This window comes from Elgaria multicarinata, chromosome 1, assembly GCF_023053635.1.
Source record: "Elgaria multicarinata webbii isolate HBS135686 ecotype San Diego chromosome 1, rElgMul1.1.pri, whole genome shotgun sequence".
Lineage (NCBI taxonomy): Eukaryota > Metazoa > Chordata > Lepidosauria > Squamata > Anguidae > Elgaria > Elgaria multicarinata.
Window position 1 is genome coordinate 174965643 of NC_086171.1, and position 72089 is coordinate 175037731.

The 72089-nt window shown below is 41.2% G+C and overlaps 1 protein-coding gene across 1 annotated transcript; it reads left to right on the forward strand.

Annotated features, from left to right (window-relative positions):
- Positions 1 to 388: 388 nt before the first annotated feature.
- On the forward strand, positions 389 to 53992 carry LRIG2 (leucine rich repeats and immunoglobulin like domains 2). Its single transcript, XM_063143348.1, has 18 exons — positions 389 to 644; positions 26884 to 26955; positions 28172 to 28246; positions 29979 to 30113; positions 31618 to 31761; positions 32369 to 32512; positions 33652 to 33795; positions 34439 to 34582; positions 39497 to 39577; positions 40242 to 40313; positions 40431 to 40499; positions 41348 to 41511; positions 42614 to 42934; positions 44057 to 44338; positions 45262 to 45711; positions 46698 to 46847; positions 49035 to 49319; positions 50158 to 53992. The coding sequence occupies exons 1-18, from the start codon at positions 430 to 432 to the stop codon at positions 50385 to 50387; spliced, it is 3177 nt and encodes a 1058-aa protein (XP_062999418.1). The 5' UTR covers positions 389 to 429; the 3' UTR covers positions 50388 to 53992.
- The last annotated feature ends 18097 nt before the right edge of the window (positions 53993 to 72089 follow it).

Sequence of the window (72089 nt, forward strand, 5' to 3'; positions counted from 1 at the left end):
ACTGGTGCCCGCCAGATAGAGGACTTCAACTCCCATCAGCCCCAGCAAGCATGGCCAGGAATGCTGGGAGCTGTAGTCCAAAACGTGGAAAGCTGTTCACGTTCCGCCTCGCCCTGCTCTTCGCCCTCTCACAGCTACCGAGGCGACGACGTGCGGGACCCTCCCACCCTGGGGCCGCCAGAGGCGCCTCCACGACGACGCCCCTCTCCCGAACGCCCCTCGCGACGACCCCCGCCTCAGTTTTGGCGCGCGTGCGCAGAACTCATCGAGGCGCGAGCTGTCTCCTCCCCTTGCTGGGCTCGGTCTGCGCGGAGGCAGGCGAGCGAGCGAGCGAGGGGGCGGGGTGTGTATGCGGCCGAGCTGGTAGCGGCGCGGCCTGCCTGCCTGGGCCTTCGGGACTGGAGAGCGAGAGCGAGGGAAGGAGGAAAGATGCGGTGGAGCTCGGGGCTTGGCCGGGGGGCGCCGCCAATGCCGCCGCAGCTCCTGCTGCTGCTGCTGCTCCAGGGGGCGGCTGGGGAGCCGTGCGCCGCCGCCTCGCCTTGTCCTTGCCGGCGAGGAGTGTTGGATTGTAGCCGCCTCCGTCCGGCCGGCCGGAGTTTGGAACCGGGCCTGCTCTCGCCGTTGCCTCCTAGCATCACCGCGCTGTGAGTATCGCTCATGACTCCCTCCACAGCGGGCTGGTGAGGCTTTACCTGGCTGGCTGTATCGGGGAAGGAGGGGAGGGCCGGGCTGGGGGTCTCCGCCCCGTCGACACGGCAGGTGCGTCTCACACTCCCTCCGTGGCAGAGTTGCTGTTTTAAGATCATAAAAGGGTGAAACAGGTTTTGTTTTTGTCTATACTGAGGGCGAAAAGTGAGTCGCGAGGTTATGTACCTTGACACAGAAGGGAAGGCCAAGAGAAATGGTCGTGTGGCTCCTCCGTACTTCTGACGGTGCCGGGACTCAGTGTCTCAAAACAATGGAAGCTGTTTGGATTCTCTCTTCTCTTTCCCGACTCTGCGAACTCTTCAGATAGTAAATTGACTTTTGTATTTACTAAATGCTGAGGATCGTGTGCGACTCGCTTGTTCGAAGGGTTCCAGCGGGCGCTGGATCTACTTCAAGCATGCTGCAAAATAGTTTGCCGAATTGTGTTGTGTCATCTATAGCACTTCGGAACCCTTCAGACAACCTCGTTCCGGTTGGTCCATATTACTAGACAAGGTTATATAGCTCTAGCCTTCCCAAGTCTATATACCAGTGAGAAGGTGGGCAGGGGATGGCATTGATTGTCTGAAACTGGCCTTGGTGAATCTGGGGTATGTTCTGTTTACTTTTGTTGGATTAAAAATGTTCTAAAATTAAGAGCACTTCTAAGTTTTGCCATAATGGTCAAGCGTCCAGAGAAAGGGATATCCATCAATATTGCTTTAACACAATGTATTTCAAGGCTGCCAGATAGGAGAATGTTTGCAGTGTCATGAAGGGGTGTGTGTACACTGAGAAATCCTGAAGTATGTTTATTTGATCAGTAGCCGGTTAAAGAACAGCAAGCAGAAATAAATGGATAGTTCTCACAATGGAGTGATGTAAGAAGATCCTCCAAGGATCTGTGTTATTAAGAGCCGTGATTTTTAACTTGTCTATTAATGACCTGGAGGTAAGGTCGAACAATAATGTAGCGAGACTTACAGATGGCATCAAATTATTCAGGATGGTAAAAACAAAAAGGAATTATGAACACTACCAGAAGGATTTGTCCAAATGGGGGAAATGGGGGCGGGGGGGGGAAGGCAAACATAGTTCAATGTAAGTAATTGTTAAATGATGAACACTGGGGCAACAAATGATAACTTCACATAAACAAGGAAGAGTCTTGTGGCACCTTAAAGACTAACAGATTTATCACGGCCTAATCTTTCATAGACTGAGTGGTCTGCAGTCCATGAAAGCTCATACTCTGATAATTGTTTTAGTCTTTGAGTTACATAAGGCTATCATGACTACTGCTCTGGAAATGAACATAAGAACATAAGGACCATGCTGAATCAGACCAAGGGTCCATCTAGTCCAGTACTCTGTTCACACAGTGGCCAACCAGCTGTTGACCAGAGATCCGCAAGCAGGATATGTTGCTACAGCACCCTTCCACCGATGTTCCCCAGAAACTGGTGTATAGAGGCTTACTGCCTCTGATATTAGAGGTAGCACATAGCCATCAGGACTAGTAGCCACTGAGAGCCTTCTCCAGGAATTTATCCAACCCCCTTTTAAAGCTATCCAAATTGGTGACCATCACCACATCTTCTGGTAGGGAATTCCATAGTTTAACTATGCACTGTGTGAAGTCTTGGTGAAAACATCAGTGAAAACATCAACCCACAGTATTGGACAGCTGTGAAAAAGATGAATTCTATGTTGTGATCATTAGGAAAGGGACTGAAAATAAATTTCTCCATATTATAATGCATCTACATAAATCTGGAATTTGGAATACTGTGTACAGTTCTGTTCACCATGCCTTAAAAAGGATATTGTAGACAGGAAAGGGTACAGAAAAGGGCAGTCAAAATGATCAGGGATTGGAGCAACTTCTCAACAAGGATAGGTTATAATGTTTGACGCTATTTAGTTTGAGGGGGAATATGATATACATGTATAAAATTATGTATGCCTTGGAGAAAGTGGATAGAGCTTTCTCTGTTTCTAACAGTACTACAACTTGGAGTCATCCAATGAAGTGAATGGTGGGAGATTTATGACATTCAAAAAGAAGTACTTCTTCACACAGCAGATGATAATGCTGTTCACTTCCTCAAGTTGTGATGATGGTTACCAACTTTAGATAAAAGAGATTAGATCATTTCAAGGAGGATAATGCTATCAGTGGCTACTAGCCATGATGGCTATGTGCTAACTCCAGGATCAGAGGTAGCATGGCTCTGCATACCAGTTTCTATGGAGCAGTGGTGAGAGAGGACTGTTGCCCTGGTGTGCTGCTGATTAGCCATTTGGTTTGATCCAGCATGGTTGTTTTTGTGCAGCTGGAGAGGATAGATAGCTACTTTGGTATTCTCCATTGAGTAGACCAGTATATCATTGACCTTTTCAGATATGTTCCTTTTTGCCTGTTAATTGTTTCACTGAAAATATTGGGACAGATTATGATTTCTTCTTTTCTTCTAAAACATTTAGTAAAGTGCCTTGAGCATCAGCTATGTATGTAATTGTGGTTTATTGGGTTCTTCTGTTTCTGTGGTTCTTAGTCCAACCTTTTCAAGTCCAACCTTTTCAACCCTGTTGGTTTCTAAAATGCAAATCTTGGGGCAGTTCCTCAGAAATACATTGTCTCTATTCCTTTTCAGAGTATCTACCGACATTATAAAACCTTACATTACAAAGTTGAGCTTTATATCAGTTTAGCGGTCATGACTTCCTACAATGAGTCTGGAGATTATAGTTTGGTGCAGAAGGATTTGGGGGTGTTATAAAGAAGCCATGTGAATGGCTACAGGAACCCTATGCTAAGTATTGTTGAATACATGGAATAACAAGTGTTTCCAAATTACATACAAGAGATGAGTATAATAGAGTAAGGTGGTGTAGGTTTACATATTTGTATTATGTTTCAAATATATCATGAAAGAAACATTTCAGTATATAGAATCCTTTCTTCCGGGTGGTTGTTAATTCTGTGTTCAGTGATATTCTCTAGTCATTGGTCATTAGCCTAGAGCTGCTTCTGACCTTTCCTAGTCTGCCTTAATGCCAAGTACTTCAATGATGAGAGCACTTAACCTGCTTCCTAACAGCATTACTTGTACTGCAAATGAGTAAGACAATTGCTAATGAAGTGACTTCAAATATCCTGAACATATTACTCAAGCCAGGGGACTGTGATTTTGTCATGCCTCTAAACTTGGACAAGATAGCAGAGGGTGGGCTAAAGTAGCCTTCTACAAAAAAGAGTCTTGTGGCACTTTAAAGACTAACAGATTTATTCTGGCACAAGGTTTTGTACATTTGAGCTTGCTTTGTCAAGATGCATGAAGTGTTATCCTCAGTTGGCAGATGATATATACACACATGAGTACAGAGAGAGAAAATTGTAAACAATGGGGTCTGTGACATTTCTGTGCAAAGCTCAAATGTATACAAGTTCAGATGTATATTCTTTGCATAGAAATGTCAAAGAGCTCTTGCATTTCATGCTCTTTTGGACCTACTGTTTACAGTTTCCCTTCTCTGTACCTGTGTGTATGCACAGGACAGTTTGTTGTGTTTTCCTGCAACAGCCTAATGTGTCCCTCTAAATAAAAGATCTGTAACACTTTCTTTTTTACAATATTTAATTTTCTTTTGTAGAAATGTCCTAAGTCCGAAAAAGTTTAAGGCCTAATTATTCTCTTATAAAGATAATGACTACGAAATGTATGTGATCATTTAGTGCAGTTTAATTTTAATCTATCATTTATTGGTACTTCTGAATAGGATTGCAGCCCAATCCTATCCATGTTTACATGAAAGTAAGTTTAGCTGAGTTCAATGGAATTTGCTCCCATGAAAGAGTGTGTAGGATTGCAGCCAGAAGTGCACAGTATGAGAGAGATTTTCTGCTGCTTGCTTGAGTAAATCTGTTGAACAGCTGCTAGCTGCTCTTTTAAGTTTAATTGAAAAAAATGTGTTGGCTTTTAAAGCTTTAGGAAAGTGCCATCATTGCTAATGGTTCCCACTCTCAGAAAATGCTCTGCTACTAAGCGTGGGCTTTATTTAATCAAGATAAGGGAGGCACCTCACGTAGCATCTAATGTTCCAAATTGTGCAATAAATTTGTGACTTTGTTCTGTTGTGTAAGACTGTATACTAAACAGTCCATAGGTGAAAATAAGTGGCTGGAGACTATGCTTCTAGAAAACATACTGTGATACATGTAATCTGATACTAGGGGAATGAGGTAGTCTCATTGAACTGATCCCACTTATCATTTAAAGTGACACTCTACCAATGCATTTCACTCTAAGGCTGCCCTGTTGATCAAAGCAGGGTATACCTAAGAGCAAACATACCTAGATTAGGCTGCATGTGTTGCAATACACACAAAGACATTGCTATTTTTATCTGGATGGTGATTTTTTACCAGAATGTGAGCTGAAAAGTCACCCATGTATGTACATCTTCGAATCTTTTAGAGAGATCATGTCTTGACCTATACTCTTCGGAACACATCTATTTTCAATTGTTAAATGGTTGTGCCTTGTTTCTGTTTCTATATCGAGTCTTTTGTTTGAGTGTAATTTTGTATGTCCCATCGAAACCTTTTGCTCAGTTATACGGATGCTTTGAGATCTTCTGATTCTTGATTTTTTTTAAAAAAATGTGTTTAGTTACCATTATCTGAACATGCTTTTTCAATGATGCCTTTAATGGTGGTGGACTGTACTTCACTATATAACTTAGCATCTTTAAAAGCAATACCAGTCAATGATTTTTAAAAGAACAGTCATGGTTTGGACATTCATGAGTTTTAACTTCTAAACTAGTTAACAATAGGAATTTCCTTCACAGCTAAATCTGACCCTTTTAAGGCTCAATGGACACTCCTCCCCCAAGTCTGTTTGTCTTTGTGAGCTGAACTAGGGGTCTGTTCCCCAAATCCAGGAACTTTATTAGTTGCTGTTTTTTTCTGGTAAAGCTGTAATTGATGGAAATGGGGTTTATGGTGGCAGGGGAGCTCCGGCATATCAGAAAGGTAAGGTGGTGGGCTCTCCAGGTTGGAGGCGAGATGGCAGCAGGAAAAGAGGGATGGTTCCACAATGGAGCAGCGGCAGGAGGATGATAGAGGAGTCCCATGGCGCTCCCCTCTCATCCTCCTGTTGCTGCACAACCGAAAATCCTCCAGCTTAATGCAGGCCGAATTGCGCTGGCTGGCAGATTTGTGTCAGGGTCCAAGCCAGCGCAAGTTCACTGAGCTCCACCCCCAAAATGGATTCCTCTGACATCCGTAATTAACAACAGTTATTTTCCATTATTTTCTGCTGCTTCCTGTTTTTTAACTAGGTACCAATTCATCGTTCAGTGATTTCTAAGTAAAGCCTAGCGGTCACAGAAGAAGGAGACATCCTATGGATTGGTAACTGGTTATAAAAAACAAAAAGCAGAAGGTGGGAATAATTAGACAGTTTTCACAACAAAGGGAAATAAGCAATGGGATCCACAACACCACCCCCACTTTGAGTCTGCATTGGGACTAATGCTGTTTAATGTATCCATAAACAATCTAAAATGAGGTGTGAGCAGTGAGGAAACTTAAGTTTGCAGATGACACCCAATTATTTGAGGTGGTAAAATCCAAGCAGACTCTGAAGAGTTCCAAAAGGATCAACCCAAATTTGTGGGGAGGGAGGGGAGAATGATATTCCGTGTAAAGAAGTGAAATTCAGTGTACACTGGGGGGGGGGCTACAAATCCTAACTTCATAATTATGCTGATGGAATCTGAATTGGCTGTGACTATCTGGGAAAGAGATCTTTGGGTCATGGTCAACAGTTCACTGAATACATTAGCATTCAGAGTGCTCTTATGCATGTCTACTCATGAGTAAATCCCATCGAACGTAGACTTATTTCCAGGTAAATGTGAGTAGGATTGCAGCCTCACAAATAGCAATGAGATATGTAAATTCAATTTGGGATGTAAAAGGAACTGTTTTTAAAGTAAAACTGTCAGTGTCATAGTGCCCTTATGTAAATGTATAATGCAGTCATGTTTTTTCTCTCTCTTCCTTTTGCATCCTTTTTTCCTTGTGTCACTAGATTGTAATCTTGTGGGCAGAGACAGTCTTGTTTTATTGAGTGCATTAAAGCTACTCCGGGAGCCTTTTGGGCTGAAGAGTAGGGGGGAAATACTTTAAATAAATAAATACTGTGTATAGTTCTGGTTGCCCCATTTGAAAAAAGATATCACGGCCAGTGAATTGCAACCAAAAGGATCAAAGGAATGGCGCACCTTTCCTACTACCAAGGGCTAATTTGTGGCCTAGAAGACTAGAGTGCCGTGAGCCAGGAGGGGGATTATAAATGTGTGTTAATGTATTCATATGAAGAAAAGGGACAGATATGTTTCTCTCCATACTATTCATACATTTATAAATTGACAGCAGCAGCAGTTTCAGAATAGACAAGGAAGTACTATTTTGCACTACCAAGGAATCAAAAATTTGTTCAACATGATCCACACCCCACTTCAGTGAGTGGAAGGAATCTATGTTCTTCATCTGACCTTTAAGCTGGGGAGGTTGAGAAGAGACTCTACCTGCAGACACATTGTGCTTCCGAGGTGCTCAGGGCATGATGTCAGCTTAGTGTAATGTCAGGGACAAGACTCTGTTCCTCCCCAACGTTGCCAGGGAGGTGCAGATTCATGATGATGGAAACTTTCACTGGCTATCAAGACCAAACAAAAATGTTTTTCACACAACATACAGTTAATTTATGGAAGCCATTGGATGTGGAAAGAGAAGTTTTGAGAGAGGATGTCCTAACAGGGGGTGACATGATCGGGCTAGTCCTGATGCACAGTCACAGAAACAAAAGGTGTAGGGGAAAGAGATTATCTAGAGCTCAAATCACATTCACTCTAATTAATAGCACTTTGTGTGGTTTTTCCAAAGAACCACAGTTTGTCCAAATCTTCATGAGGACTTGGGCAATGCAGAAAACATGGGGAGGCAAACAAAAGGGGTTCTGGGTGCAATCCTTCTCACTAGGTGACAAGGGAAGCCTGTACTAGTTGGGTGGGGCTTCAGCCAAAGGTAGCCCAAAATGGATTGAACTTCTGTATACACACACACACACACACACACACACACACACAAGAGGGTGCAGAGTAGGAGGCTATAATGCATACAAGAACCTCCTCAAAATAGGGTAGATTTGTGAAGATATCTCTTCTTCAGTCTGTGTGACTGGTTCCTAAAGCTGAAGTTTGAGGCACGTTGAAACTCCTGAATCTCAGTAGCTGAAGGAAAACTATGTTTTTAAAAAGAACCTAAGCAGCAAGAATCTAAGCCGCCAGACAAGCAGGTTGTACTTCTGACAGTGGGGTAGCAAGGAGACCAAGGTGCTTTTTAACAGCATGGACCCAGATGGCACTGGTCCAACAGCTACAAAGAGAAGTATTCTAGTGGGCTGGTACCAGTGATTTCAAAGAAAGGGAGCCTGCCTATTGTGGCCAGGCTTTGAGTGTTTCAGCAGCATGGAACTAACCTAGGAAGCCTACTGCTTGGAGATCTTATACTGTTTTAACAAAAAATTCAGAGGAACAAAAGTATGCCCTACATGGCATGACAAAAATACAAATAGGTGAGGTAATGACCAGGTGGCATCAGTAGCTGTTCCAGTTGGAAGCTAAGGAATTGAGACAACCCCTTTCCAGAGCTATCTCAAAAGGAAAAATGAGGGCACTGTTGAGATGGGTGCTCAAAAAAAGAAGGTGCTGAGCCAACAGCTATTTAGGGAGTAGGTTCTTTTTGTAACAATGAAAGGTTTTTAGTACATACCTGGAGATTAGTTTAGTCATGCATCAGGAAATCACTTTGGGCTGGCAAGTGCATACATAATTATATTAGCATTTTGCTTATCTTAAGCCTATTGAATATTTGCAGTTCTGCTTAGCATGGTATTGCTAGATTTGACTTTGCCTGCATGACTAACAGATCCATTAGGCAAGGTTACTTCACTGTCATTTTTCCCACCTTGGCTTTAGCAAGAATTTCTCAAAGTAACCTTTTCAGTTGCCAACTCTCTCAAGAGCCTACCGTGCCTGCCCTACCTCTAAGCATCCTGCTAACAAATATATAGAGCACTTCCTATTAATCAGAAGCTGTGTGTCACCATGGCCTGTTCAGATCTTCCCAAGAACAGAGACAGTTGGCACCAGAGCTGGGCAAATATGGGCACAGTGAGGCTTCCAAATAAACACACATAAGGTTTAGGTTACACTTGTGTCAACTTCCCCAAATTAATTAGTGTGAAGGGGTGGAGATGGGCAAGAACTCGCAAAGCGTTTGAGCTGTCTGGGATTAAACTAGTTCACACCTTGAGAGTAAATAGTTCTTACTACTATAGCCGAATATTTATCTTGTTCATTAAGAGTCACCTGCATAAAACGTAATTAAGTTTTTAAAAGTTCGTAATGTCAGCCCTGGCCATGAACACTAAAAGCGGTTTACGATTTTGCAATTACTTAATCTGAAACAGAGGAAATTCTCCCTCCTCCTCCATTTGTTTACTTAATAACTGGCCTGAAACAAAGAAAGAGATGGCAAAGATATGACCATAAAAAGTGCAGGAGGAACCCCGTCACCACCGACCCTCTTTTCTTTCTCTTTACATTACAGAAAGCTTTATGTGTTTCTTATGAAGCTGTCTTATCTTGAGTTAGGCCATTGGTCCCTCTACTTGAATATCTACCTCTACTCTGACTATTGACAGCTTTTCAAGTTCTCAGGGAGGGGTGTTTCCCAGCCCAACCTGGAAAACCCACCTTCGTGCGGTTCGGGAGGCGGAAAATGTAATAACTTTTAAACGCCTCCTAAAACATATCTTTTTAAACAAGCCTTCCCTGGACTGTAATTTATTCTGGTTTATGTGATTTTAAAGTTTTAATCTGGATTTTATGGTTTTAGTTGTAAACTGCCCAGAGAGCTTAGGCTGTTCAGCAGTATAAATACATATGTAATAAATAAAAATAGTGTCAGAAATTGTCCTGCATGCAAATTTTTTCAGTTAGCCCTTTTAAAAAAGGCAATGTCTCTAATTATAAAGTATTCTTTAGCCAGGCTTAAGAGTTGATTTGGAAAATAAGTTAAATGCCTAGTAAATTTGCTGAAGGGATGAGGACAGAGAACCCCTTCTAAGACATTCCTGGGCCTTTCTCCTCCATACATCCTTCCAGGGACTGGGTGTTAAGGTCAAACCTTACTGCTTATAAGCATCAACAGCCACTACCCATAGAACCTGCTACTGCAACATCTTGTTCTCTCCATCTCTGCTCAAAATGAAATCGGGGCCTGTGGAGGGAGTTTTTGCCCTTCCATGTTGGAATAGGGCCAAGTGAGACACTCTGTTTAGAGCATGGGTGAGTCGGTGTGGGGGGAGTCAATGCACTGAGCAGAATTCTTTCCTCCATCTTCAATTTCCTTCTGCATTTTGGTGTCTTATGCCCCTCTTAGGATCCCTCTGAGCGGAGACCAGGCCACCCAATGATGTGAAGATGGATTTTCAACCATCACCACTCCAAGAGGATCCTTGATTGTAGCATTTTATTTTTCCTCATAAGAATGAATGGCAGCTATTCACTTATGGAAGAAAGTAAATACGTGTATTCTAAACCTGCATCCTTCCCCTGATGACCCCTTTCTTGAGGGAGACCGGTATAATGTCTCTTTCAGCAGTCTTGTAAACTTTATAATAGGAGCCATTCAGACCACTCCTGTCTGTGTAATCTGGCCCTCAGTTCTGTGTCTTTGTCATACTAGAATCATTCACATTTTATTCTCGTACATACCAAGCAGAAGGCTTTTAATCAAATGGGCATTGTTGGCTAAATGGAAAGTAAACTTAAACAGATCTAAAACTTTATGCTAACGAAGTTTGTTGATCTTCCAAGATGCTGCTCTTCCCAGAGAGAAAAAAACATAACTTGTGAATGAGTTCACAAGGGGAAAATATTTGAACCACTATTAAAGGGAGACTACACCAGTTATATATTAATAGTCCTAATCATAGTTTTAATCTTATGACACCAAGAAAAACCCCTTTGAACGGTGTTTTACACAGCCTAATAACACCAATGATATTCAATTAAGTTGGTTTGTTTTTTGTCTGGACTTATAATTCGGTCACCTTTTGGGCAACTAAAAACGATACCCAGGCACAGACGGAGAGTCATCGCCAATGCATGGGATCTCACCCTCTTTCTTCTACTGTGTGTGCTGAGACCAGAGGGGAGGTAAGCAGCCGCCACTGTGCTCTGCCATGTTTCTCTAGCTGGAAGCACTCGCTGCTGTGTTTGCACTCTTCCTCCTGGCAGAACAGAGCAAGCATGGCAAGTGGCAGCAACTGCAGCTTTTCTTTGACTGAGATGGAGCCAGAGAAGTGTGTGAGAGCATGCCAAGACTGGCAGCTGCCACAGTGGTTAGCTCTGTTTCCCTGCTTGACCCAGCCCTACCAGGTGTACTAGTACTGCATGAACTTGTCTTCCTGGCAGAGAAAAGGGGGAGTGTAGAACAGGAGGCAGGGGAAGAGGGATCAGTGACTGGAAGTGGGAGGTGCTTTCAGGATTAACTTGTTCTTATACATAAGACACAGGAAAGCACTGAGAAGCACATCTTCTTAGTTGTATCCGTGCTGACTTGGATACAATTGTTTATGTAGTGTCCACTGGGTGGAACTTTGGCCTCTGCTTGTCCAGTTACAATGGATACTTTTCAAATTATAGTGCCTAAAGATGTGGACAGGAACCTTGGAGAGGTGAGACCTACCATGTGTGTGCTTGGCCATTGCCTGCTTGGCTTATAAAAGCAGCTGGAGCACTGGCTGAGTAGGTAAGGGTAGTGGTGAACACTTCTCTACAACAAGGTGTGATTCTGTCATGCCTAAAGAAGGTGGTGTTGAGACCTTTGTTAAGAAAATCCTTTCTAAACCCCACTATATTGGAAAATTTCCAGCCAGTCTCCAATATTCCATTGTTGGTCAATGTGTTGAAACATGTGGTGGCATCTCAGCTCTAGGTATCTCTGAATATGGCTGGATCAATTTAAATCCACCTTCAGACCTGGTTATGGGACTGCTGTGCTAGGAACTGGCGAGGGAGGGCAAGTGTGTTCCTATTGCTTCCGCCAGACTCTTCAGTGACTTTTGATACCATTGATCACAGTATCTTTCCAAACATGTCCAAGTGGGACTTGGAGTCCCTGTTTTAAAGGGTTCCAGGTCTTCTTGAAGGAGTTGTTGGTGACCTGTGATGTCACTCAGGGATCCATCTTGTCCCCCATGTTATTTAACACATATGTGAATTACTGGGGAGGTTGTCCGGAGTTTTGAGGTGCAATGCCGTCAGTATGCTGATAACACCCAACTCTTTATCTCGCCTTTCCATCCAAATCTAAGGAAGATGTTGAAGGTCTAGATAAATGTCTGGTGCCACTAATCCAGACCAGACAGAAGTGCTCCTGATTAGTTGAAAGGTTGGTCAGGGATTCAGCCCTAAATCTGAATGGCCACTCCTGGTGATGCCCTGGAGTGTATTTGCATAACTAAGACTAAATTTATTTATTTATTTATTTATTTATTTATTACATTTATATCCCACCTTTCCACTAAAAATGGGGTCAACTACACCCATTTCTAGAAATGTCAGATCTGGCCATGGTAACACATGCCTTAGTTGCATCCTGTTGGGACTACTTAACATCCTCTACATGAGGCTGCCTTTGAGTAGTATTTTGACACTTCATTTGGTCCAGAATGCTGTGGCCAGATTGTTGATGAGCTGATTCTAGGGAGCATGTGACAACATGCTTGTTACAACAGCTTCACTGACTGTTTGTTTCTGTGCACAATTTAAAGTTCTGGTTATGTTGCACAAAGCTATTTGAAAGACTGTATTCTCCCTTATGAACCGTCATGGGCTTTAGAATCCTTGGGAAGAGGCCCTTCTCTCAGTCCTGCCACCCTCAGAGGCATATTTGGTGGCAATATGGTGGTTGCTCCCAGGCTCTTAAACTCAAGGGAAGCCAGATTAGCTTCATGTCTATTGTCCATCTGCAGACATGTAAACACATTTTTATTTAGGCAGGCTTTTGGCTGATGTACTGATGATCATCTAAGTTGATGTACTGCTGAAATAAGTTTTAATCTGTTGACTGTTGTTGGTTTTTCTTTTTCATTGATATGTGCTTATTTGATGTATTTATTGGGATATGTTTTTATTTGCTGAGTTTTAACATGCTACTTATCACTTCTATTTATATTGTTAGCTGCCTTGAGCACTCATTTTAGTGGAAAGGTTGTATATATGTGCATTATGCATAGGCTATTGTGCATAGGCTGTTTCAGTAGCATGTGCTATGATTGCAAGAAATTTATTACATTTATCTCACAACTCATTACTGTACTGTTATTTAAAATACAATACAATACATTGTCGGCCATGATGATGTGCAAAGCACTTAACAAACAATTAAAAATGCAGAAAGCAGCTATTTACAACCAAAATCATTAATTACAAAAGGCAAAGGAAAATAGCAAACCAAAAAATGACAACAGTGTCAAAGGTCCAGAACTGTCAGGTCAAGGGAAATACACACAGTAAAGGAGAAAGGAGTATAGCAGCTTGATCAGAGAAGGGAGAATTCCTTCTGGAATTGGAACAAGATATGATCAACAAATCTTAATGTTGAGGGGGGTGAGCAGGGAGCACATACAGAAGAATGTGACAAGAAAGCTGTCCATCAGTGAGCGGTGATAACTATATCATAAGCAACTATAATGTATACTCTAATTATTATAATTATTTTATATGTGTATTAAATGGCATGTTTTAAAAACTGCAGGGTCAATTAGACTCCCCACGCCATTCTTGTAGATGTTTGTACATTATATTGTAGAGTATTGTTTGATCCTGATGACCTCTTTGCAACAATACCATTTTACTGAAAAAGAAAAACTTTTAATGATGTCATGTTTAATACCTCCTCCTCCAAGTGTTTTATTTTTATAGTTTTCCTAAGGTACATTTGAACATACCCCCACCCCCACAAACTGCATTGAGAGTGGGTTTTTTTAACTGACAGTGGGTTATGCAAGATTCCCTTGCATTAATTTTTGTGTTACTAAACAGGCTGTCTGTGCTAGTCTTAATACTTAACTAATGAAAGGAGATTTCATCTTAATTGTTTTTTAACTGCTTATAAGCATAATCTTAGGGTAAGCGTGGCAAATTCACAAACTATTTTCTGACAAAGACTAGGTTAGGAATCATTAATTTCTAAGGGTCCAGACACAACTCGAAAAACTGTTTTGAGTCTGCAAAAGTGTGAGAACGGCTGCGTTTGGACAACACAATAGTCAGTGGTGGGTTAAAAGTCAACTCCAGGGTTGATTATCAATGGGGTACTCCCCAAATGACATGATTACAATCAACCGTGGAGTGGATTAACCGCAGCGTCAAGTTGACTATTAGTCAACTGTGTGTTTGACACATCTCTCACCCTCTCTCCATCCCAGTCCTCCCGCTGGTATCCCATCAGCCATTGCAAGTTCTGCCAGCTAGACTAGAGTGGCTGCCACTGCTCTGGTTGCTCTTGCTGGAGGACTCTGTGGCAGCCAAAACAGTCAACTCAATGGGGCAAAATAGCCCACGGAGCCCGACAGACAATACACTAACCAACGGTTGTGTGACTAGTCAACTCTGCAGAGCATTGTTTTTTTTCCCATTGGTTATTTTGGGAAAATAGTCAGCCATGGGGTGTGTGTTTTTGCCCGACAGACAACACAATAACCAAAAATTGACTATTCAATTAACGGTTGACTACTTAAACCACTGTTGGTTATTGTGTTGTCTAAATGCAGCCAATGTAAAATGTAGCTTCAGAAGAAATGTAGTATTTCACAGACTTGTGCTATAGACTTTCCTTCCCATTCATAATGTGCTAAGTGATGCACAGCATGCAGTGCATTTGCTCCTGTAACCAATAATATAGATACGTTCCCTGTGAATGTGGAGGATTTTGACAGTCTCCTGATTCACATGATCACAACCCACCGTGGCTTATTTAAGCTGGTGGCTGTTTTGAATAATCAACCCCTTTAGAGGGTTGCCATAGTTCGCCATGTCATCCAAACCCAGGTGGCAGGAGTTGTTGTTGGGGAAAACAACCCTCAAATAATAGTAGCCCACCCACCCCCTCAACAACTCCTGCCACCTGGATTTTGATTAAAATGGCCACTGGGGTGCACCACAGCAGCCCACCATGGTGGCCATTTAAATACACCATGATGGGCTGCAGTGATCATATGAACCGGTCAGTATGTGCTAGGTGTGGGCACTCTTTATATTGACAATAGTAGCAAATAACAAGATACATTATGCACAATTATCTTACTGTTCAGTTGAATGGTATAAACTAAGTTTCCAAAGGAAAAAAATAGATGCCAGATGGCTCACATGGTGATCAAGGGCATAAGTGCTGTGTTTGCCTTTCACATATCTGCCCATTACTTCTTAACGTGTAGAACAGAATCCCAGGGGATTTTTGGGGGGCAGTTTTTTTGGTGCAGTGTTGAAAGACACCCTAGGCTGGTATTTCGTCAGTGCTGAAGTATTAATCATTTATGGCAAAGGAAAGTAGCAAGTTGAACCCCCACCCCATGGGGGTAGTTTTGCCTGCACAGCTGACATAAGCAAAGCTTCAAGCTCTATATTAGGCCCTTGGAGATAAGCAGGGGAACCATTCTTACCAGCCTCTTTTGCTGCTGGTTAAGACCACTGGATTGAAAAATGCACAAAACGTTGCGGTATCAAAATAAAATGTGCATAGGTAGAACAAATAAAACTCTTCTTCTGGTAAGAGGAGTTCTGAAAAGATAAATATAGCAAACAGCTAAACTTCCTAAAGAATATCCCCCGAATGAAAAGAAAGCATTTAGATAATTCTGTGATGCTAGATACATGGTAGACACTGATCTTGAAGAATTTGCCACAAAGAATAGTTGGCTCTAGTGTCAGTTGAAACTATCTTTCATTCCTGTGGTAACACACAAATCCCTAGGTGGATGAAAGTGATTTCCACTCTAAGGTACAAGGCCTGCCTTTTTCATACATTTCCCAGAGCCAAGAAAACACAGCTAGCCAGAGGAAGAGTTTTATGCAGGCAACTTGTAAACAATTGGACTATGTAATTAGAGCTGTGTAACAGGCTTTCTCAGACTTGTTCATAGTGAAAACTCCGCCTTAATAAGATTATCTGAAAGTCCTGACCCATTTGCAGCTAAATAATATCTCTGTGGCAGCTAGAGCCATCATTATCTTGGAACAGTGGTATTAGAAAGTCATTTCTGTTCAGTCTGGAGATGATGAACTAATACTATACATCAGGCAGGATACTTTGCTGACACTGACTGTTAATATTAGAAACCTATTGTGTCAGTTTGACCTTGAAAGAGTAGACTTTTGACATCAGGCAGCTGTACCCATTAATCTGGGTCTGGAGGATGCTGACAGAAGGCAATTGGCAAGGCAGTTTGAATTTCCCTATAAGTGAGACAATCCTTGATGCTTCTTTGCACTGGAATAGGTTGTGATTTATGGAAGGTTGCTGATCAAGTATGCTAGAGAGCTTAAACATTTTTCTTTTTAGTGGTAATGGTATAGTAGAGATGCAATTTGGCTTCTTTGAATGCCTCCTAAGTCTCCAGATTTCCTATTAAGCTGATTTGAGTCTGTGTTAGGTTTTTTTGAGTTGTAAAGCTGAACATATATCTGGAACTGACGAGCTGATGGTTTTTCCTTACTTCGTTGCTGTGGGGCCACATTCTAGTGTGAACAAGGCCCTAGTCATCTGCAGTGCTCTTTGCTTAGCATGAAGCATGATGGTGAAGGAAAGGGCAGCTTCTGTGGCAACTAAAAGCCAAAGGAATGCGAAAATGAAAAATATCATGTTGCCATTTAAAAATGAAGCATGTTGCAGCATATTTTTGTAGGTGCCTGTTCAAATGCTTTTACCTCAACCATTAATGTGCAGTTATAGAGCTTGAAGTGCCCTAACCTAATATTTGAAGATTAATGGTGATTTTAGTTCCATCTTTGTTTTGGCTATTGAGGAAGAAAGATAATGCACATTCCTCTGTTACATACTGTGATTCTGCATACGTACACTGAATTATTTACTGGTTTGTGGTACTGAACAGCACATTAACAGCACATCTTACTTCATGATTCTGGTATTTTAATAATCTATTGCTTGCTACAGTTGAATCCCTGTAGACTAGAATACATACTCCGTTTTTGTAAGACTATTTGCTTTTTCTCTGCTGCACCTAGTGTTTATTTTCCCCATAAATATTCTGATGACATTATGATACTGGAAAGCTGAAGAGAAGGAAGTTATTATTTGGTGGTATTTATACCATGCTAAAGAGATTTGGTCACAATGGAGACAATTTGTGCCTCCTAAAATAAGTTCAGGGAGTTCACTGAAGGAAAGTTTTTCATTCCATCTTTCCTCCTGCACCTGCTTAAAAGTAAGCCCCCTTGCCTCCATCTTGAAGAAACCCCCCCCCCCCAACCCTCCAGAGAGGCTTTTTGGTGGGTGTGGTAGGGCAAAGAAGATGATGGGAAACTTGCACTGTAAGAACTTCTTTCACTTATCTTAGAATCCAAGCCCTATACAGGGAAGAGGATTTCTCTTTAGAGTTATTTATTTATTAACTGCATTTCTATACTGCCCAGTAGCTGAAGCTCTCTGGGAGGTTCACAAAAATTAAAGCCACAGTTTAAAGTATAAAACTTAAACCACATTATAAAAGTACAACCAGAATAAAAACCGAGCCGCAATACAGAGATTTAAAATACAGATTTAAATGCAGTCAAAAAGAGTATAATGTAAGTGCCAGGCAAACATTTCTAGGGAGCTCATTCCACAGCCGGGGTGCCACAGCAGAGAAAGTCCTCCTCCTGGTAGCCACTTGCCTCACTTTCTTTGGCAAGGCCTCACGGAGAAGGACCCATGAAGGTGATCTTAGGGTCTGGGCAGGTACATATAGGAGGAAGCATTCCTTCAGATAACCTGGTCCCAAGCCATTTAGGGCTTTGAAAGTTAATACCAGCACTTTTAATCGGGTCTGGACCTGGACTGGCAGCCAATGAAGCTGGAAAAGTACTGGCGTAATGTGGTCTCGTTGGCCAGTCCCTGTTAACAATCATGCGGCTCTGTTTTGTACCAGCTGAAGTTTCCGAACCATTTTCAATGGCAGCCCCAATTTCCTGATTGTAATTTGCTTGCTTTATTTATTTTGCAACCTTTTGTGAAATACCCATGGTTGCTCATCGTTGCTGAGAGATGTAAGTAGACTTTTATAAATGCAACAGTCCCCTTTTCCTATGTAGCTCTAACTGCTGTTTATCATGCCCAGACCTAAAATGAACACTTGCTTGATCTGGTAATCAGGTCTTGATATTCTCCTCACCCCCACCCTTCCAGGATAAATAACCTTTTCATGCCTAATGCCTCAATAGATGAAATGGCTACTGTTTGCCAGATTCACATTATGAAACTGTAACTAGTTGTAACTAACGACAAAATGGAGGTGCAGTTCAGATGGATTGCTTGATTAAAGAACAATCAACCTGCAAAACTCTAACCACCTTTTGTTTCTGAGTGAGCTTACAGGAAGTTCTTGTGCTTGCCTTTTCATGACATCTGGAAGCTCTGACATGTTTAGAAAGTGGGGTGGGATTCCATCTGCTTAGCTATGCTTATCGATTTGTTTCTAACATGTTAGTGATAGCTTTGTCTAACAAGGTGCTATTATTTTTGCTTCTGAATAGTAAGTAATATACACACACCTTTGTAGGGTCTCCACTTCTGTGCCCAGCTTTTTTGTTTTTGGGATGAAGCAGTTTCCAACAACATAGTTTTGTCTGACTATATTCAAAGTTGAAAATAAGAGGGCCTGCAGGCAAGTACTTGATGTTTGGATTAGACTGATGTACATTGCTGTCGCAGCACATATAGCAGAATGCATGCTTGAAGTTACTTCTGGGGAAATAGTGCCATGTCATGATGCTAAGGCAGATTTTTGGAATACTATATAATTCAGAATATGAAGCCGATCATCCCAGAATTTGGCAGAAAGAATAACACAATAAATGATTTTGAAGGAAGAAATGTTTACAGCTAACCTTATCAATGAAGTGTGGAGTGGTACCTGATTAACTACTCAGCCACTTTGTAGTAAAAGATTTATTAAATCTGAAAATTCACCATAGCAAATTGAGCCTCTGCTCTTCTGATTGCTCAAATCAGAAAATACATTTTGAAAAATCTGAAATAGGAAGTTATATTTGCTCTTCTGTTGTCATTTTGAATGAAAAACGGCTGTTGATGTAGGAACAGAAAGAAAGGCACTACAAAATTTAAGTCACTGTTGCAGTGATCAGTGAAATTCTAGTATCAGGGATAAAGCTGCTTTAAAAAAACCAGGGGAAAGTGGCTAATACTTCATTGATAGACAGGTATGGCTGGCTAGCTGAGGCAGAACTTTCTGTTTTTAATAGAGACATTGTTCAAGCACGCAAGCATCCATCAACAGTTTGCTCACTCTGACAAGATAAACTGCTTGCCATCTCTGTTATCTGGACTGTTTCATAAACCTGCTCTAGGTGCCAGCTCTGCTCTCACATACTGTGCTTGAGCTGTCAGCACAAGCAGCCTGGGTTTCATCTCCCTTCTGGAGAAGAGCCAAAATGCATTAACAAGGTAAAATAGAAGTCTGCTTTGATTATTGTGTTTGCTGCTGATCTAGGAGTCCCCGTTATAGGCCCAATGTTTTATTGTGTTAGGAATGAACAGAAAAAATATTCTTGCACTAACAACAGTTTACTCTCCCTTCATAGTTTGTTGGAGCCTTCCAAACAAACACAGAAAACATGCTGTTCTCAAGGCATAATAGGAGGTTTCTTCCAACTTCCGTTCACCTTCCAGAGTGATAGGTGTCCGGTGACATTACCGCATTGTTCAAGTTACACTGAATGCCTGCAGTTTGTTGAATGTAGAGATTAATGTGAATATTGATAATCCTGGTGAATTTGTGAAATCTAAGATGCGCCAGTGAGTGTTGAATTGCCCGAAATGTGATTGTCAGCATTTATTGTTATTATTATTATTATTATTATTATTTATTTATATAGCACCATCAATGTACATGGTGCTGTACAGAGTAAAACAGTAAATAGCAAGACTCTGCCGCATAGGCTTACAATCTAATAAAATCATAGTAAAACAATAAGGAGGGGAAGAGAATGCCAACAGGTACAGGGAAGGGTAAGCAGGCACAGGGTAGGGAAAAACTAACAGTAGAAAGTAACAGTAGAAGTCTGCACAACATCAAGTTTTAAAAGCTTTAGGAAAAAGAAAAGTTTTTAGTTGAGCTTTAAAAGCTGTGGTTGAACTTGTAGTTCTCAAATGTTCTGGAAGAGCGTTCCAGGCGTAAGGGGCAGCAGACGAAAATGGACGAAGCCGAGCAAGGGAAGTAGAGGCCCTTGGGCAGGCAAGAAACATGGCATCAGAGGAGCGAAGAGCACGAGCGGGGCAATAGTGTGAGATGAGAGAGGAGAGATAGGAAGGAGCTAGACCGTGAAAAGCTTTGAAGGTTAACAGGAGAAGTTTATATTGGATTCTGAAGTGAATTGGAAGCCAATGAAGAGATTTCAGAAGCGGAGTAACATGGTCGGAGCGGCGTGCTAAGAAGATGATCTTTGCGGCAGAGTGGTGAACAGAAACCAACGGGCTGATGTGAGAAGAAGGAAGGCCAGAGAGAAGAAGGTTGCAGTAGTCCAACCGTGAAATAACCAGTGCATGAACAAGCGTCTTGGCAGAAGAGACAGACAAAAATGATCGAATCCTGGCAATATTATACAGGAAAAAACGACAAGATTTAGCTACTGCCTCAATATGAGGAATAAAGGAGAGCGAGGAGTCGAAGATAAAGCCAAGGCTACGAGCTTCCTTGACCGGAGTAAGCGTAACATCATTGACAGTAAGAGAGAATGAGAGATGAGGAGAAGGTTTAGGAGGAAAAACAAGCAATTCAGTCTTTGCCATGTTAAGCTTCAAGCGACGATGAAGCAGCCAAGCTGAGATATCTGAAAGACATGCCGAGATACGATCGTGAACATCAGGAGAAAGTTCCGGAGATGACAGATATAGTTGTGTATCATCGGCGTACAGATGATATTGGAGACCATGAGATTGAATAAGCTTGCCCAAGGGCAACATGTATAAGGAAAACAACAACGGGCCAAGCACCGAGCCTTGCGGAACCCCTACTGAAAGGGGAAAGGAGGAAGACGAGCTGCCATTAGTCAACACGCTGAAAGAGCGACCCGCTAGATAGGAGGCAAACCAGTTATAGACAGAGCCACAAAATCCAAGGTCATGAAGGGAATCTAAGAGAAGATCATGATCAACCGTGTCAAAGGCTGCAGTTAGATCAAGGAGAATAAGAACGGAATAATGGCCTTTAGACTTGGCAGTAAGGAGATCATTGGTGATCTTAGTAAGGGCTGTTTCGGTGGAATGCAGAGGACGGAATCCAGATTGAAATGGATCCAAAGCAGAGTTACTAGAAAGAAAGTCAAGACAGCGAGAGTAGACCGCACGCTCCAGGATCTTTGAAACAAACGGCAACAAAGAGACAGGTCGGTAGTTAGACAGAGATAGCCTATCAAGAGTAGGTTTCTTGAGAATGGGAGAGACTGTAGCATGTTTAAAAGCAGAAGGAAATGAACCAGAGGACAGAGAAAGATTAATAATATGTAGCAAGGAAGGGAGGATAGCAGGAATAAGATTAATAAAGACGCGAGAAGGAATCGGATCACGAGAACAAGTGGAAGGCTTCGAAGAGCGCAGTATTGTAGACAGTTCATCCGCAGAGACCGAAGGAAACGCAGAGAAATTTGCAAGAGGAGCTGACAGATGAGGAACAGGAACTGGAAGAGGAGCAGAGCTGGCCAGATCAGAGCGGATAGTTTGGATTTTAGCATTGAAAAAAGAGGCAAAGTTGTTAGCAGACAGAGAGGCGGGGAGAGATGGCGGATTAGGCTTCAGAAGAGAATTGAAGGATGCAAAGAGCCGCTGAGGATGCCTAGCATTTGACTGGATCAGCGTTGAGTAGTACTGCTGTTTGGCCAGTGAGATGGCAGAAGAGAAAGAGGAAAGTACAAATTTGTAATGGACAAAGTCTGCCCGGTCCCTGGTCTTACGCCAAAGGCGTTCAGCTGCCCGGGAACAAGAGCGAAGGTAGCGGAGGGAAGAGGTGAGCCACGGTTGGGGTTGAGAAGGGCGAACTATCCGAGTTGTAGATGGAGCAAGATTATCAAGAGTTGAAGATAAGGAGGAATTAAAGAAGGAGACAGCTGAGTCCAAGGAGACAGCCGAACAGACAGAAGGAAGGGAGGAGGCTAGGGACTGGGAAAAAGCCTCGTAATTGATAGATTGCAAGTCACGACAATTGATCTATATCCAAAACTTAGGAGAAGATGTATCTATTTTGGGGGAGTCAGAACAGTCACCTGATATTGTCAGTATTCACATGTAAATGTAAACATTCACAAAAGTTTAGACATTTGCTGTAACACTCTAATTCTAACAATGGAAGATGTAGTAGAAACATGAGCATGTTTTCTGAAGATTTCAGATAGCTCATGGACTTCTTCTGACTTCCTTTCAGAATTAATGTGGTTCATCATATCATTTTGTGGTCCACCAAAAGGTACAAAAAACTGAACATTTCTGCATTTTTATGGCTTTGAGAAAGTTTTGTGATATACAATTTTCATAGACAAATAGATGGATTCCCTACCTCTCTCTCTTTCATATTGCAGTATTTACTCTCCCTTCATGACATTCGTTTCTGTTCCTATTGACAGCCTTTTCATAATATAAAGGCTACAGTTTATTGACTTCTACAGTTTATTGACTTCTAGGTGCTTCCCAGCCCTTCTTTTATTTCTAGTTGTTAAGTCTACTTATGAACTATTTCAGAGATCTGAGTCAAGACAAACACGATAACTTAAGAGCTGAAAGATTCCCTTGGTATATTACATATATTTGAGCATCACTTTTGTATAAGCCGTATTGTAAACATGGTGATTTATAGAGCTACCTAGATATGGAATGTGCACTAGTTTAGAATACAGAGTTAAACAAGTACAACTTGCTATATCAGTACTCTTTGTCCTGAATGGTTTAATAAAGTAGTTGTGCGCAATATTAAGTGTGTTTCTATTGGTTATGTGTAATATCTTCCTCTTTAATTCAAGACTGGTTCAGATGTTCAGTCCCCGTCATTTTGTCACAGTGTGAGTTTTAAAATAAGCAGCCAGCCATGTGAAGTCTTAAAAGTACCGGCGTGGGAAAACTTCATTGTTACGTTTGAATTGTCCCTCAGAATCTGTGTTTTTGTTTTATATATTGCTGCAAAATCAAATGTCTTTCCAATAGTTCATGCCCATAAATATTATTCCTATAAACTAGGCCCTAGCCAACATAACCAGTGGTGAGGGATTATTATTATTATTTATTTATTTATTTATTTATTTATATAGCACCATTAATGTCCATGGTGCTGTACAGAGTAAAACAATAAAGAGCAAGACCCTGCCGCATAGGCTTACATTCTAATAAAATCATAATAAAGCAATAAGGAGGGTAAGAAAATGCACCAAACAGGCAGTATAAAAGTCAGAACAATTCAAGTTTTAAAAGCTTTAGGAAAAAGAAAAGTTTTTAGCTGAGCTTTAAAAGCTGCGATTGAACTTGTTGGATGTTTGGAGTTGCAGTCCAACAGTATCTAGAGGGCCACATGTCTCTTGTCCTTGCAATAAACAACAGAGATGATTGTTGAACTAAAGTAACTTGAGCTTGCAGCCCATTACTTTGATGTAATTATCAATCTATTTGGCAATTCCTGCTATCAGAACTTTGATCAGCTGCTGTCCATTGTTGAGCTCATACAAGTTTTGTCAATGTATTCTGGAGTAATAAAATACCTGTTCTTGATGGACTTATGATCACAGTTATTCGTAAGAGATATTTCTGGTTTGTGTAGTGATCTTTTCCCAATTCTCTACTATTGAGCTTCAGTACCATTTGAATACTATGGAACTTCCATCAAATGTAACACTCTGTATATGTAATTTTTCAATATTTCCAACAATGGCAGAACAATCCTATGAGTAAGAGAGAGGGAAGAACTAAAGCAGAGAAAGCACCTTTTCCAAACCCTGTTGGCTCATACCAGAATGGGGGTGAAGCCTTTCCCCCCCTTTTTAATCTGGCTGGTTTTGCCCTCTTTCCTTCCTTCCTTGCTATGCCAGCTCCAGTGCTGAAATAGGTCTTCCCCCATTCCAGGTGAATGGGGTGGGTGCGTGTTGAGGACATGGGAAGGCTCTGGATCTTGTGGGAACAGTCTCTCCCACCGTGCCCACGGAATGCCTACAGATCACCTCTTTTTCGTACTCTCTAAAGTTGGAATGGCATTGGATGGGGATATGTACACAGCCTCACCGAGGCGTGCGAGGTCAGATCTCCCTCTCTGAGACATAACCTACTATGGCTTCTGGGTATTTGTCCTAACAGGTACCATAGGTTCCCACAGGGAACGCTGTGGACATCATATATCTTGACTTCAGCAAAGCTTTTGACAAAGTACCACATGACATTCTGATTAACAAACTAGCTAAAAGTGGGCTGGATGGAACAACTATTAGGTGGATTCACAGTTGGCTACAGAATCGGACTCAAAGAGTACTTATCAATGGAACCTTCTCAAACTGGGGAGAGGCAACGAGTGGGGTACCTCAGGGCTCAGTCCTGGGCCCAGTGCTCTTCAACATTTTTATTAATGATTTGGACGAGGAGGTGCAGGGAACGCTGATCAAATTTGCAGATGACACAAAATTGGGTGGGATAGCTAATACCCTGGAAGACAGAAACAAACTTCAAAGTGATCTTGATAGGCTGGAGTGCTGGGCTGAAAACAACAGAATGAAATTTAATAGGGATAAATGCCAAGTTCTACATTTAGGAAATAGAAACCAAAGGCACAGTTACAAGATGGGGGATACTTGGCTCAGCAATACTACAAACGAGAAGGATCTTGGAATTGTTGTAGATCACAAGCTGAATATGAGCCAACAGTGCGATATGGCTGCAAGAAAGGCCAATGCTATTTTGGGCTGCATTAATAGAAGTATAGCTTCCAAATCACGTGAGGTACTGGTTCCTCTCTATTCAGCCCTGGTTAGGCCTCATCTAGAGTATTGCGTCCAGTTCTGGGCTCCACAATTCAAGAAGGACGCAGACAAGCTGGAGTGTGTTCAGAGGAGGGCAACCAGGATGATCAGGGGTCTGGAGACAAAGCCCTATGAAGAGAGACTGAAGGAACTGGGCGTGTTTAGCCTGGAGAAGAGAAGATTGAGGGGAGACATGATAGCACTCTTCAAATACTTCAAAGGTTGTCACACAGAGGAGGGCCAGGATCTCTTCTCGATCCTCCCAGAGTGCAGGACACGGAATAATGGACTCAAGTTAAAGGAAGCCAGATTCCAGCTGGACATCAGGAAAAACTTCCTGACTGTTAGAGCAGTGCGACAATGGAATCAGTTACCTGGGGAGGTTATGGGCTCTCCCACACTAGAGGCCTTCAAGAGGCAGCTGGACAAGCATCTGTTGGGGATGCTTTAGGGTGGATTCCTGCATTGAGCAGGGGGTTGGACTCGATAGCCTTGTAGGCCCCTTCCAACTCTGCTATTCTATGATTCTATGATTCATAGAATTACAGCCTTCAAGCATCTACATTTTAAAATTTTATTTAGTCTTTCAGGAATGACATACCATTGAAAAAAGTACCTTAATATTTTGCCTCTCTCACAGAAGCTAATATTTAAAAATTAGAGATTTCCCCCTGCAAAACTTCACATATTTTTATTTTAAGCCAGATTCCACTGTAAATTGCAAGACTCTGCTTGTTTAATTTTGAAAGTATTTTATATACCTGAGACTATATTCCTTTCCTTCCTTTCCCCCCAATTAAGTTTTCATATTATATGAAAAGTCTTAATTGACTAAGATTCCCCAATATATGGACTACCATAACCTTTAATTGAATGTATTTTTATGTGGGGAGGAGAAAGATTTCCCTCATGTTCTTAATTTAAATTCTTCCTAACTGGTAAGTTGATTAAATCTTGACAAATTGTGTTCTTTTCCCATGGGTGAGTGTTTCCTCTGACATTATCTAAATTCAGTGACTCTTGTGGACGAATCAACAGAGAATGTTTAGATGAAAACATATGCATGTTTACTCAAAAGTAAGCCCTGCTGTTTTGAATGGGTTTTATTCTCTAGAAGTGTGTTTAGGATTGAAGCCTTGATATAGGCACACCTATATTTATCCCAAAACTGTTGCAATTGCTTTGTAACTGGCTTCTGCCTTTTGGCTTTTCAACCCATTGTGAAACTTCCAAAGGGAGCGCAATGAATGTTCTTTCGAACTGATAACCAGCATCAGTTTTTTCCTGAGTAACTGATAATCCTAGCAAATTATTCTGTGTGGCTTTATTGTACCGAACTGGATGGGGGTATTCCAAATCAAGTTTAGATATTTACCCTGATAAGTTTTGGATTCTGCTTTTTAAAATATCTGTTTGAACAATCAATGGCATAAAAAGAACTAAGATAACATGCTTGCGATTACGCAGCGCAGATTAGTTTGTCCTGTCTTGTGACCATTTTGTTATATATGTAATCAGCGTATTTAAAGAGTAATGTGTGCATTTTCCTCACCCCTTTAATGCATGTTTATATTGAATTGGCAGTCTGAATTACTAATCCTAAATACAGAATCATGGGTGGTAGTAGTTACTCAGGGTTAGGTCAATTGGAGTAATTTTGCGTATGTGGTGTAAGTCTAGTTTCAGAAGCTACAGATGTGAAACGGTCTCCTATGTAATATTCAGTTATATACTGTCAGCTTACAAATAGTTGTACTTTAATTGGGGTTTTATTAGCTGAATGTTATACTGACTGAATAACCTTTTAATTTTCTCTTTTATCTGCAGAGACTTGAGTCATAACCATTTGTTATCTTCAAACTGGAGCATTGATTCATCAGGTCAAATACTAGAAGAAGTGTAAGTTATTGTAGCTATCTATAAGGTTATGCATGACTGGAGATAGTAATATAACATCAGGCAGTGATTAGTTGTTGTAGTGTTTCAAAGGAAAAGAACAGGCAGAAGGACTTAGGAAAGGAGAAGTAGAAAACGCAGGGGCTAAGCAAAGTGGACAGTAGGATTGGCAGAAGAAGGGTTCTGGGAGGGAAAACAGGAAACTGGTCAGAAAAAAGAAGTGAACATAACAGGAACAAGTTTCCATTTGCATATTGATACGAATTAATCAGCATAATCTTGGGCTGCAGCCTATAGTTCTCTCATAATAATAAATATTTTAGCTTAGAGGTGGGCAATGTGGACTTCATAAGTTACAGCGGAATTGTATACATGTTTACTCAGAAGTAAACCCACTGTCTTCAGTAAGCCTATTCCCACATAACTGTCTATAGGATTGCAGATGTAGAGTGCCACAGTGAATCTTCATATTTTTAAACCTACAACTATTTGGGATTTTTCACTTTTGTTGCTTACTTTTGATTACTAAGCTAGCAGAGCCCAGATGACCATAAATGATCTTCATTTAATATAGACTTGTTTCAGGACTAGATGTTAGCCCCAGATGCTTGCATGCTCAAGTCTCTCCAGATAGGAGAAGAATTCCAGCAGTGGAGATACTGTATTTATTTACATTTGTTAATCACATAGATGTTATTCCAATTCATACGAAAATCTTGTAAGTTAGTCTTTTAAGTTCTTCATATAAGTATTATAGGTAATATCCAATGTGACACTACCTGGGAAATCTGTCATGCCTGCAAACGCTATCGCTGTTGCTCTAAAGGTTGTTTATATAATTTATGTTAGTGGTAGTGTCATACTGGATAAAGCCCCATACATTTTCTGTTCTTCAATATGGTATTGTACTGTCAGGGAACATTCTAGTACTTCTAGTCCACTCTTGCTAGCTGAATTTTCCACCTGGCCAGGATGACTAAAAACTCTGGTGTTGCTAAATTACGTAATACAGTTCTGTTCTTTGAATTGCTTGGCTTTTCAGATTTCTGTTATGACATTCACATTTGAGGGACATGCTAGCTTTGTGTCTTGCAGGCATCGCTGACTTAGCTGAAATTCTTGTAACAAGAATATTAATACAAGCAAAGTGTTTATTGGTTGCTTTTCTATATTGACCTTTTCGTTTTTCAAAGTGGCAGTAAAGAAATCTCTCTTTCAGAAAGATGAATTATAATGAGCTAACTGACATTCCCTACTTTGGTGAATTGACTTCTAACATCACATTACTCTCACTGTAAGTACATAGTTACAGATCTTTGAAAACTGTTGTTGAGCTTTTGCAATGCAGGAACACTGTCCTGGTGAAGTTAAAGGAAACAGAAGCATGCACTAGTGCTTGAAAATTAAATGTTAAGTTTCCATGTGAATTATTAAATGTATCTAGTTGTGTTCTAAAAGAGAAGTTAATAGCAGGATAGTGTTGAGAATCTTTCTGGATTGCCCATCTTCTCAGAACCACTGTCTATTATCTTTGTGAAATCATGGAGGACGGGTGAGGTGCTGGACAACTGGAGGAGGGCTAACATTGTCCCTATCTTCAAAAAGGAGGCACCTGGGAACTACAGACCAGTTTTTCTGACATCAATCCCTGGGAAAATTTTGGAGCAGTTTATAAAGAAGTCAATCTGTAAGCACCTTAAAAACAATGCAGTGATTACTAGAAGCCAGCATGGATTTGTCAAGAACAAGTCCTGCCAGACTAATCCGATCTCATTTTTTGATCAGGTAACCTCCCTTGTGGACTGTGGGAATATTGGGTGGGATAGCTAATACCCAGGGATCAGTGCTCTTCAACATTTTTATTAATTATTTGGATGAGGAGGTGCAGGGAATGCTTATCAGATTTGCAGATGACACAAAATTGGGTGGGATAGCTAATATCTGGAAGACAGAAACAAACTTCAAAGGGATCTTGATGTGCTGAAAACAACAGAATGAAATTTAATAGAGAAGAATGCCAAGTTCTACATCTTGGAAAAAGAAACCAAATGCACAGTTACAAGATGGGGGATACTTGGCTCAGCAATGCTACAAGCGAGAAGGATCTTGGAATTGTTGTAGATCACAAGCTGAACATGAGCCAACAGTGTGATGTGGCAGCAAAAAAAGCAAATGCTGTTTTGGGCTGCATTAATAGAAGTATAGCTTCCAAATTGCGCGAGGTACTAGTTCCACTCTATTCAGCACTGGTTAGGCCACATCTTGAGTATTGCGTCCGGTTCTGGGCACCACACTACAAGAAGGATGCGGACAAGCTGGAGGGGGGCGTTCAGAGGAGGGCAACAAGGATCATCGGGTTTGGAAACAAAATCTTATGAAGAGAGACTGAAAGAACTGGGCTTGTTTAGCCTGGAGAAGACTGAGGGGAGACATGATAGCACTATTCAAATACTTGAAAGGTTGTCACACAGAGGAGGGCCAGATTCTATTCTCAATCATCCCAGAGTGCAGGACTCAGAATATTGGGCTCAAGTTACAGGAAGCCAGATTCCAGCTGGACGTTAGGAAAAACTTCCTGACTGTTTGAGCAGTACGACAATGGAAACAATTACCTATGGTGTTCGTAGGCTCTCCCACACTAGAGGCCTTCAAGATGCAGCTGGACAGCCATCTGTGATGCATGCTTTAAGGTGGATTACTGCATTGAGCAGGGGGTTGGACTCAATTGCCTTATAGGCCCCTTCCAAAACTACTATTCTATGATCTAATTTTCTTGGCTTGCTTTTCATCATACTGTCTGAACAGTAGGCTATACAGTCAATAGGGAAGCACGTTCTGGAACTATACATTCCAAAGGGAAATGATCATAACCCTTGATAGTTGACAATCTCAACCTACCACTGATAGAATTATATTAAGCTTTTAGATAGTTGTTTAAAGCAGATAAAACAGGTATCAAAATAAACAGCTTCTCTGTGTTGTTGGTCTAATGAAGGTCCTTATGTTGCTTTTCCTTCTATTTTTAGAGTGCATAATACAATCCCAGAGATTGTCCCTGAACAGCTTCAGCTTTACATTTCCTTGGAGAACCTCGACCTCACCTCTAACTTTATCTCTGAAATCAAGGCTTCATCATTCCCACGGATGCAACTGAAGTACTTGTAAGTAGGAGGCGTCAGTTAACATGTAGTGTTGAAAGCGCATACTTTCATCATGTCTGTATATCCATCTTCAGCTTCTTTGCTAATAGTAAAAAGGTGTGAGAGCTGTGCACCAGAATTCTTCTATATTCCATCGACATCTGTTGTTGAGAAACCATGTGATTATTTAAAAGGTTAATACATCTGTTCTGATTTTATTGTGATGGTAGTCATGAAATGCTAAAGTTTCACAACCCATGGTTTTGTAATAGAAGGTCCCTCTGGATTGGAGGAAAATAGCTGTCTTTGCTATTAAAAAGATGACAAAAGGGAGGTTCGATAGAAGTTTATAAAATTATTCATGGTGTGAAGAGTGGATAGAGAGCAACTTTTCCTCCTTTCCTAATGCAAGAACATTGGGTCATCCAATAAAATTGTTTCACACTAGATTCAGAATATGTGAGATAGATAAATAAATGGATCCTTCAGATTCAGAGGTGGTATTCCTCTAAATACCAGCTGCTGGGTTGCTGCAAACAGCTATTGCCTCCCTGTCCTGCTGTGGTCATCTCCCGATGCATGTGGCTTGCTATTGTTGGAAACAGTATGCTGGACTAGATAGACCCTTGGTTTGATTCAGCAAACCTTTACTGTGTTCTTGATATTGACGTGAAGTTGTCACTGTGCCTGTTGGCTATGGTCAGATGTCACAGTGAAAAATGGTTTCACAAGAAGTAAATGAGTCTAGGCTCCTTCCAGGCTCGCACATTCTGCCCTCCCCTTTCTTCCTCCCACAGGCACGATTTTAGAAGCTTTCACTTCCATTTTTCATCACTCACAGCTAAGTGTGTCCAAACCAGGAACTGTAATTAACATTAACTATGGTTAATTTAAAACAAGCCAGCTTCAGAAACCCCAGTTTGAAGTTGGCTTATTCTAAATTTACTCTTGTTAATATTAAATAGTTTGTTGCTCCAGACAATACAACACAGACACAGCTAACTAAAAGCAGATACAAAGTTCTTCTAAACTCTTCCACTCAGCTATATGGGAGGCGGAGAGTAAAGTAAGCCAGCTCAAAAAGAGGCAAGCTTGTTCACATCTCACTAAGCCATAGTTTTCTGCGGCATCAGAATATGGACATTGCGATAAGAAGTTGGAAAGCAACTATTTTTTCTTATCACCCAGGAATTGAAGCTGATTTGGTTTCTCTTATGCAGTGGTTCAAGTTGTTTGCATTATGATCATGCCGAATGACAGTGGTGTATATAAGGGGCAGCATCTAGCAGGCTGTGGATATGTGGTCACATACCTTAATACTTAATAGTGTCTGATTAGCTCTTACCACGGATCAATAAATTAACCTGTGATAAGATTTCTGCTTTCTAAAAATGAACTTCCTTGAGGCAATGAATAGAAGCACTAAACAAAAGTTTAATTGGCTTCTTTGAAGTTCTTGTGTAATTTGTCAAGCAGGATTAACCTCTGAAGTTGTTGTTTTTCTCTTTAAACTGTGATTTTACAGGAATCTGAGCAACAATAGAATAACTACTCTGGAAGCAGGTTGTTTTGATAACTTATCCAGCTCCCTAATAGTTGTGAAAATAAACAGAAACAGAATAAGTATGATTCCTCCGAAAACCTTCAGGCTGCCTCATGTACAGTACTTGTAAGTGGTCATACCCTATCAGCTCATAATCCTCATGCTGAATATATCAATCACTGTCATAAATTCAAGACAATTAGTATTTCAGTTGCAGAGAACAATGTTTCAGGTGGGCAGACGTGCTGTTTGGGGTAAGGTGTTAAAAGCAACCTTCCTACTCCACAAAAGCATTACATGTGTTAGCTGGTATGTTTTTTTTTAAATTAATGCTCTTTAAAACAAAGGACCATAAAGACTTTTTAATTACGATGGTGCTGTGTTAATTGTTCTATAATAGCACTGCTGTTGCTTAAGTTCATAGTAACAACTTCCAGCGAAGAAGCTGTGTTGGTCTTTTGCTGCAAAGAAAAAAACAGAGTCTTGTAACACCTTAAAGGCTAACTAATGTATTATGACAGAAGTCTCCATTGGTCATTACAGGATTTATGTTGCATGCTCACAGAATAAGTATGATTCCTCCGAAAACCTTCAATCCCTCAGTACTATGTAGGGCTTAGATTTCCTTTTTCAGCTGACCTTTTTTCAGTAGTATTTTTTCTTAGAATGAAAAGCATAGAATAAATAATGTTTATACTTAATTTCAACTAATTTTAAAAATGCTGTTATTTAGGGAACTTAAAAGAAACCGGATTAAAGTAATAGACAGCCTTACATTCCAAGGCTTGGACTCCTTAAAGTCATTAAAAATGCAGCGCAATGGGATTAGCAGGCTAATGGATGGTGCCTTCTTTGGATTGGATAATATGGAAGAACTGTAAGTACCCTTTACAGTCTCTTCATTAGAGGTTTTGAATGATACAGTGCTTCAGGGACTGATGAAATTGTGTTGCGTGATAAATATGAATATGCTTCCCTATTGCCCATTGAAGCTTATGGCTTCACGTCCTGCTCGGAAATGAACAAACCATATCTTTTCATTTTCATTGACCTGTCCTGATTGGTTTGTTTGCTTCTTCCCAGCTGGCTTCCTTCCTAGAGCAAGATGATACTGTTATACTAGCACTCCATATTGGCATTTCTTTATTTCTTTATTTGTGATATTAATATACCACTAATATAATAAAATCCTTAAGCCTAAAAGTAGCTAGACCAGCCGTAGTGCACTAATATTGTAACAACAATTGACCTATTCACACTTTCTCCACCCACAGGGTGAAGGCGTGGAGTAATGGGGAACAGGACTGCCCTAGTGGCCCCATCTCTTCCACCCATGCCTTTTATATCCTCCAGGCAACTGGGCACACTTGTCTGCAGAGGAGCACCTATGTGCATTCACATACTTTGCAGACATTACTCTGAATGTGTGGATGTAGAAGGGGGCAGGGCTTGCAGTGGGATCCCCCTTGTCTTTTCTTTCCATGCACACCTTACCATACGTACCTAAGTTGTATCCAAAACAGTTTGGTTAAAATGTTCTAACTTTACAGGAAATTCTAACTTTACAGGAAATGTCGCAGGAAGATAGTGAATAGCTCAGTTTATGACTGGGTAAGGGTCTAAACACAAGTCTTAGAAGAGCCGGGTACATTCTCTGCTTGTGCGAGAGAATATTATTTATCATCACATTTAATACTTCATTCCCATTGTATAACTTAAAAGGATTCCATAGAATGGTAGCAGTTTGCATTCTGTAAAGGATAGAGTAACAAAATGAGTTGCTGAGTTCATTAGTTGGCTCTGCTTTGGGCTCACTAGGTCACTTTCTCCAAGTCTCTTGCTTACTACTTTAACCATTTTTTTTCTCTGCCCTCTAAATGTTTATGGCTTCTGTGTACGAGGACTTGTATGTCCTAAGTATTTGTAAATCACTTTGCATTCCTCCTGAGTAAAAGTGCTATGTAAATGGATAGCCCGTGTTTGAAACACACATAACATTTCTTTTTATTTCTACAGAGAGCTAGAACAGAATAACCTGACAGAAGTAAACAAGGGCTGGCTGTACGGTTTGAGGACATTACAACAGCTCTATGTCAGTCAGAATGCCATTAACCGGATTGGACCAGATGCATGGGAGTTCTGTCAAAGGCTTTCTGAACTGTAAGTATTGGGATTTCTTTCACTGAAAGCAGCAAAATATATTTTCCCCTAGCAAAGAAGATGTTAGAGAAGATTTCTCTAAGAAAATCCTATCTCTCCTCTCTCATCTCACACTATTGCCCCGCTCGTGCTCTTCGCTCCTCTGATGCCATGTTTCTCGCCTGCCCAAGGGCCTCTACTTCCCTTGCCCGGCTACATCCATTTTCTTCTGCTGCCCCTTACGCCTGGAACGCTCTTCCAGAACATTTGAGAACTACAAGTTCAATCGCAGCTTTTAAAGCTCAACTAAAAACTTTTCTTTTTCCTAAAGCTTTTAAAACTTGATGTTGTGCAGACTTTATACTGTTAGTTTTACCCTACCCTGTGCCTGCTTACCCTACCCTGTGCCTGTTTTCATTCTCTTCCCCTCCTTATTGTTTCATTATGATTTTATTAGAATGTAAGCCTATGCGGCAGAGTCTTGCTATTTACTGTTTTACTCTGTACAGCACCATGTACATTGATGGTGCTATATAAATAAATAATAATTAATAATAATAATAATAAAAAAAATATTCTCAAATAAAATTGATTTGTGGTGTCACCACATTTCTATGTTCTTATTATTTATTTATTTTTTTCCTTATACTGTGTTTTATTTCAGAGATCTATCGTACAACCAACTGACCCGGCTAGATGAGTTTGCTTTTGTTGGACTGAGTTTATTGGAAAGATTAAATCTGAGTGACAACAGAGTCAGTCACATTGCTGATGGTGTCTTTAAGGGACTTTCAAATCTACAAACATTGTAAGTGCATAAAGCAGAAACAATTTTAGCATTTGTCAGTGAAGGAAGCTAACAGAAATGAAAATTTGAAACTTTCCAGAATAGATTTGCTATTGCTTATGGCATTAAGAACACCAAGGAGAAACTTCTATCCCATTCTATAGATTCAGCCTTGCATTTTCAGACACCAGTAATATAGAGTTAATAAGAATTGTATCTTCTCTTTCTACAATTGCAATTTAGGGTGCTGTATGGAATATAGCTCTTGAGTAATATATTGGGTAATGCTTATCACATCTTATCCCTCTGTGCTCTCAGTCTTAAATGCCCAATTTGACATCATCAATTCCTCCTATTAACATCTTCTAAACTCCTAAACCCGCTGGACTACCTCATAATTTAAACCATCCTCTCCTGAAAACCTCTTCCCCTTTTTGACGTATTTGTTTATGACAACTGTAAATTTGGTCCTTTTTAATCTCAGGACCTACACCAAATGGGTCCGAAACATCCCAGTGGGTAACCAGTACTAATCCAAATAGACAAACATTTAATCCCAGCCGATAAGCATCACCACAGACATGATTGCAAATAAGAATCTATTTATTGTAAAAATTGCAAAATTAAACAAATTGGCATGGTGGTAATATAAATATACAATCTCTCTCTGTGGTTACAAGAAAAGAGAGTAAAATGTAAATATCAGATTGAGTACAAGAATTGCAATTGCAAAAGCAGATATTACAAATTTAGCTAATAAGATAACAGCTTGAGCTTCTAGCATTATTATGACTTCTCCTCATTATCCGCTTCTGTTTACTATTTGCGGTTTAAAGCTAAACTAAACTCTTTCAACTATACTAAAATATAATAGTCAACCTTCTCTATGCTTTCTCTTAGCTTACTATCTAAATCTAAAAGCTATGCTAAAGTTCCTCTAGGCATGTAAAGAGTAAAAGTAAAAGTCAGAGAACTTCTAAGACTTGGAAATAACTCCCAAGTTCCAGCTCCAGAAACTAAATCCAAGTCTTAGAGGCTAATGGTACTCTAAGTCCCAACTTTCAGGAAAATACTGAAACTTCTAAAATTGTAAAGAGATTCATAATTACCCAGCTCCGTCAAGTTCCAGTCCGAGGTGAGGTTGAAGAGAAAATAAAAAATTCCAACCTTACAGCTCTGCTACCTGTGCTTTTATACACTTGTTCTGGCTCAAAGGTGGGGGTCAATGAGTGATGAGACCACCATCTTCCAATCATAATTGGCATGAATAAGTGATTAGACCACCCATTCACCAATCAGAAGTTAGGTGTCTCTCCCTTCCCAATATTTCACGTGTTATACTCATGGGGTCCTAGACAACATGGCTGCTATATGTGTGTGTTATCTTGACTGGCGTATAAGACATATTCTTTGAGCTGATGTTCCTCATTAGGTCATGTTAGGTCATATTCCAGGTGTCCTGTTTGCTCAGTATTGTCGCTTCCCATGCCCAACTTCGAGTGAGGACATTTCTTATCAGCAGGTGCTACCACAAGATTTCAAAACAACTTTCCCTCCTAATGGACACCATCTGAGCATGCTCCGCTTTCTGCCAGCACACTCACACACTCTCTCAGCATACTGTGGCCTTGGACGTACTCTGAGAAGCCGCTTTTTAAAATGTCCACTGTGGGGTTTTTTTCCTTTTTTCAAAGACAGTCCTACATGTCTTTAAAGTCTTAGTTGTTGGTATAACATTGATTAGCATAGAATCAAACTTCAAGGTCTTCATGTCCATGGCTCAGGAGTCTGGAATATACTTCTGGGGCTATTTCAGATATGAGTCTGGGGTGTTTTTAGGGGTTCTTCTTGTAAATCTCTCCAAAACCCTCACTCAAGCCACCCCATTCCAGATCAGATCAGATCTCACTTGAAGTAGCCTTCTTCTTGCAGCATAATTTAACCCTTTTAGCACCAGATTAACAACAACGAAAGGTCAAGTTCCCTGTTCTTGTGGTTAACCTGTCTGGGTTACTTCACTGTTCTTAGGTACACGTGGATTTTTCCAATCACAACCTCACCTGTCCTTAACCCTGGACACTTCCCCTAGTTTCAGTTAGTACATGTCACAAGTTCTTAAGACTAATGTCTTTTGAGCAATACCAAGTTGCAAGTTCTCTTGAGTGATGTCATTGAACAATATAAAATCATATTTCCAAATCATTTTCTATCAAGCCTTATCCAAACTAAAGCATCTAAACCCTGATACAGTGTTCTATGTGTGTATGCCTACTTGCCCCTTTAATAGTAAAGCATTACCCTATCACTTGTACACCCATCCAAACCCATTCTATACCCCAAAAAGCTTCTTCCTCTATGCTATGCCAACAAACTTTTATAACCCCAATCTTACACATATCTAGTAAAAATGTCAAATGAAGAAATAATTTTACAATACCAAACACACACACACACACTTCTACGAAGTCCATTAAGTGTGGTGGGCTGGATACCATTGTCTTGGTAGCAACACTGCATGGTTAAACTGCAAAGGCTGAAAGTTGGTAGGAAGTGGTTTATTTTATTTATTTATTTTATTACATTTATATACCACCCCATAGCCAAAGCTGTCTGGACAGTTTGAATTGATCATCTCTTCTAAATGGTCTGGTAATATGCCAATGCTTGAGGAGGAGGAGTGTAAATTATAATTATCAGATGCAGGAACAGAACCTGTATCCACCATAATTCCCAGTACTGGTAAAGGCCTCAGTGGCACATTGGTTTTAGCAAACTTGAGAGAAAATTATGGAAAAGACAAGGATTTTGAGTGCAAAGCTCTAAGGAAATTATGAAAAAACAAGATATGTTTGAGACGAATATAACTACTTGCTGTGATTAGTGAAAACAGGATGAAAAGTGGTGTAATTTAAAGGATGATGGTAAAAGTTAAATATCATGGATAATTTTAAGAATATTTTGTGCAGGGTATTCAAGTGAGATCCATGAAGGTAATTTCTATATAATTTTAAGTAGATGACAAAATGGTCATGCCAGAGTTCTGCTGAATTCTTCAGATCTGACTATTTTTAATTGCCTTAGATGGACAGGGAGTGAATATTTGTAACTTCAGCCGGGTTCTTTTAGGAAGTTCCCAAATAGTCACTGCCTTCAGAAAGATTTATATAAGCAGTTGTATTCTGTTAACCTAAATGCAACCTTTTAACAAATCAGTTAAAACTAATCTTTTAGACTTAGAACAGCATGAAAAAGAGCAGCAGATTAATTAGTGGGGTTTGTTGGGATCTTAAGAGGCATCAGGGCTGCTGACAGGGAGGCATTTTGGTTCGGGGTCGCTGGGTGTTCACAGACAATGGGGTGAAAGTGATTAACAGGGCTCCAAGCTTTCGTGCCTAACCAAGCATGAAGAGCAAACCCCATTGGTCTACACAATAAGGGCCTACTCTGGTTTTCTGGGTTATTCAGAAGAACTTGTTCTAGTTCCAGGAATGTGACAACTTCAACAGCCAGGAAAGTTCTCCTCTAATGGATTGTTTTCTATTTTTATGATATTATAATGTAAACCATCTTAGAGACGTGGTTGCAGGCAGAAAGTTGGGGCATATGCTGAGTAAATAAGAATATGTGAGCAACAGATATGGAAGACTTAGTACTGTAGTACTGATCTTTACTTCTCTCTGTAATTCAAGTTAGTTGATCTTGTAAGACATAATTCAGTCCACAGGACCTATTGAGAACATTTTAGTTTTGGATCCAGTCGTTGAACCAGACATTGGGTGGGCAGAGGGCTCCACAGGCGTTTATGCAGTTAGCATAATGATTCCTGAAACACTGTAAATCTTAAGTGTTCTCTCACTGCATAGCATTAATCCATGAAATAGAAGACAATACTTAATGCTGTGAGGTATGCTGCTGGATTGTACCAAATTGCAGAACTCCTGCATTTTAAAATGCTGTATTGATGGTTTTTATGTGCGTTCTCATTGATTAAAATGCTATCTGAGCTATAAATTCCTGTGTTCACTGAACTGTAAAAGTAAAGTGAGAATTGTTGCTGTGATCAATTTATGACCTGTCGTGTAAAGGAAATGCACTGCTGAATCTATTAGACTTTAATGAAGCATCTTCAAAGCATCTTCTCTTCTCCCCCCTCCCCCACCCCCAGGAGTTTGCTGAATTGGTTTTAACAACTGCCTTCTCTTCTGTGCTTGGGGTAGAAGTGCAATGCAAGGGTCAGAGAGAAATCCCATTAGCACATAACAGGATTTGTGAGCAGAACCACCCGCACTTCTTTCTGAAAGTCTACTCTTTCATGCCTAGCAATTCTTCACCCGACCTATGTATAATCTCTTAATATGCTAATGTTATTACAAGCTCCTCACTCCAGAAGATTAAGCAATGTACTAGCAACAGTTAACTCAGTTTGCAAGGCTCTTCAAGGCACTCCCGCAGTTTGTGGTAATTGGCATATTGTATTTACTAGAGACTACAACCTTGCAGATGTTGCTCAGTTGGAGAAACAGTGCTACGTGGCTTCAGAGCCCCACTGTCTTTCCGGGACTTCTGCTTTCTTTATTTCTACCTTAGAAATAAAAACAGAAGCTTTTCGCATGAAGGTGTCCTACCTTACTTTTGGGCCATCATATTCACTAACCATGCCCAAATGCTACAATCCTTGTGAGGAGTAGTGCCATTTAGGAACAGCGGGTTTCGCATGGGGAGCTGTAACATAAAGCAGCTTAATTCCCAGTCTGGTAAAACCACAGTGCAATCTCTTTGCAAGAAGGATGAGTTTTTACAATTCAAAAAAGACCATCAAGATGACAGGTCCTACAAGGTGGGGATGGGAGAGTCATCTGATGTTGAGAGTTTGGAAAGAGAAAGTTCTCACGCATGTTCTTTGGTGTGTTTCCTTTTGTTCGTTTGTTTTTTTAGAGACCTGCGAAATAATGAGATCTCCTGGGCCATAGAAGACTCAAATGAAGCATTTGTAGGACTCGACAAACTCAATAAATTGTAAGCTTTACAAATTTGTCAGCCAGCATAGAAGTGAAGCCCATAGTACATATAAAGGTCCTAATTAAAAAATGTTTTTGGTAACACTTCATGTCACGAGTTCATCAAGAAATGTTTGGGATTGAACATGACAAATTTGAACTATTTTTCCCACAAGCAACAGGTCCCTTAATATTTTTATGGAGGTTCTTGTGAATGTGGTACAAACCCATGATCACTCTCATCCCATGAGGAAACGAAGTCAGGAAGCAAGGAGTGGCACAGCTAGCTTTCTAACAGAAAAGCAGAGTTTTTGTAGTCTTGTAGAGTACATAGTTGGGTTTTTCTTTTCTTTTTTTACACAAATCACTCTAAAGGTTTCTGATCCACTCAGTATATTTGGTGGGTGAGAAGTCCCTCAGAATCTTTACCATGTGATGAGATAATTCTTTACCATAGGAAAGAACATCCAAGACATATTGGAATGCAATGTGTTCCGGGGGGCGGGGGCAGTTATCCAGAATGTTTACTTAGCCAGCCATACCCATTGCCTAGGAGGGCTCCCAGCCAACAAGGGAACCCTGACACAGAATCACTCATTTACCAGGTTCCCTGATTCTGTCATACTAATGAATATTTGATTGACTTGCTTCAATAGTAAGGTTTTCTTTGGGCTATGTTTTAGGATTCTACAAGGAAACCAGATTAAGTCAGTCACAAAGAGGGCATTTTCTGGTCTTCAGGCACTTGAATACCTGTAAGTATATATTGCAGCATTTTCTCTATCGACAAGTTTTCTCTTCAAACATACATTTTGTTTTCAAAGGTGCAATATAAAGTAAGCTTATGCAGGTGTGCTTCTTTAATTTTGCAGAGATTTGAACAACAATGCAATAATGTCTATTCAAGAAGGTGCTTTTTCCCAGCCTCTTCTTAAAGATCTGTAAGTATTTAGTTTACATATTTTATTTTCATAGAAGTGTTGAGAAATGTTTCAACTGGTGCACAAAATTTACTTGTAAAATGTTGGTGATAAAAAATATCTCCCTTTCATTTTTTTCACATTTTATAGTAATGTGCTCCAATACATTAGCTATTTAGGATTTTTGATCATCTCCTTCATTTGTTTAAACCAGATATGTCCTCTAGGGAGAAGAAAATATTTCTCCAATGGTCTGATGTATTGCTATGACTTTTCAAACAGAGATAATGCACATGGCACACAACTACTAGAAATACAAAATGTCGGAAAAAACTAGAGTGAAAGGATGTTTTATATAATATATTATTTATACAAAATCACTCAGGCATAAATATGCATGTATCTGATATACTAATACCAAATATACAGTAGAGGAAAGTGTTTTTTTTGAATGACTAAATAAACTATTTACAAGTTGTTAACAGACTGAACAGGCTGCAATAGCTGAATAAAATTGTTTTTACAGACAGAGCAAACAAACAGATGACTCCAGTTTCATTTAACCTGTTTCACAGACGCTTCCTCAGAATGTTGCGACTAATGACACCATCACAAAGCTATTGCCATGGGAGAAAGGAGGTTTAAATTCGTTCCTCAATTCCAAAAAGACATATTTAGTCCTTCAAACAAAGGTTCACTTAGAGCCCTGGCCAGATAACGCAAAGCTTACCAGGCAGATCAAGCATATGATGTTGGTGAAGGGTTAGAAATACTTTAGCAAGTATATGTAGGGGGAACCCTACATGGTGACTGCAAATAAGATGTCATTTTCTCGCCCAACAACCTTTTCTGGTGTCTTACATTTTCAGGATGTTGAACACAAGCAGCTTGCTGTGTGACTGCCAGTTGAAATGGCTGCACCCGTGGCTTACCCACAGCCACTTAAAGGATGCTGTTAGTGTCGTTTGTGCACATCCTGAATTGCTGGCTGGACAGAGCATCCTCAGTGTGAACCCTGAAGACTTTGTCTGTGGTTAGTATTCTTAATAGCATTCATTTTAAAAATATGGTGGACACCCTTATCGTTTCTGCTCTGAAAAATACTCGTGTGTGAGTAGGGAGAGAGGATATCGCTTCACTGACTTACTCACTGGATATATTGGTTTAATTAAATTTTAATGATTATGCTGGCCACACCTGTGCTACCCATTCATGTATATTAGAAAAATCATACATTCATATTCCAGAGATTAGCTGGAACACTTTTTCTAGTTCATTCAGTGATACTTCTAGATCAGCATCTTGCTAGGACAGTACATCTTTTTCTGCAGTGGAATCATGAGAACCCATCCCCCTGGATCCTTTGGGAAATCTACTCCACACTGGATCCTTCAAAGTTCTTCCTCTCTCAAGATTTAAACAACACTGCAGCCTCTTCTCTTGTTTCACCTAGCAACACCTATGTTTTACTGTTAGCATGAAAGTTTCAACTTGATGTTCTTAGCAATTGTATGAAATAAAGCATAATTCTGAAATTTTTGAAGCCAGTGGATCTCCTTTAGTCCAATAGAATCAGAGCATTCCAGCATCAAGGGGCTTTAACTCCATGTTCCTTCCAGCAACCTTGAAACAGTTGCCTACACCCACTACATATGACTTGCCAAAATAATAAAAAATAAAATAACTATGTGTTGACATCTAAATTGTTGTTAGGCAAGAGAATCAATATTGCCCAGGGCAGCATGGCGTTATTCTTGAAAGTAGATACTATTCCGATTCCAAAAACTGAGGAAAAGTTACGTGTGGTTAATATCTAGATATCTTACAATTTTGCTCCAACGATCCTTGAGCACATTCCAAGGTGGTGAGATATAAGGTTCCTGCCAAAATCCCTGCATGTTCTTACAGTGTATCTTTTGCTATTGTTTTTGCTCCAGACATCCTATTTGCAGCTTCATACTGACACAGCCAGTTCGAGTGTGAAAGCCAAGTTAGCAGTTTTGAGGAATTCACAATGAGAGCAGGTGTCACCTACAGCACAAGATGAACCGCGTTACAATGTATATCAGTATTTGTTACCCCTGCTACATGCTGAAAAAAGGAAATCCGGCTAATCTTGATTTGTTTTTTCACAGATGACTTTCCCAAGCCACAGATCAGAGCACATCCAGAGACTACCATTGCACTAAGAGGCACCAATGTCACCCTGACTTGCAAGGCAGTGAGCAGCAGTGATTTGCCCATGTCCACCACCTGGAGAAAGGACAGTGAAATCTTGTACGATGCAGACATAGAGAATTTTGTAAGGTACCAGCAGCAAGATGGCGAAGTTCTGGAGTACACCACTGTCCTGCATGTTTTCAATGTGAACTTCACTGATGAAGGAAAATACCAGTGTATCATCTCCAATCACTTTGGCTCCAATTATTCCAACAAGGCCAAGTTGACTGTCAATGGTATGCAACAGTGCTGTCTTTTTCCCCTCTTTAGTAAGAAATTACCTTTAAAAGCTTTGGAATTTGGTTTTTAAGAACCTTTGCAGTTTTTGCTCAGCTTCTACATGGAAAGTTATACAGGAAATCTCCCCCTTTTTTTGAATGCGCTATTCTGGAGAGCAGTTGAAGAAACTAAATCTGGGCTAGCTAGTACAGAAAACTTTTGTGTTGACCTTTTAGTTGCAAGAGTCCTTAGAGATGCCTTCTGACCAGACTTAAAGAGCTGGCTAAAAGGCATCATTTTTCCATAGTGCATTTTTCAGTTTGGAAATGGAAAATATTTGTGCCAGCTGCAGTCCATTTGTTTACCAGTTCATCGAGCCAAGACTGCCTTTTGCAGACATCTTCAGAATTAGACCATATCTGAGAAGTAGCTTCCGCCACTTACTATGTAACACAAATAAGCTTATCTTATTTACTATGGGTGTACCCCACTTCATATTAGAGCCAAACGTAACATGACTTTTGTCACATAGTTTGCCCTTGTATAGTAGATTTTTCTTAAATAGCCAGTACAGAGAAGCCTATGCCACCCATTGTAAAATTAAGGTACAGGGGCGAAACTTCTGATTGGGACTCTTGATGGGGAGCAAAGGCTTATAGCGTTCCTCTCTACACCACAGTCCTTATCTGGACCTCTCACCCAACCTCCACGTATCAACTACACTCATCAGCTATACAGTCTGATAAATGCTTGGCCCTTATTCCCTTGTATACTTGCCTTAAGCAAATCACATCAATCCAATGAGGTTGTCTATGGTTTTAACTTAACGTTTGCCTGAATGAAGAGAATTCACTCAATTCTAATCAACATTAAAGGATGTTAGAGGGATAGAAGGACAGCTCTTCATCAATTTGTGAAAAAGAGTGGATGGAACTTGCCTCCTTCTTTTGAGATAGGATTTGGTGTTTAGGATAATTTTAATTACTGTATGTACTGGAATCCTGGTAGCCTCAAATAAAGAGCTTGAAAAGTGTTCTGAAAGAGAAAAGTTATGACCGTTCTTAAGAGAGGGAGTGTTACGGATTTTTTGTCTACTATTGGGAAGCCTTGCTTGATAATTCTAATGTTTCTTCATTCAGAGTTGCCTTCTTTTGTGAAAACTCCTATGGATCTAACTATCCGAACTAGAGCCATGGCTAAACTGGAGTGTGCTGCAGAAGGCCACCCACCACCTCAGATTTCCTGGCAGAAAGATGGAGGCACAGACTTCCCTGCAGCTCGTGAAAGGCGGATGCATGTAATGCCAGAAGATGATGTCTTCTTCATCGCAAATGTGAAAATAGAAGATATGGGGATCTATAGCTGTATGGCACAGAATGTGGCAGGAGGTATATCAGCTAATGCCACCTTGACAGTGTTAGGTAAGCAAACTACTGGAGGCTATAGGGGTTGTTTGATTAAATGTTCACACTTGGAATTGGAAATAACTTTGAGCCTGCTTGGACGCCTTGCTTCTGCATCTGAACAAATTAGAGAAAGCCGTTACATTTAGGACTTACTGAACCTTTCTTATAATTGCCTAACGTAGTTTGAGCTCATGCCAGTGGATGTAATTGGCATTTAAAAAAGGCAGGGGGAGAGAAGTTTTCCATCCTTTTGAGTTTGATTTATAATTTAGCAAGAAGCTGGTCTGGTATTTCCCCTGCCCCGCCCCCCCAAAATGTTTGATACTTTAAGGCAAACACTTCTTGAACATCTGCTTTCTGTATGGTTGCCTGCTGCTGACCCACTTTATTTTGGACAAATGGGAAGATGTCTGGTTTTATTTGCCATCATTGCTGTGTTCTCTTGTGCTGCTTGTCTGGTTCTGAAAGAGCAAAGCTACAGCTGCCATCTCTCATGAGGCAGTTATTTAGATGCACCTTTATTTAATGGCTTTGACCAGAAAAATGACACAGCAATCAACGTTTTAGAGTCTTTTTTATAGAGGGGGTTTATGAATAATAAGAATAAATAAATAATGCAGTTGATTCCTTAAAATTAGATTCTCTTCAGTAAATCAAGAACTTTTTTCCTTGGCCCTATACTGCTAGCTTTGGCTCAAACTGAACTGTGAACAAATTAAATACAAGATCTCCAAGCACTTATGGGAAACTCTTCCGCAGAGTATAAAATATCCTGAAACACTGCCTAAAATATCCTCTTATTTGTCCACGAACTCTATTGCTGTCAGGTCATCCTCAAAATCACAACCTGCATATATGTAGCAGTTGCCCTATTTCGTGCAGTTGACATTGTAGCTCTGTATTTAAGTAACGTTGAACTGACCTCTTCCTGTTTCCAGAAACGCCGTCGTTTGTCAGGCCCCTGGAAGACAGGACTGTGGCCCAAGGTGAAACAGCAGTGCTGCAGTGCATTGCTAGTGGCAGCCCTGCCCCTCGTCTGAATTGGACCAAAGACGATGGGCCTCTGACAGTAACAGAACGGCACTTTTTTGCTGCTGCCAATCAACTCCTCATCATTGTAGATGCTGGATTAGAGGATGCTGGGAAATACACTTGCATTATGTCCAATACGCTTGGTACAGTGCGTGGCCATATCTACCTATATGTCATATCCTCACCAAACTGTGACTCTTCCCAAAGTGGCATTGGAATTGAAGAAGATGGCTGGACAACGGTTGGCATTGTGATCATTGTTGTGGTCTGCTGTGTTGTGGGTACCTCTCTGGTTTGGGTTATTGTTATCTATCATATGAGAAGGAAGAGTGAAGACTACAGCATCACTAACACAGGTGGGGAACCTTCAAATATAGTTTTGTCCCTTAGTTATCATGAGTGTGTTTGTTTTGATAAGGAAAATGAAGTCATTCAGCCCAACATGGATCAGAAGGAAATCCTCTTTGCACAGGAGCCCAGGTATGTGATCGTGTTGCCATGATGTTTTCACTTTGGTAGATTGTCTAACATCTGATGGAGAAACAGTGTCACAGTCTCTGAATGCTATATGAACATTAGTGTAGATAATCTTTCACCAACCTGGTTCCCTCCAGATGTTTTGGACTTTTCATCCTACCATCCCCAGCCTGCATGACCAATAGTCAGGAATGCTGAAAGTTGTAGTCCAAAACATCCAGAGGGAACCAGGTTGGGGAAGGCTTGCAAAGGTAATTCCAAGGGCTTTACCCTGTAAGCAATCAAATGAGCAAAGAGCTCGAAAAGAGTAGTGGGGAGAGTATTACAAATCAATGAATGAACAGAGGCAAGACAATAGGCCTACAACAGACTTTGGGTTATTTAACCCTCAAACTACCCCTGCCACCCAGGTTCAGACAACACAACAAATCATGGCATCCTCCCACCAAAGACTGAAATTTGAAAAGGCTGCTGGCACGTGCTACAAAGGGCTGCAATGATAATGTGAACCCGGTTAGAGGCTGCTTGTTATAATTTTGTAGCTTTTAACTGAGGACATAGTATTTGGAGAAGGAATTGCCACTGTAATAGGCAATTCTTCAGAATATCTGTTTATTATGCTTTGAGAAAGGGTTGTATTGCAGCGGGGAATTATTTTTGCTGTTATAAAGGATTGCAGTAAATTAGCATTAGAAAAGACTCGTAAGGAATTACATTCTTCTAGACCCATGAAGCAAGCTTTCTCTGAGTTTACTTTCCTTGGAGATCTACTCGAATCATAATCTTGACATACATCTGATTGCTGGATAGTTTTGTTGCCATAGCAAAATTATAGTCTCATGTTGCCATTGTTATTCTCTTTCAGATGAGGTAAATTTGCCTGCTGATATTCCCAGTTATTTATCCTCCCAAGGGACCCTGTCAGAGCCACAGGAAGGCTACAGTAATTCTGAAGCAGGAAGCAATCAGCAACTTATGCCTCCTTCCAATGGTTATGTGCACAAAAGCACAGATGGTAAGCCCTGGGTTTGTTGATCAGAGGTGGGGGAAGTAGTTCATGGTCCACAGCCAATTTGTGATGGCCCTCCCAAGTGCCTGCTGGATTCTTGTAAAGAATGCTGGACTTGGTGATGACAGCTCCAATGGAGCAAGGCATGTCTTAAGCAAAAGTGCATACTCAAGGTATTAGCAATCTGTGTTAAGTGAGCATCCTGAGTTTGCACGTGTGGGTTGTCAATTTAAAAAATACTGCTAGACCCACAGGGGTGGGGAAAAAGGTAATCCACATGAGACTGAAGTCATCCCAGTCTTCCATAGGCAAACCTTTCAGTAGAAACTTGAGTGCTATTGCTGTGATTCATTCTAATAGTAGTAGTATTACTTTCCAGGCAATGGAATGTGATGGTAGTATTGCAGATGAAATTTTTTTTAAGTAGAGTGGGACAAATTGGCAGCCAGTTCTGCTCTTTAAGCACTTGTGTAGCCTGGTCCATGTGGCTAATACCAGCATCAGCCCCAAACAGAGTACAACACTCTAATCTACATTAGACATGTATGACAGTAGCTAGATCCTTTTTATTTCCTAAGAGAGGGAGAAGTTGGTGAATCATCAAAAGGTGAAAAGAGGTATTGCCTTGATCTTCAGGAGCATTGAGAGAACTAGATTCCGCCACCCCCCCACCCCACCCCCACCCCCAAAAAAGCCTTTGCATATCTGCCTCTTTAGGGGAAGTGTGACCTCAAACAGAATGGTCAAAAAACCTACTTTTTGTTTAGTAAGGTCTCCCATCATCATCATCTGTCTTTTCTGGATTGAACTTCAGTTTATTTGGTCTCGTTTATTATGATGCTTACTCTTTTTGGCTGCCTCCCTGGTTTTGTTGTCCATTTTGAGATTACTGCCAGAGTTTTGGTCAGGAGGACAATTGTGTATCCTCAGTACTAGTGTCCTTTTTAGGTCCATTTCCACCCACAGGGATTCTGTGGAGGAGTTTATTAATCTTAAATTTCCTATCTTGTTAAATTTCCTAGCTCTCTGCCCTCTCTGATACATAGAGCAATGCCACCCCCAACCCTTCTTTCCCTGCCCTTCTTATATCCAGACATAATTATGCTTGGAGGCTCCTAGCATGGACATATAAGCACCTACGAACACATTCTGTCCCTCCCCAAACATGCTTTGGGTCTGTAATTTTCAATGTGCTTGTTGCTTCATACATTTACGCCATTTTCCCTAAGGGATGAGTCATCCCAGATAAGATACTATCAATTTCCGCCAGCTTTCCCTGCACTTTTAAAAGCTGTTCTGCAACATATTTCTGATGTTAAGTTCTGCTGTCCTGAATTTTCTCCAGCAAACATTTTCAGTGCAAAGTTGGCGTGTATGCAGGAGGTGAAATGTTACCTGAAAACATCCAGTATTTTTTTCCCGTGATTGCTCACTGGATTTGCAGTCTTTCTCCTCTGATGCTTCAGCATATTTTTTTCTTCTTAATTGCTGTGTCTTATTCCTGAATCTATGATTCCATTGAACTGAAAGTCATGTTGTAAATGTGAGGGCGACATAATACTGCTAAGTTAAACTGCAAAATTAACTTGAAGTGAGGACAGGAATATTGCTGAAAATGTCACCTAGATATCTCTCCGCTTCTGTCAGCTTTTAAAAGTTAGCTCAAGGGAACCAACTCCTTCCCAAAGAACCTGGAACTCACTGCGCCAACTACACCCACCACTTCTGCCCAGCAGGCAAATAGTAATACGCACGACTCCCCTCTGCTTCCTCCCCCCACCCCCCAAAAAACTTGCTGGCTTTATAGCTTGATAATTATTTATTATTTTTTTAATGCTAAGCAGTGAGATTAGTTTTGCTTTTAAATTTTATGGTGTCGGTGGGAAGGGTTTTTACTATCTTGGCCTCTTCTCCCTGTTCAGGTCTTTAACTCACCTAGCACTGTACCTTTTCCTTGATGCTTTGTTACTGGGGAGTGGCGCTTTGTTGCCAAGAGTCCGCTATGCTTGAAGAATTCCAAACATAAGTGCACAGCTCCCAGTTTCAGCCAGCTGAACCATAGGAGGACTGTCATCTTTGCAAGCTACTATTTCATCACCAGGCCTGTGCTCGTGTTCCTGCATTCTGCAGGGGCCAATAGTGATGGGTGTCATGTCACAGCATCCTAACTTGCCACTGTTCTTCTTCCACTAGGTGGGACAGCACCATTGGTGATCTGCTCAGATTGCTATGACAATGCCAACATCTATTCCAGAACCAGAGAATATTGTCCTTACGCATACATCACTGAAGATGACCCACTTGATCAAACACTATCCAGCCTAATGGTGCAGATGTCCAAAGAGCCATATCCAGTGTGCCCCCAGCACGAAGCCACTACTCTGGATAGTCTGTCAGGTGACAGAGACATGTCTGTCTTCCTTAACAGCCAAGATCGACTGCATGAGAGGAAACCCTGTTCTCAGCCATGCAACAGCGGTAAGAACTGTGTTACCTTCCTGCTCTTATTACTTAATGTTAAAATGATTTGATTTACATCTGAATAAGAAGTTATGCTTTAATATAGAACATCTGAAGGTTGTTAACTAATAAATGGCTGCACTACAAAATGCCCTTTGAGAAATGCTGTTTTTAACATGGTAAATGGTAAAGAAAAACAGATGTTTCTATATAAAGCAATATTTTACCTGTATTGTTGATGTCCAGTCTCCAAGGCCCAATGATCAAGGGCTTTTTAGCACAAGGCCAACTAACAACAAGGTCTGTTAACCTCCTGATAAGCAAGGACAGTCAATTTGATTTTATCCCAAGTCTCTTTGAAACTAGATTTCAGTATCTAAATAACCAAATCCCATTTGCCAATAAGGAATGAAGTCTGAGAAATTAGTTGTTGAAAAGTTATCTGATATTCTTAGAAGACTATCACTTGCACCCACCCATCTCTGTAACTTTGAAGTCAGGAGTGTTCTACAAATGTATTCTAAACATTGCAACTAATGCTTTTTTAAAAAATGAGTGCTCTTCACAATGCTGCAAATCATATAGAAATCCTGGGTGGTTTTTTTTAAGATTCAACAAAATATTTTGATGTTAGTTCTGTAGGGAGCCTCTTGTATATGACTGTGGAATGACTCTTAGGCATATTTTTGCTAGTCATACTAGTAATCTGCTATATTAGGAATACTTCCAGAAAAAACAAAAAAAGGATTTGGCTTAAGAATGTGCCTCTTGTTGCCAAAATCACAGAGGAGGTGAAGAATCTTAATGTTGAGAGCTTTTGTCACAATTCAGACTTCTTTTTATTTTCCTTCCACAGATCCTTTTCAGCTCTCTTTATGGGGTATTAATAAAGATCTGGGGGTGTTGCATCCTCATTTCTCACCTCAACCAAAGACCCACGAAGTGCCTCGAGTTCTGCGAAGCGAAGGCATTACGGAAGGTGAGCGTGAGCCGGTTATTTCCCCCAGGCCTCGCCACCGGTTACATGAACACAACTTTGATTTTAACAGGACTCGGAACACACAGGAACATCATGAAGCTACATAAAAATCATGGAAGTAGGAAACAGCAGCAAGCTTGGAGCAGTTGACAATATCTTTGCTACCTCAGGTTTTGCCACATGGCCAAAGATGTTCCATGCTTGCAACATAGAGGCTTAGTGGACCAGATCAGTGACTACCTGGTGCAGGCAAAGAGTGGGCAAGTAATGGCAGAGATCATTTCTTCTGTGAGTTCCACTAAGTGACACATGCTAAGGCTCAGCAGTCCTGATGAACTGAATGGTGGAGAGAAAATAACATATGTGAACGATGCTTGAAGGTGTTTCTGATGCCTTGGACACAGACCCATGAACGCTTCACAAACACTATCTTTCCTGCTGAAGAAACCAACCTTAAAAGAGCCCCTTTGCAAGATCCTTTGGTGATTGTAAGCATGACAATTCTTACGGCTACCAGGAATTCACATCAGTATGTTCAGTCACAATCTTTATTTACCCTTTCTCTGGCTAAAAGTCTTCAGTTGTAAATACATTTGCATAATATAAATATTTTGTATACACTACTAAACATATAAATGTCAGGCTGAAATGTAAATTTTTTATTATGCCAACAATTACATACTGTCGTATACCATTCTGACATCTGCTAACCAGTCTGTAAAAGACTACAAATGATTGTTTCCTAGGATTAAAGGCTTACAGGATAGTTCATACACTCATTTTTTTGCACAAGGGGATTGAAGTTATCACATTATATCCTTTTCAGTGGAAGTTTTCACTATGCAATGGTTCTTCCTACATTTTGATCTTGCATATGGGCAGCAGTTGTTAAAGGAAGGAAAGATCTCACATGATTAGTGTAAACTGGCCCTGAGGGTCTGATGTATGTGGTCCATGGGACACACATGCCTCAAGTGTTTTTCCTGTGTAGACTATACTTTATTGTTGGAATTCTTTGAGACATCATTTTCTAACCTTCATAGAAGCTGAAAAGGGTTAACAATATGACAGTACTGAGTCCTTGAGGCTCAAGCTTAGAAAGATTGAACTGGTGTGTGAATGAGCCATCACAGGTCAAAGATCAAAGAAACAATACTTTCCAGTGAAATGTCTCCACGCAACACACGTGACTGGGAGAAATATAGTGGTAAGCACATGGCGTGCATTGGTCTTAAGAAATAAAGAGTAGAACGTCTACAGCCAGCCATTGAAGACCTCTTGGTCATTCCAGGTGGCAAAGTAGGAATGCAGAGGAATTTGTTTCACTTCTTAATATGCTGTTATACCCCAGAATGAAATGTCACACATGGGAGATGATTATGACTAAAGTGATCTTGTGGAGAAACTGCATAATAAGGAAGATTATCTCAGGGTAAAGAAGAAAAGCTATACTAATATAGTAATTAGTAATAGTCATTACTAATCTTTTCTGCTGTGACATTTCATGGTTCTGGATTGCAGCTTGAATACATCTTGTAAGCTGTAAATATTGCATCATAGGTAATTATATTAGCTGTCACCATTTCAAACAAAACTGTAAATACCAGTGCAATCCTATACAACATATATGTCTGCTCAGAAGTAAGCTAGTATAGGATTGTAGCCTAAATGTGCAAATTACTCATAACCTGAATTCTGTGCAGCGTAAATGCTCATTAGTTTCTCCATACAGTTCAGTAAAAGATATTCCCTGAACTATTTGGGTGTCATTTTATAATTAGATGTTGGTGGGCAAGAAAGGCCTGCCAGGGTAATTATGATCCCAGTTAATTGAATTAATTTGCATACAGCTCATTATGAAACAGGCTTAGCTAGTGTAATTGCAGGCTTCCTTTTTGTAGTAGGAATTCTGGTACTTTCTTAAGGCTGTGTGTGTGTGTCCTGTTACATAAAGCAGGAGGTTTTGGCTGGGAACAGTGGTATACTACCTTTTTTTTTCCTTCTTACTTAAGAATCTCCATGTTCGTCTTACTTAAGAATCTACTTGTCTCAGTTATAGTGACTGACCAGCCAGGTGCCTAAGCTGTACAAGAGCAAACTCCCTACATAGTGGATCTTTGCCTTTTGGGGGCAGCAGTGGAAGGTGTCAACTCTCACGCTCCTTATTCTTGCTTAATATTGGTGCCCTGAGTCTTACAGGGTGCTAAAGCCAAGGCCTTCAGGAGTGCCTGAAACATCCAAAGCCATGTCAGTCTGTAGTCCACGAGAGGCCTAGCCTGTTCTTTCTGGGGCCAGGGGCAGTTAATTGTCTTCCATCTCGGTCAGGTGTATGTTTCAAAGTACTGAATGTATATGATCAGCATTAGATTACCATTCTTTGCGGCCTCCCTTTTCTCTACTTGCTGCCTTATTGTCTGTGACAGCCCATATCTGAGCTAGAGCAGCAAAAATGGAAAATACTGAATACACAGTATTTCGGGAGGGGGAGTAGAACTGTACCATCATCCAGATAACAAAGGGACTTTAGTCTCAGTTGTCAGGGACTTGTCCCTTGGCTGGTAGAGTTATATAAGAGAAGTGTCTGGGCTATTTAAATAGCCTTTGGTGAAATACTAGGTGTCTTTTTAAGGCTCTAAATTCATGCAGGATCTGATCTGCTTTTTATCTTTGAGGAGAAGACAACTGCAGCATAAATCACGCTTCTGTAATCTTAAGTGAAAAGTATGCGGTTAAAATCATTCAGTAAGGCAGAACTGCAGTGGTATCTCATGTTGCTGATTCTGCATTTTCAGCAGTACACATGCACCTCCAAGATGGTTAAAGCATTCTTTTCCTACCTGATGTAAAAGTGTTGCAGAAGAATGAGCACAAGTCCCCGCCCCCCACTCCCAAGTTAGAAGAGCTTGAGTCTGCCCATGAAAAATCCATTCTACATAATTAGAATGAAATTAATCAAAAATCCATTCTACAAAAATCCATTCTACAAATTTTAGGATAGAAGCTGGCAAATCATCCAGAACTCCATCTTGTGTCTGCATGCATTCCTGGAATTAACTATGCCAAGATACAAGTGACCCATTGTATAAACACCGGTGTATGACTGGAAACTGAAGAACATAAATGCAGAGAGAAATTTGCCAGTCCAATCTCACTGTTGACTTGATTTCACTCTCAACCATCATTTGAAGGAATTCACACAGTTTTAAAGAAGAAAGTGGGTTCAGCAATAAGATTGGATCTTGGGCTGGGCGAATGATTGAGGATGTTCATGTATACAAGGGGTTCCAGAAAGGGGTGAATTGCAAAGGAAAGAATCTAAGAATTATGAATCATCTCACTCTTAGGTGAGTCTCTTTAACTTAGTTTAAGAATACTATCTCCTGTTTTAAAAAGAAAAGCTTTTTAAGGAATTGTGTTTGGGATTGAGACATGGCTCTTAATTTTAAAACATGCTTCACTTACCTATCCGTTTTTGAAGGGATCTGTGTTTAAATTGCAGGGAAGAAAGTTATTCCACCAGTACATTTTTGCCAAAGTAATCATAGCTGGACATTTATAGGGCAGTGCAAACCAATGGCTCCTTGCTTGGGCCTGTCCTTTCCTTGTATCTATTTATATTTTCTCACTTATCAGAATGTATATTTTGTATAGCATGTGTAATATGTTTGTCTATTGTATTATACCTTCATCCAATAAAGGGACCTACAGTGAACTTCTTCGGCTTGTCGTGGTATACACAGGGGGAAGAAAGTCTTCTAAAGAATTAAGTGTATAGCCTACAAAGTACAATCACCATTACCTGGGCCCAATGTAAATAAACTTAAGGCTTGCACTGAAGGAGGGAGGAATCCCTTATCCCACTTCCTTTGAATGCTAAGAGAATGTAAGTCGGCACCTTGAGTTTGCTGAGTAACTGAAATGAAGTTAAACTTCAAAGTTTTTTACCTTCTTGATAGCAAGCTGACAACATGCAAAAAGAGACATAGTAGTAGTAATCACTGGTAGCTCACTCATCTATTAAGGCACTGGCATATGCTGATAAGAATTGTTTACATATTATATGGACATAATTTAATGTTCTGAGCACTAAGCTGTGTACTGCTGTACATAAATCAATGCCCCATAATTACGTTTAGGGATTATAATCAGCATAATGGAGAAAGGAGTTGAGCATGATGGAATTAAAGACTACACCCAACCATCTCTTGTGTATGAGTGAGGAGACAGTGTCTGTTGCAGATGACACAAAATTGGGTGGGATAGCTAATACCCTGGAAGACAGAAACAAACTTCAAAGTGGTCTTGATAGGCTGGAGTGCTGGGCTGAAAACAACAGGATGAAATTTAATAGGGATAAATGCCAAGTTCTACATTTAGGAAATAGAAACCAAAGGCACAGTTACAAGATGGGGGATACTTGGCTCAGCAATGCTACAAGCAAGAAGGATCTTGGAATTGTTGTAGATCACAAGCTGAATATGAGCCAACAGTGTGATGTGGCTGCAAAATAAGCAAATGCTATTTTGGGCTGCATTAATAGATGTATAGCGTCCAAATCCCACAAGGTACTAGTTCCCCTCTATTTGGCACTGGTTAGGCCACATCTTGGGTTTTGCATCGAGTTCTGGGCACCACACTTCAAGAAGGATGCAGACAAGCTGGAGGGGGTTCAGAGGAGGGCAGCGAGTAAGATCAGGGGTCTGGAAACAAAGCTCTATGAGGAGAGACTGAAAGAACTGGGCATGTTTAACCTTGAGAAGAAAGGACTGAGGGAAGATACGATAAGCGCTCTTCAAGTATTTGAAAAGTCACACAGAGGATGGCCAGGATCTCTTCTCGATCATCCCAGAGTGCAGGACACAGGACAATGGGCTCAAGTTGCAGGAAGCCAGATACCAGCTGAAAAACATCCTGACTGTTGGAGAAGTATGACAATGGAACCAATTACCTAGGGAGGCAGTGGGCTCTCCCACACTAGAGGCATTCAAGAGGCAGCTGGACAGCCTGCATTGAGCAAGGTGTTGGACTCAATGGCCTTATAGGTCTCTTCCAACTCTACTATTCTATGATTCTATGTCAAAAGAATTTGCTGGCTTGAAGTACTCAATATTGGTATTGTATGAACTTTGCAGCTCCTTAACCTCACTTAGTATCAAGAAAGCAACCAGCACTATAGATGTTATCCAGAATTCTCTATTCAAGGCAGAATACATGTGGAGGAAAAGGCAGGCCAGCATGTAACTAATACATACCTTTTTGTGTAGGCTGATTATGCTTCACCAACAGTCTTTGCTCTATGATCAGTTTATCCTATCTAAGTAGCCAGATTACAGTTCTTTTAAAAAAATCCCCAAATCTTGGTCCAGTGGTGGTGGCAGAATTCACTATTTTATTCACAATGTTTTGTGGAATCATCGCATACACCCACCCACTGTAGAATGTTGATATATGAATTACATGGTCAATGAATGCACAAATTACAAACAGACTAACTGTTAGCTGGTCCTCTGCTGAATTTTGTCTGTGTGAAACTGCCCAAACATTAACAGCATGCTAAATTATCTTACTATTCTCTGAGGATGAAAAAATGCATTGGAATATTCCCTGGGAGAGGCATATAGTGGCATGAAGAAACAGTTGGAAGACGCAAGTAAAGATGTCTTCTTAAAGAAGAATGAGGGTAGGGCCTCAGTAATAGCACAACTTTGAGATCCATCCATCTAACATTCTCAGTATCAGAATTATAATAGAGAGTATTATGTTCGTAAAAGAAATCAATACAATCTAAACTTTAAAAAGACTCAGTTGGCATTTGGATGCTTCATGTTTAAATATGAGCAATCCCATATCTAAAAATTAAACTGCTTGCATGTGCTGTGGCAAGCATTCAGGATTTTGTAATTAAGTGCTATCTATCATAGCTTTGTTCCAGTCTTCTGCTTTCCAGCTGGAACAGCCAATTCCTTTCTATCAAATTCAAGCTATGGATCTTGTCTGTTGCTCCATTTTAACATGTGCATATACTGAGGGGAAATGCAATGTTCTGAGCCTTTTCAGCTTGCAACACCAAGAGGACTTACCTGCTCGGAGAGTCAAGTCCCCAGGCTGACAAATGTAGGCCACGTAGCCATGGCCTTCATGGTTCAATCACTCCTTAGTCCTGCGTAAGAATTTTTTGAGCTGTCCCAGAGCCCTCTGGGGTGATTATGTGAATGGGTTATGCAACAGAACTATCTACATGTTCTCTAAGAACTTGACTAAACTTCAAGTGTCATTTTTAGGATCTTCGAGTGACAATATCCACTTAGAGGACACGGTGGATATTGTCACTCGAAGACAATAAGTCAATAAGACAATACTTCCTATAACAATCTGTAAAATTTGGATTATTATGGGCTTCAGGAGAGATATCAGAAATGTCTACCCATTTGACCCAAATCTCTTTCATGAGCACTGAAAATGGAGAGAATGCTTAAGACAGAACAGCATGCCACCATTAATTGCAATTGGTTAATGTAACAAGGTAAAAAGCATAGAGACATTCAAGCATATATGTGAAAACTTGGAAGTGTTCATTGTTGGAGAGGCAGTCTTCCCTGCCTTATATTTCATACTTACATGAACCCAAACAGTAAGGCAAGACTTTACTGTGCATCTTCACAACCTGGATGCATAGAGTGGAAGAAGCTGTCCCCTACACCCAACCACACAGTGTATCATTGCAGCCCCCCAAAGGTACAGGTGCACAACCTTTTTGACCCCAAGGGCCGCATGTGGGGCAGGATCAGGTGTGGGCTGCGTACGTGTACACATCTCAGCAATCCTGATGCAGATCACAGTGGCAAACCCCTTCCCCCATCCCGTGCCCACCTTACCTTGGTGGGCATGGTACAATCAATGAGTGGGGGTGGTATTTCGCAGTGGCAAGCAAGTTCAGATCACCTGGGAGGGGACACAGGTAGGGGGCTGTACACCCTTGCCCATTGGGGAACAGGGAAGATCTATGTATGGCCCATTCTGTCTAGCCTAGAAGGGAGGCTCTCCCTATGACTAGCAGTAGTGATCAAGTTGCTTGCAGCTATGCTTTCTTGGGGTTGTTGAACTACTTGTATGAGGCAGGTTTCTGTACCCTGTGTTCCCTCCCAGGTGATCTGAACTTGCTTGCCACTGCGAAATAAGAGGAGCCCTGCTGGGGTGATTGGATGGCAACTCCTGTGTATGTGCTTGTGCGTGTGTGTGTGTGTGTGTGTGTAATATATAAATGTACATTTTCATCCTCCCATCCTGGACTGAGCAGACATGGGATTTGGCAGCTGCTTCCCCAGCATCGCAGTGGCATATCTCCAGACCAGCATAAGGTAAGTATAGGATTGCTTGTCCCAATTACAGTAAATTATACAGCTAGTGCAATGTAGTGGCTGAGATTGTGTGACTTCCCCAGTTCAAATTTCATCTCAACCATAAAGCCACTATGGGACACTGTTTATTTATAGGATTTATATACCACCCTATATCTAATGAGATTCCTGAGCAGTAAACAATAAGAAGAAAGAAAAACAGCATCAAAACACAGAATTAAAATATTAAATATAAAATAGTGCCATTATTAATGCCAACATTAGACAAGCTGCTGTTCTTACTTCCAGCCTTCATTATGGGGAAGATGATTATTTTCTTTGCAGAGTTGTCATGAGCTTTCCTGGGGTAACATTTCTGATGTTCTTTGAACCTCCAAAATGCTTATCTATTTAGTATTAAATATAATCAGTATTTGGGATTTTTCTGCCACTTCCTGAATAGGAGCTTGCAGAGATACGTTGGTTTAAAATTCGTGATATTGACAGTCTTTCCTGGTAATAAACATTCTGGCCTCCCCACCTTCCAGTTACCATTTTTCTGACTTGATACCCCATGATGACCTCTTCTAGCCTTTTCTGCCCTACCTTGGTAGCAAAATCACATTTTCCTGCTTTCTTATATCAGCACACCATGTCTTTACAAGCCCTTGAAGAAAACACACAAGCCTCTCTCTCTCTCTCTCTCTCTCTCTCTCTCTCTCTCTCTCTCTCTCTCTCTCACTCACTCACTCACTCACTCACTCACTCACTCACTCACACACACACACACACACACACACACACACACACACACACACGGGGGGGGGGGGCAGCCCAGCTGCAGGAGTGATGGCTCAGGCATATTAGCCACTTGCTTGGAAGAGGAGGAACATAGATGGAAAACTTTTGCCCTGCTCTTTCTCTTTCCTGCTGAAGCACAGCTGAGTAATGAAGGTCGCCCATGGGACAGTTTCTCAGCAGTAGCAATATCCAGATTGCCTTGACCACAATTGCACTTCTCCAGAAGAGCACAGGCTCCAGCTTTGCTGCCAGCTGTCAATCAGCCTCTGTTCTCTAGGAGTTGGCTGCAGCCTTGCCGGCTTAGAACTATTGCCAGAAGAGTAGTCCTTTGCCTCTTTCACAGGCATCCTTACAATCTGAATATGGCTCATCTGGGCAGGGAGTCCTAATTCCGAACTATTACTTGTAAGAGAACCAGAGCCATGCTTGCCAGTGTATTTGTATTCTGCATTTGGAAATTCACCATTCATACGTTTTAATTCTAATCTTCATTATTTACAAAAGCTTGCAACTGCACCACTTGAGATTGCTGTTAAAAAGTCTTCTATGAAATCAGAATGGAGTTAAAAATGCCCCTTCTCACAAATTTCTGGTCTTGTTCCAGTTAGTGCTGTTCTCTGCATTGTCTCCAACCTCCTCGCAGCTCCAAACCTGCCAACACCGGTGCCCATTTCACTGGCAAAATAGATCTCAGCTGTTCCAACGTGAAGTTCAGGTTTCTGAATTCATTCGTCTTGTATGATTACAATTCTCTGAGCATTGGTGATGTATGGAAAGTGGAGGATAGGGGTCCAAAGTCACGCATGAATAAGTACCCTTTCCACATTAAGTAGGGCAGACTGCCTGTAAACCCCAATAAAATACAGCTAAACTACTGGTGGTAATAAGAGTTGTGGCTGGGGGGCGGGGGGGGAGCGGCACACACACACACACACACACACACACACACACACACACACCAAAGCTCAAACTCATTGAAGATAAAATCATCAATACTTAATAGTCTCAGTTCACCAAACATATTTAAAAATTAACTCTGCCGCCTGGTGCGGCCAAGATGAAAGGTCTGGTGCAGTGGAAAACAATTGCTTCCCCTCTGGGGTTTCCCTAATAACCTGCCGTTTTCTAATGGTTTGGTTTTTATCTGAGTCTTGCCTTAATCCTTTAGTGGCTTAAAGATAATTGGATACTGCATTGGAGCCATTTCTCTTTTCTTTAATTTCTGGCTGCTGGAGTTTTAATGTTGTCTTTCTGAACAGTATGTGGCCTGTTTGCAACCTTTGCTGCGCACCAAGGCTTGAGTATTAATGAGTCTCTACAGGTGGAGGGCTCCGTCTTCCAGCAACAGGCTCCTTTTTTCTCGTCTTGAGAACGTAGCTATTGGCAAGAACTAGATTTTCAGGGCACTGAAGTGCATCCTTTCCTATTGGACAGGAGCGGGGGAGGGGGGGCGGCAGCTGAATGTTTTCTATGCGCTATGGCCCCTAGATGGCGCGCTAACACTGTGCATATATAGGTGTCACCCGGCTACATCAATTCTGATGGGCCTACTTACGTAACAGCTTGCATCCATCTTTGGCAAGTGCAGCTTGGTGGTAAAACAACGGGAGAACAAAAATACATTTAACACCCAGTAGGCCATTTCCAGAGGACAGAATTGATTGCCAGTGCTGATGAAATCTGGGTTTAGCAGCAGTATTATTCACTCTGAGGCTGGTAACTGCATCCGTGCCGCAACATCTTCGTGGCTCTCGTTTTCATCCATGCATGTTGCCAATTTTTGGATGTCCATGCAGTAGCTCTAGGGCTGGTTTTAAATGAGTTGGTTCAGCGAATGAGTGCATCCAACCACCTGTCTGAAGAATTTCACACCTTTATCCCTAAGCCAGCTGGGCTTCCTCATTCAATCTCCCCCCACCCCTTTTCTCTTTTTTTAGCATAGTTAGCAATAGCTGACTGGGTAACGTTGGGAATCTTAGGACTTTTTTCTGTCTAAACATGCACAGGATTGAGCCCGAAGTACCCATTCCTTGCGGCAGTGCTTCTGTTGGGATTATGTTAGCAATGTGGTACCATAATGGCCCCATTCAGAAGACACCTTAAACCACAGCTTTAACAATTGTGGTTAAGCCAGAAAGCCAGGCTGTGTTCAGAGGACGCCTTAAACCACAGCTTTAACCACAGTGTATAAGGCTTTTTGCTTTATTCACCATGGTTAAAGCCGTACTTTAAGGTGTCTTCTGAACACAGTACAGCTTTCTGGCTTAATTACCATGGTTAAAGCCATGGTTTAAGGTGTCTTCTGAATGTGGCCATTGTGTTAGTACTGAGGTTTAACGCAGGGGTGCCGAATCTCTTTTGGCCCGAGAGCTGAATTCTAATTCAGAGAACTTTGGGGCAGGGGCAAAAGGCAAAAGGGCTCCGAGGAGAGGGCATTTCATCCTTCAAAATGGGGAAGATATTGCACAAAACCCCGGAAAGGACCAAATGAATGCCTGGGGGGTGAGGGGAGGAGAAGTGGGAACAACTTGGGGAAGGGAGCATGGCCATGTTCAGGAACACTGGGCCTGCCAGATGGGGGAATACTGGGCCTGCGTGAGACTTAGCACCCCAAATTTAAAGGATAAACACTGTGGTACAGAGTACCTGGATATACTGTTGTTTTACACAACAGGCAAGATACAATTGAAATGAATTTCTTGAACAATGCCAAAGCTTGGATTTTGGGGGGTCCATATCTGGTCCCAGTAAAGATGTTAGATTTTCTTGGGTCATCTGCTCAATAGGATATTTCCTGATTAAACACATAACATTTACTAAACACTACTGCAAATGAGTTGTCCATGCTGTTGTTAAATGTCAAATATTTGCTGAATATCTCCCAGCTGGAGAAACTTCAGAGAAAATTTCCTATCAAAATGCAGAGGACAAATTTGAAGATGGTTCTTTGGAGCGAATTAGGGTTTTTTTTCTTAAGAAAGGCTGCCTTCTTCCTCCACAGCAGTGTTCAGCTATTTTATGAACCTCAATTGTATGTTTTGTATGTTTCTTTTTTAAAAAAAGCCAACGGTTCTTTGCTTCTATCTGTAGCACTAGTCAGAAGACATAGCTCCCTTGTGAGGCAGAGAGCAGATGCAAAGAAAAACCTGGTGGTCCTTATATTAGAGAAGCTGGGGTTATTTTTAGATGGAGCTATTGCATCTATGTCCTCCTAGCCTTTTTAGTACAACCTGAGATGACTTTGCACCAAGCACCAGCTAACCATTTACGTTTGGGTCACTTCTTCATTGCTTTCAGAGATCTATAAACTGGATGATGAGTGATATGTGTACTCAGCACTTTAAAACAAAACCGAAATGGTACAGCAAGGAAAGTTATTTGTTGTTAAGTGATGCAAAACAAGGAACTATTCGAATGCAAACAATGTCATCAGAGCAGGGATTATGATCAATCTTGCTCATGGCATTTATTTATAAGATGCATTTAGTAAAGCACTTCTTGCACCTCTAACATGGTGCTTCTTGGTTGCCTCAGTTCAATTTTTGACCAAGTGTGCAAGGTTAGGGCACTGAATAAGTGACATTGCTTCTGGCAGGGGAAGCACCGCCTAGGACTACTGGAAACACAGAGAGAGAGAGAGAGAGAGAGAGAGAGAGAGAGAGAGAGGGAGGGAGAGAGGGAGGGAGGGAGGGCACTGTATTTTGGAATACTACCCTCATAATTCTATGCTTTCTTTCTTGGTAAGTTCAGGGCTAGAAACTTGCTTTTCTCTGAAAGCTTTCAGATATTTTATTTATTATTTATTGCATTTATATACCGCCCCATAGCTGAAGCTCTCTTCAGTTTAAAAAAAAAAGGCATTTATGTATATATTTATTGCATTTTCACATACAGAACAGGATACACACAACTGCTGAGATCACAAAATTCAATAGGTACATCTATTAGACTCTCTCCTGCAATGGCAATCATCACATTTGCCAAGCAATTGGATATTTATTTGGATATTTGTGCTGTCTTTCCTGAAGTTTATGTATAGCTCTTTGAAACCTGTATTTTCTCATATATATATATACACATACACACACACACACACACACACACACACTTCATATATATAAATTGAAATTGATATGATTCTAAACTTTGTTCTGCTGAGGAAAGGTCATGGTCCAGACTAATCCCTGTGTGTCTTATCCTGATTCTGCCATTACAAAACGAGTCCCATTATGCGGCATTCTATGCCAGCCAAGAAGTACTTGCATTCTACTGTGCCTTTTGAAAAGGCACCATTGCTGTGAATTTATTTATTTATTTAAAATATTTATATCCCGCCCTATATCACTAAGATCTCAGGGCGGCGTACAGATAAAAACATACAATATAAAGCAATAAATATACACAGTTAAAAACAAATTAACCCATATTCCAAGTTAAAACAATATATAATTTAAAAGCAATAGATGCAGTTAAAACAGTTAAAACAATGTGCCAGTGAGTTTAACCATCAAAGGCTTTATTAAAAAGCCATGTTTTTACTTGGCGTCAAAATGCAATCAATGTTGGCGCCAATCGGGCCTCCAAGGGGAGGGCATTCCACAGTCGGGGTGACACCACAGAGAAAGCCCTCTCCCTTGTCCCATCATAACGTATATGTTGCATTGGTGGGATGCGGAGAAGGGCTCCTCCAACAGATCCAACAGATCTTAACCTGTGTGGTTGCAGCCAAATGCCACAAAAGTACCAAGAAGATGCATTTTTGACAAACTACCCCTTCACAGCTATGTTCACAGCTAAGAGTCTAGCAGCATATTTAGAAAGCTATGTCCAAACCAGTGGAGGCTGAAGGCTCTGATGTGGGTGGGACAGTGAATCTGCTCTGGGTTTTAGTCAGAAGCTTTCCAAGATGCTTTAAAAAATATTTTCATAGTCTTTAAAACAGTGGTTAAAAGATGATGTGCTATTGAGGATGTATAGATGCAGTGCCTGCAATGCTCCCACCTTTTCTGCTTTACTCCACAACCCACGATCGGCTCAGCAACTCACAATCGGCTCCTCCTGAGTGTGATGTCTGAACCCAAACTGCTGGGTGGTTTAGTTAATCCAACAACAAACCATGGGTGTTGCTAAACTGACCATGGGTTACTGAGTAAAAGCAGAAGAGGTGGGTGCACTGTAACAAGTGTGCACACTCTCTCCTGCTTGTACACAACAAATCAGTGGGTTGTTATGCGTGAACCGCCCAGGGAGCTTCAGCTATTGGGCGGTATAAAAATGCAAATAATAATAATAAAACAAATAAAATAAATGGTTTGTTTGTTGGATTGTGAATTCTGGATTGTTTAAACCATAGGCTATTGTTATGTGAAAACCCAGAACTGTGGGTTGTGTATGGGTTGTTTCTCCATGCTACAGAGGTGACATGCAAGAGCAGTAAAAAAAAAACCAACAACAACCAGCCACTCTACATGCCAGAACTACAGTGCTGCAAAGGCATTTGGGATACAGGGAGGGAGTAGGCAAAGGGGGCAGGAGCAAAGCAACCCAGAAATTGCCCAAACAACCAGCAGTTTGCTTGATTGTCTGGTAGCCAAATCATGGGTTAACTCTGGGTAAGGCAACAATCCATGGGTTAATTAATCCATGGTTTGTCAGTAATGCAAACTGAGTCTGGTACAGTCCAGCAACAAATACATTGTGTATGATATCCAATCATGTGTGTCAGCTGAGAAAACAAGTTCAGATAGTTGCTGCTTATCTTTAAAGTCATTGGCTCATTGTAAGAGTCTGTAATTAGACTATTGTCTGTGTTTGAAATGAACAAAGTATGGTAATAAAGCCTACTGGAAACAGCTAACTTTATATACCATATAATTGACTAAATATGTGTAATTCACTTGAGGATATATTATTTCCATTTTAACACTCACCCTCCATCTTCCTCCCCTTTCTGTATAGCCCATCCTTTTGTTGAATTTTAGATCCTTATAGCACTGACTTCTTTTATTTGTTCTGCACAGCGCTAAGTTAAACATTCCCTAATGTTGTAACACAGATGTTGGGCAACTTCTGTCCCATTAGATGTTTTGGCCTACAGTAGGGAATGGTGAGAGATCATGGGAATTGTAGGCCAAAACTTCTGGAGGGCCACAAGTTGCCTACCCCGGTTGTATCCTCAGAGAGTTGCTGAACATTTTTGGTTGCCCCTTTCCCCAACTTCTCCAGCTCTACAATATCCTATTTGAGGTCCAGTGACCAGAACTGTACACGGTATTCCATCAATTTATATTAAAGCATTATGAGATTGGCAGGGTTTGTTTTTAATTCCTTTTCTAATGGCCCCCAACATGGAATTTACCTTTTTAACAGCAGTCACACAGTGGGTCAACAGGTTTTTTCTCGTGCTGTTCACCGAGACCCCAAGATCTCTTTCATCATCAGTGACTAGTAGTTTGGACATCACCAGGCTCAGTTGAAGATATCAGCTTACCTATTTTGTAACCCTAACTTAACTCCATTGCCTATCTCAACATTTATTCATTTGATCATATAAGAAATGTTATTCTATTAAAAAGAGGCGAACGCAGGGACAGGCATCCTGAATTATATTTAGCCTGTTTTGTTTCATTTGTGCTGGAGGTCATGTTGCTTTGCTCCGATTCTGGAATTTGTTATTGTCGGGGTGGGGGAAGCAACACCATGAGAGCTGCTATTTATCTCATTTTCTTTCTCACGAGTCGCTATTGATTTGCTCCCTTAAAGGGACACATGTTGATTAGACCATAAATGTATATTGATGGCTGCTGTTAAAGGGCAGAACAGGCAACTCCGCTCTCCTGCGCATCTCGATTCCGCACGGTCTTCTCGCTACCACAGGGATCCTGGATCACAGCTGCTGGAAGGCTGTTCCTCCTCTCTGCCAATAACATTTCACACTGTGCTTTATCTTGCTGGCTGACAGCCACTTTGTCCTGCACTGGGGAGTGGGGGGGGGAATGCAATCCCTCTGACGATAAACACAGCAGGGTCAGAGCTGTCAGTCTCCTTGCTTATGCCATCTGGAGGAAGCTAGCTAAGGTGCTTATGGATGGATACCTATATCCAAATGGGGAGAGCTTTACATGCCTTGACTGCAACAGTGGCTCCTGAGTGTGTGTGTGGGGGGGGGGGGGGGGGCAGTGGAGGCTGGTGGCTCTGATTTTGGTGGAGCTATGATTCCATTCTGGGTTTCAGTCAGAAACAGCCAGAACACTAAAGGATCTATCCCTATGGATTCAGCACCTTGGATTGACCCTTAAGTGTTCTGTCTGGGTTTCTGACTAGAACCCAGAATGGATTCACAGCCCCACCAAAATTGGAGCTACCAGCCTCCACTGGTTGCAGCCATGCAACAGTGTGGGAGGGCTGAAGCCTTCATAATCTGTGAAAAGTTCTAGAGGCCCAGCCAGTGTGGGTGAGAGCAAAGATCATGTCGCTTTGTAGACTCTCATCTCTGCTTTCTTCTCCTCTCCCGAGAGGGTCGCCACAGCTGTTGGGCTGGAGCTGTCTCCCTAGCAATTTATTCATTTCTCCCTCCCAGCCACGCACATCTTCCTGGCATCAGGCCTGGTAATGCAAGATGGGAAGAGACTGAACAGCTGGCCTGATAACTTTTTCTCTTAGCAATTACTTTTCAAGTAGGCAAAACTAAAGTGTTGCCACTTTTCAATTAAACTAGCAAAAAGAAATAATAGCTACAAGGCGGAATAGGACCAGGGCTTTTTAAAAACAACCAGATGCCAACTCTATTCTGTGTGGACCCAACATGGAAGTGGGTTTGTGTGGGTTTGCCAACATAAGTCAATGAGAACAATCCACAATCCTGTGCACACATGGTGCATACATAGATAGCATGGGGGATGGAGGGATGAGAAGTCTGTACAATACCAGTCTTCTCCAAGCTGGCTTCTTCCAGATGTGTTGACTACAACACATCTGGAGGGCCTCCACTCCCACTGGAACATAGGAAGCAACATTATACTGAGTCAGACTTAGACTATTGGTCCATCTAGCCTCATATTGTCTACTTTCTGGTAGCAAGCCCCCAGGTTTTCAGGCAGTGTTCTTTCCTAGCCCGAGCTGGGGGGTGTAAAACAGGGACCTTCTGCATGCAAGGCAGATGCTCTACCACTGAGCTGCAGCCCACTGCACCTGTAGGAAGTGGATTGTACCCAGTGTTTTACTGGCAGCTAGGACAACTGACTTTAATTGCCTTGGTCAGTCATAATCCATCAGGGCCTCTCCCATGCTTTGCAACCATTATCGCGGGGGGCGCTTTTTTAGACTGAGGAAAGTGCAGTATTTTTCGCAATTGCATTTTATTCAGAGCGTGTAATTGTGCAATATTACTATACCAGAGCACCATCTGGTGGCTGGTTAATGAAACATATAGAAAGGCAGAGAAAGAAAAATTCTAGAAAAAAGACCATGTGAAAGAGCTGAGCTTAATCCCACAAAGAATCTGGAAGCAGAAGCCCGAGTAAAAGTGTGGGATAAAAGCCTCATGTAGAAATGCCCTAAGTCTGGAGAGAATTTCTATATGTTTTAGCAAGGATGTATTTAAAAAAGGGCAGCAGGAGCTATCCCTCACTTCATATTTCAGATATGTGGTTTTTCCTTAGGAACACTCAGGAACATTAGGGAGTGCGTGTGTGTGTGTGTGTGTGTTTTAATATGGACCAACATGGCTAGCTATGTTTTTTTCTATATTTCTAGCTATTGTGAAATATTAAAAATGAATAACAGCAAATGCTCTTAAAATACCTTACTTCTTGGCAATTTAATCCAAAAGCTAAGCTGCAAACTCTACCATGAATCTTCCCTTCCCAAGAATTCCTTTGATAATCCTGCATTTAGGAAGATGAAATTCTGGGAAGTTTAGATTTTTCTATCACTGAAGCACTTTGAGAGAAGCTTCATCTACTGATATTTGCTGCATCTGCATACTGAAAAAGTGTCACTTCCTCAATAATATCTACTCACTTTGCTACCTCCTTTATGGCTGATCACTCAGCTGCAAAGGAGGTTGTGTTTAGAGTATAGTATTGGCTAAATTGGGGTGGTTAAGCCCTTAGGGCACAATCCTATGCATGTTTAGACAGAAGAAAAGCCCTACAACTCCCAGAATGCACCAGCCAGCATGGACTTTTTTCTTGTTTAACCGTGCATAGAATTGCACCCTTATTATAAATTGTCCTTGTTAGAAGTCCAGTAATTCAGCTCAGAGGAGGGGACAGTTGGCAACACTATTCTGAGCACTGGAGTTTGCACATCCTAAGGGCTGGGATGTCTCCTATTATAGACATGGTTTATTCCCCTTTCATGCACTGAGCCAGAAGCAGTTTAAAGATTTAATAACGTGCGGGCTTATTGCTATTTTTAACAACAGTATCTCTTGGGCCAGGGCTAGCCTTTCAGCCTTTAGGTTACATTCAGTTTTTCACGCTGACAAGGTTTTCTCTAAAACCCATGAGCGTTAAAGATTTTATTTTGATTTTTGAAGTGACAACTGAGATTTTGGGATCCAACAACAATAATCCAAACAACAGGAGACTTCTCTCTCTCTCTTTCTGAGCTCATATACCTGGCGTTGCTCGAGCCCCCTAAGATATATGCCTATGAGGTAATCGTCTTAAAGTAGTAGGCCTGTGAGTTAACTTCTAAATGAATTAAATGTGTTTCTTTTTCCCCCTCTCTCACCCTCACGACAGGTGTTGGGAACCTCTGAGGGCGGCCGGGTTGAAGCCCTGTGCCTGCCTTGGCCTGTGCTTCCTGTCCACCAAGTGCTCCAGCAGGAGGCTGCACTGAAGCGCAGTGGCCGGCAAATCTGGCTGAGCTGATCCACGCTGCACAATCGGTGCCCGTAGGTAGGCCATGAGGGAGCCAGCCAGTTGACTGATCGATGCTTAACTCACTCAGTGCTGACGGTGATGGGGCCGGAGCTGCATCGTCCCTCTCTCAATGGTGCCTAGTGTCCAAGGCAGCCGGCCCCAGGCACTCTCCCTTCAGGCCCAGGATACCAAGCCATTTCCAGATGATGGCCACCAAATCCCAGTAAATCTTCCCTTCTGCCCAAGTCATGCTGGGAGTTGCAGGTGCAAGCCTAGCTCCCTGAATAACATGTTAATCTTGAACACCATCTGACATGTGGTGGGAGACAACTGAAAGGCGGGCCTCCTCAGTTGTGGCACCCTGCTTATAGATTTCTTTTCCCCAGGCAGGCTCACCTAGTGACTGCATTAATGGCTTTCTAGTGCCAAGTGATTTTCCCCCAAGGCCTTTTAACTTGATGAGATTTTAATTTTATTTATTTTATTTTATTTATTACATTTCTATACCGCCCAATAGCCGGAGCTCTCTGGGCGGTTCACAAAAAATTTTTTGTTGTGTTTCCCCAACACCACCTGTTATAACTAAACTGCAACATTCCAAGACAGATGTAGGAATTACTGAATAAAGTTTATGATTTTTATGAAAAAGCCTGACTATACCATTGGAACAGAAGAGTGAATGGAGGCATGACTGATAGCTGAAGCTAGAATGGAATGGTGGGTGGGGTTAATGGCACTTGGAAAAAGTCAGGTAGAAGAACAAAGACAGTGAGAGGTCACGACAATGGGAGCGGAATTAGGATTGAGAGATAGTGACCTTACTTTATCACAGTCATTGAGTTCTGCTCTGCTGCAGCTATTTTGCCTCTTTAAACCATTTTGAGAGTTGAAAGATCCCTTATTTTAAGGCTGTGGTTCTGAAATCATGTGCCAGGGCACACTAGCATGAATGAGAAGAAATATGAAAAATACATTATGTAACATGAGATGAGCCTAGTTGCATGAGACCAAAGATTTATCTAAGTCCAGTCCTCTTGCACACAGTGGCCGACCAGATGCCTCTATGAAGACCACAAGGAAGACATGAGGGTAATAGCCCTCTCTTACAGTTGTTCCCCCTCAACTGCTAAGTCAACTACCTCTGAACCTAGAGGTAACACAAAGCCATTGTGACTTGTAGCCATTAATAGATGTATCCTCCATGCATTTGCTTAATCCTCATTTAAATATATGTAGTGGCCATCACCACAGCTTGTGATAGCAATGTGGTTTAATGCAGGGGTACAGAACCTCTTTCATCCCGAGAGCCAAATTCCATTTCGGAGAAGCTTTCAATAGCCTCATTCCAGGGATGGGATGGGCTGCAGGCCAAAGTGGGCAGAGCAAAAATACCAGCATATTTTAGTTTAAAGCTCTTACATCTAAGCCCCAGGAGAAACATTTCAGCCATTTGAGTATGAGGGAAAATGGCACAAAAGCTGGGAAGCCACCCAACTGGGGTTGAGGGAAAAGGGGGTGTGGTCTTTTGGGAAACTCCAGAGGCCTGAAGTTCTACACCCCTGGTTTAACGGACTAATTAGACATCAAAGGCTCCTGTGAGCTTCTGAGCAGGCCTCCTTCCACTCTACTTCCGATGAGAGCAGGTAATTTTCCATCAGGAGCCATTTACTGCCTGATCCTAGACGTGTTTACTTGGAAGTAAGTCCCACTGCACTTCAATATTCTGAACATGTCTCCTTTCATTTGGAGCCGGGGGAGGGATTAACATCTTCCTTAGAAGCGTTCTCAAGTGCAATCTCCTAGGGTGACCATATGGAAAGAAGGACAGGGCTCATATATCTTTAACACTTGTATAGAAAAGGGAATTTCAGCAAGTGTCATTTGTATGCATGCAGCACCTGGTGAAATTCCCTCTTCATCACAACAGTTAAAGCTGCAGGAGCCCTGACCAGATACAAAAGAGAGCACAGCTCCTACAGCTTTAACTGTTGTGAAGAGGGAATTTCATCACGTGCTGCATGCATACAAATTACATCTGCTGAAATTCCCTTTTCCATGCAACTGTTAAAGATACAGGAACCCCGTCCTCCTTTTCACACAGTCACCCTAAATCTCTATTCGCCATAAAAGTTAACTGTGGTATATTTACTTAATTGGCCTCTAATGGTACAGCCCACTTTCCCCTCTGATACTGGTTTGTTGTGGTTCAGTCCCACTGGGTGCGGCTTTGTTTCATATTAGAGTTCAGTGTATGTCTGCTTTACCTTGTTGTAAGGTAGTTGCTGTGTTCTTAATAAAAAGGAAGATGCTTCTCATTGTATCTGTGGCTACAGAGTGCTGACCTGAGAACAGAAGCTACTGGTGCATAGAAGCCTGAGTAAGTACTCCACCCCTGGGACTCACAGTCAGAGGAAATGTTAGATTTATAGTTACCAGTCACTCCTATGGAGAAAGTAAAGTTCTTTACCCACTGATATCATTGCAACAGGGACAAAGCCTGCTTTCCTTTCATACTGTGTGGCTTATGGAGACTATTTTTAAATGTTATATTTATGTCCCACCTCTCTCCCATCATAATACTTAATATGGGCTTTGTAGTAATCTGACCATTTTGAACCTTATATTATTGTGGGTTGGAGCAAAACTCCGCTGTTTGATTTTCCCTCCAGTTTTTCTATTTCTCCCCATTGCTTTTCCAGCAATATAAAGTGTGTTTGTTGGCTTGCAAACAAAGTGAGTAGAGATTTCACGTAGGTAGATGTTCCTCTACAAAAGTGTTCCCAGGTGAGATTTCATCCTTGTGCTGCCCAGACCCAGCATGGCTTTGCTTCAGTTCTGCTAGTTTGTTGCTAAGTGTAGCCTCCAACCATGTCCTACATGCTCTAATTAGACCAGTTCACATGACAAATGAAAGTGGTCAAACTGTTCCCAGAATATGCCACTTCCCACTGTAAATGGAAGTTTGAATGACTTAGTGCTTTCCTATTTGGGAGAAGCGGTGAAATATCTGCACATGCTGAAGGGAAGTGTTCTTAACCTTCACCATGAGATGCTAGTTTTCACGTGCAGATAATATCTTTTACACGACATAGGAGCAACCCCAGCCAGCACGCTGCATGGGCCCTGGGCTGCCCCATCCACTTTCTTCCCCAACACCCAATATGTCCATCTTCAGGGAAGGGGACAGATAACAGCTTTCCTGCTGCTAGTAGCTGCAGAGAAAACGTAAACTGGATCAGGATCTCTGGGTGGGAGGCTTTAACCTTAGGGCTGGCCCTACCATTAAATAAGGTAAGGCAGTCACCTCAGGCGTCAGCTGCTGGGAGGCAGCAGCAGGGTGTTCGAGGAGAGAACTGTGTGCCTTGCAGCCTGTTTTGCATCCCTTAAGTTAGCCTGCTGCCTTCGAGTTCATCGGAGAATGTTATCCCATCACTACTATTGAAGGCAGAGTCATCTGCCAATCCAGTCAGCTTTTGTACATGGAATGGGAGGGGGCACCATCTTGTCCTTTGCCTCAGGCAGCAAAATGTCTTGGGCCAGACATTTTGTCCTCACCCCCACCTGCCCTCCATTGACCTCACTATTGTTGGCAACGAGGAAACCAGAGTTTGATCAGGATTGCTGGGAGAGGTGTGAAGTTAAAGGTTCTCCGCACGCACACACACCTCCCAGTGATCCCAGTGTGGAGATCGCTGCTAATTTCAGCAGTCTGAGTCAGGATTGCTGGGAGGGAGAGGCTTTCAACTCCCCCCATCTCCTGATGTCAGGTGGGGAGAGGTTTAAATCTCCCCATCCCTGTGCA

Bases quoted from the DNA above. Each gene is read 5' to 3' on its own strand.
- LRIG2 (XM_063143348.1), top strand. From the start codon at position 430: ATGCGGTGGAGCTCGGGGCTTGGCCGGGGGGCGCCGCCAATGCCGCCG. The intron at 40,314-40,430 runs GTAAGTATATAT...TTAATTTTGCAG, and splicing joins CTTCAGGCACTTGAATACCT to AGATTTGAACAACAATGCAA. The intron at 40,500-41,347 runs GTAAGTATTTAG...TTACATTTTCAG, and splicing joins CAGCCTCTTCTTAAAGATCT to GATGTTGAACACAAGCAGCT.